General features: G+C 43.1%; 2 protein-coding genes and 1 long non-coding RNA gene across 4 annotated transcripts; 2 read left to right on the top strand and 1 right to left on the bottom strand.

The window, feature by feature from the left end:
- Nucleotides 1-19,491: 19,491 nt before the first annotated feature.
- cep44 (centrosomal protein 44) lies at nucleotides 19,492-28,459 on the bottom strand. 2 transcript variants are annotated; one of them, XM_041868904.2, is made up of 11 exons: nucleotides 28,322-28,459; nucleotides 27,971-28,069; nucleotides 23,894-24,041; nucleotides 21,559-21,705; nucleotides 21,250-21,345; nucleotides 20,945-21,100; nucleotides 20,610-20,825; nucleotides 20,337-20,403; nucleotides 20,052-20,189; nucleotides 19,776-19,813; nucleotides 19,492-19,639 (listed from the first exon to the last, which is right to left on the bottom strand). In XM_041868904.2, exons 2-11 carry the CDS (start codon nucleotides 28,060-28,062, stop codon nucleotides 19,535-19,537), a joined length of 1,203 nt encoding a protein of 400 aa, XP_041724838.1. In that variant the 5' UTR covers nucleotides 28,063-28,069; nucleotides 28,322-28,459; the 3' UTR covers nucleotides 19,492-19,534. The 2 variants fall into 2 exon arrangements, with proteins under 2 accessions (XP_041724838.1, XP_041724839.1); XM_041868905.2 differs by having other exon boundaries at nucleotides 20,071-20,189; nucleotides 28,322-28,454.
- Nucleotides 21,965-23,755, top strand: LOC121555101. The gene is made up of 2 exons (XR_005997840.2): nucleotides 21,965-22,003; nucleotides 22,110-23,755. It is a non-coding gene; the product is annotated as an uncharacterized LOC121555101 (long non-coding RNA).
- Nucleotides 28,460-28,855: 396 nt separating the features above from the next.
- On the top strand, nucleotides 28,856-38,339 carry fbxo8 (F-box protein 8). The gene is made up of 6 exons (XM_041868511.2): nucleotides 28,856-29,148; nucleotides 32,589-33,007; nucleotides 34,036-34,162; nucleotides 34,951-35,069; nucleotides 35,157-35,353; nucleotides 36,712-38,339. The coding sequence occupies exons 2-6, from the start codon at nucleotides 32,598-32,600 to the stop codon at nucleotides 36,897-36,899; spliced, it is 1,041 nt and encodes a 346-aa protein (XP_041724445.1). The 5' UTR covers nucleotides 28,856-29,148; nucleotides 32,589-32,597; the 3' UTR covers nucleotides 36,900-38,339.
- The last annotated feature ends 29,404 nt before the right edge of the window (nucleotides 38,340-67,743 follow it).

Raw genomic sequence — 67,743 nt, 5'->3', positions numbered from 1 at the left:
CTGAAGGTTTGAGTTGCCAAATGTCAGCCTCGAAGATCTGCAAAGAGGAGTGGGACAAAATCCCTCCTGAGATGTGTGCAAACCTGGTGGCCAACTACAAGAAACGTCTGACCTCTGTGATTGCCAACAAGGGTTTTGCCACCAAGTACTAAGTCATGTTTTGCAGAGGGGTCAAATACTTATTTCCCTCATTAAAATTCAAATCAATTTTATAATAACATTTTTGACATGCGTTTTTCTGGATTTTTCTGTTGTTATTCTGTCTCTCACTGTTCAAATAAACCTACCATTAAAATTATAGACTGATCATGTCTTTGTCAGTGGGCAAATGTACAAAATCAGCAGGGGATCAAAAACTTTTTTCCCTCACTGTATGAATATGCATATTATTTTCTTGATATTTATTGCTCAGATTCCTTCCCTTGGGACCAGAAATGGCAAAGTGACGTACTGTACCTCATTACCCAATGATGAAATGGAAATTTTATCAGAAAGCACAATAATATCAACATATCTTTACAATTCAACCAAAATAACTGTAGTTTATTTATGATACAATAGCATACTTTATTATCATAGAATATGTGTACATTATATTTTTGTTGTCTGTCAGACAATAAACTTTGACTTGATTACAAGCTCCTTTCCTCTTTTCATTATTTTGTTACATGACTGTTACATTTCTACATTTTAGTCATTTAGCAGACGCTCTTATCCAGAGCGCTTTACAGTTAGTGAGTGCATACATTTTCATACTGGCCCCCCTTGGGAAACAAACCCACAACCCTGGCGTTGCAAGCGCCATGCTCTACCAACTGAGCTACAGGGGACTAAGACAGTATCTGTAACACAGTAATGCAGGTTTATCAGGCAGAAAGAAGACTCCTGAGGGCTGGGGAGTTGTCAGCACGTTACCTAGCTGAGTATGTTGCCGTTGGGCTAAGTATGTTGCCGTTGGGAGTGTCCGCCTCACCTCCACTACCATGCAGTAAAACAGGCTTTGACGAGAGGAGAAACTGTAGCGGAACTACGTCAGTCATGCATGTAGACAGACAGACAGACAGACAGACAGTTTTTTTCTTTTTCAATCCTTTGCTGTTTTTTGTTGTTCCACGATGTATGCGTGACAGGAATTCACATCTGGATATCCCCCCCCTCCCGCTATCACCTGCAGTCTGTGTTAACTTGTTTACCAAACAGGCTTTCCGAGAGATTCTACGACCAGGAAAAGAGGGGGATGGAGAGCGAGAGCGGCACACATTTGATATGGGTCACAGCAGGTGAAGGATGCCTGATACAAACCTCATCAAATGAGAAGAGCGAGTTAGAGATAAGAGCTATATAAAGATGATATATATATATAATGTATATTATGGTGAATATGTGTATAAACAGTATATTATGGTGGTACCAATCCTTCCACTGTGCTGAGTATACTGACAGTCTCCAAATAGCAGATCTACAGCATAGTGCATAGTAATGGTACTTCAGGGTATGACCAGTGGTTTTAACACAACATTGCAAAATGAAAGGATCTTGAAATTAACTTCCTGAATGACTTGTCTGACAGCAATCATTTCACAATGTGGAAAGACGCATCATGTGAAGAAGTGTGATACATTTGTCACATATAACCCTCAGAACAGCCTCAATTCATCAGGGCATGGAGTCTACAAGATCGGAAGCGTTCCACAGGGATGCTGGCCCATGTTGACTCCAATGCTTCCCACAGTTGTGTCAAGTTGGCTGGATGTCCTTTGGGTGGTGGACCATTCTTGATACACATGGGAAACTGAACGGGGTATGGTAGTAGGTGCCAGGCACTCTAATTTGTGTCAAGAACTGTAACGCTGCTGGGTTATTCACGCTCAACAAAGGCACTTAAATATTTTGTCTTGCCCTTTCACCTTCTGAATGGTACACATACACAATCCATGTCTCAATTGTCTCAAGGCTTAAAACGTATTCTTTAACCTGTCTCCTCTCCTTCATCTACACTGATTGAAGTGGATTTAGATGACATCAATAATGGATCATAGCTTTCACCTGGATTCACCTATGTCATTGAAAGAGCATGTTTTGTATACTCAATATAAATGTTCCTCAAAACATGCAAATCTCAGATCTGACCTGTCAAACCTGGATAGGTGAAATGCTCCGAACTGTGTTTAAACTCCTCCTTATAACCCCCCCAGCTGATGATGCAAATTCAGACATGCATTATAAGGCTGTCCCCTATTCCCAATGGGCCCTGGTCAAAAGTACTGCACTATATAGGGAATATGGTGTGCCATTTGGGACGAAGCCCGTATGATCAAGGAAGGAACATTGACCGCTAACTTTACCTACCCAAGCTCATATGCATAATTCAGACAGGTTTTACCTACTTAGGAAAAATTCTGACACTGTCCCACTGCCACTACAACTTTACCAGAAGGAAGACCTCTCCAACTAACCAGGTTAGAAGTTTAAATTAAGATTGACATTTCCACTGTAGCTCGGCCACCTTCCACCCGCAGATGCGGAAGGCCGCCATAGACGGATAATATGGATTGAGACACAGCCCATGCAAAAAAAAGATATCTCAAGCTTATTAAACTGACAGACTTTGATGGGGATTTTTTTTAATGATGTTACTTAGATTGATGCACCAGTGTCAATAGAATCTAGGGGGTTGTGTCTGTTCTTTATTATAGTCTGTCTTTTACATAGGTTTTACATATGTCGGTACCAGAGGAGGCTGGTGAGGGGAGGACGGCGTATAAAGTACATTTGTAATGTCTGACCGTATGTCCAATAAGCTGTAGCCTCTCGATGTATTGTTACAGTATCACTCCAAGAGGGAACGTCAGACAGACAGAGAAAAGATGAATAACTCCCTAGACGGAAACTCTACTCTACTCTCCAACTTCACCGAACACCTTGGTTATGTCAAGTATCTACTATACACTGCTGCTGACTCAATCAACCTCATCCTGAGTCTCCCCATCAATGTCTACGTCCTGTGGCTGATAGTGAGCGGAGCGGGGGGGACGATAGCCTCAGACTTTTTCTCTCTCAACCTGGCCGTGTCTGATATCCTCACCTGCCTGTCCAGTCTGATGTTTATTCTCCATAATCACATCATTGATTACGTTCAAGAGGATGGTGCTTTAAGGAGCGTTGCGATTTTCTTTAGGGGTTTCATCCTTACTGGTCGTCCCCTGTTCCAGTGCTGTATCTGTGTGGAGCGCTACCTGGCGGTGGTCCACCCAGTAACCTTCCTGAAGTACAAACCCCTGAGGTACCGGGTTGGGTGTTGTGTTGTTGTCTGGATGATAGTGCTTGGATCCTGCTTTGCCTATGTGCTTGGTGAATCAAAATGTACGAATTACTTTACTTTGGGTTTCACCCTGGTTATGTGTTCTGTGATGTTGTTCTGCTGCCTGGCTATTCTCAGGGCCCTGAAACGTCCTGGCCCGGGGGAAGGGGAGGGGGAAGGGATGAAGAACATGAAGCTGACGGCCTTCAGGATCATTTCAATTATCATGGTGTCTATGGGTGTCATGTACCTCCCACTGGTTATTATCTTGATAATGTATGATCTTATAAAACAAGTGGAGTATGCATTTAGTTCGTCCATTTGTTTTTCTATCATAGTGGTCTTTGGGTTTGTGCACCCCCTCCTCTACCTCCACAGAGCTGAGAAGCTGCCCTGTATCAGGGGTCCCTGAGGAGATCTTCCTTAAAGGAGCTACATGTAGCATTTCAACCTATTAGCTCTAAATGGCAATGATACATCTCTAGTATAATAATATGCCATTTAGCAGACGCTTTTATCCAAAGCGACTTACAGTCATGCGTGCATAATTTTTTTGTGTATGGGTGGTCCCGGGGATCGAACCCACTACCTTGGCGTTACAAGCGCCGTGCTCTACCAGCTGAGCTACAGAGGACCACGTAGTAGTAATGGAATAAAATTCCATAAGATAAATATATAATTATTTGAACGTTATTCCAGAAATTCCAGTTGGAAGATTCCCCGAATCAGAAGGAAATGAGCCATAAATCTGGAATCCTCCAACCAAGATTTCTGGAAAACCTACATGTGATACAGACAAATTTAGTGGCCTTGTGGTTAGAGTGTCTGCCCTGAGATTGGAAGATTGGGCGTTTGATCCCCAGCTAAGTCATACCAAAGACCATATAAAAGGGACCAGATGCATCTCTGCTTGGTACTCAGCATTAAAGGTACTATTTACAGAAATCGCTCTGCCATTTCCTAGTTTCTAAAAGTTCGCATAATTTCAGTTTAAGTGACAAAACAAGCACTGTAGAGAATCATTGTATCATCTAAACCGCTGTGAAATATATTTTCCATAACCAAAAGTATTGTATTTTCAGCTGTTTGAAGCTGGTGTACAAAACTGAAAGTAAAACACGCAAAACATAGAAATAACGCACATAGACTTGCTTTCAATGAGAATGAGATCTATAACTCACATTTCTATGTGAATTTGGTCGGGTCGCCCAAAAAGTTGCATATTGCAGGTTTAAGGAGATAGATTGGCAGTAAGGCCCTGCGCAAGAGATAGACTCCTGCTCCTATGAGCCGTTCTGGCTTGCACAAGCCAAGGCTCATGCAAGACTACTTATACAATGTGATACAATACAACACACCCATGCTAAGTATGATAATGTGTCAGCCTAATTATGTCCTAGGTCCTTATTAAATGGAGAGATGGGTGGAATGGTATTGTGATGGAGTGTGTGAGTGTGTGAATGTTCTCTCTGCTGTTGTTGGGCTTCTGGGCCATTTGTAATGATAGGGTTGCTACATTGGCTGGGAGCTGGGTGTGAACTTTATTGTTTAAATCATATCATTAAGTTAACACCACCGGTCATAACCGTATATTAACATCTCCCTCCCAACCCATGTGAATTAGACTGGATGTACTCTCTCCTGCTCAAAACTCACGTTGTGCTCAAATGACGCACATAGCTGTTTACTCAGAATGGGAGGTATGCATGATGTTTTCATCACACTGTTGAATGCAAATTACAGAATGACTAAAGTGCGTGTGACAGTATGGTATTTCCGTGTATCAGGGTGTTGAAGAATGAGTATGACAGTAATTTGTACAAGAAGGTTACATATCCTGATATGGTCGCTGATGTTTCCTTTTGTGATGGTGTGCTATGTCACTCACAGCCACAACCAAGCCTTAAAGGGGCAGTTCAGTTAAAAACATATTTTCCTGTTTTTGTATGATATTTCCACACTATGAGGTAAAAATAATACTCTGGAATTGTGAAAATGATGATAATGCCCCTTTTATGTAAGAGCTGTTTGAAAAAAAAATGCCTGGAATTTCAACCTGTTCAGGTGGGATGGAACTTTTGGCCCACATCATGATTATAATAGACCAATGACTGTTCATCTGGTTAAGGGGGTGGGTTCTAGACCATCCTATCAGCCAATCAGGGCTGTGTATGTAAATATATTTGAATTTGTTTCCCAATGCCCACACGATCAGACTGATTATTTCAGGGGTCAAAGGAGGCTCAGGGAAATAAATGATTCAAAATATATTTTGGAGTTATTTTCATTAAATAAACACACACAGTGATTTATTAGACATACAGTGATTATTAAAAACTAAAATTACAAAGACTGCATGGAGGCTTTAAACAAATGGCATTAAATGTTGGCTCAGAGTCAAAGGTGTCAAAGCTGAATTCCCCAACCTGCTTTGAGAAATGCAACACCTCCAGGTGTTTAAAGAATGCTCCTGCTGAAAGGGTTTGTTCAAATACCATTGCCTCGCTCTGTCCCCAAAAAGTGAAAGGAACTTGATGCATATCTTTAGCCTCGTTTATACCTGGTATAAGCATGTGTCCTTTGTCCTGATCTTATCCACATTCTGATAAAAGACAAATGTGTCTTTCATCTGTCTACTGTGTCCGCATTGTGACCAGATTTCCTGGTTTCTCCCTGTATGCACATTATTTGACAGATATTCTTTCAAAATAATATTTAATGATCTATTTTAATAAACATATCAATGCCATAAGTCAATGGTGCCACCTGTCAATGATTTTAGAGGCCGACATAATGATGATTTCACTGCCAGATCCGTCTACACAATGGGTACCTGACTACCTCTGGAGGTGGTCGGAAGATCTGATCACAATCTTTTAATCGTCTACAACTGTGAGCACAGTCAGAATGTGGACAAGATCAGGACAAAGATTAGAACCAGGTATAAACAGGGTTTTTGAGAAGTATGGCTCAATGATTGATTAGATATTTAGAGAGAGGTTTCTTTCCACAGAGCAGCCATAGATGGGAATAAGGCCCTTTCAACATGCACCCGTGGGAATTGATCTCACAACCCTGTTGTTGGTGGTGGTAGCTCCACACTCTTACCCACTGAGCCACACAGGACCTTTTTTAAGGTTGGCAACACAATTGGACAGGCGAAAGCAAAAGCTCTACCTCATAGTTTACACAGATACACTGATTGGAAAAGACTTGACAGGTGTAAATAAAATGGTGGAAGCCCATCATTAGGCTGGCTTTCACCACAGGGGTATGCTATAAAGCAGCATCAATGAGTTAGCCAGCTAGCTAACTTGCCTAAATCTTCTGAAATATTATTTTAAAGCTTTAAATTGGCATGGTCTAATTGACTCGACAACCAAAAACACATATCCAAGTTCAGCTTTCTTAATGAACCAGAAAATAAATAGTTATTTCTGGTTGTTTATCAAGGTTAGCTGGCTAATTCATTGATCCAGCTTTGTAGTATACCCCTCTGGTCAGTTCTTTCAGATCAGTGAAAGGAATGAGAGGTGAGGAGAGGCCTCACAGTGATACTGGTCGCGTTCCCCTGCTCAGACGTTGAGCGCATCATCCGATGGCCGAGTGCCATGTCATCAACTGCGCAGTCGGGCACCAGATTGCTATAACACATGATGTGGTTAGCTGATACATAAAACACCTATCCAGGCGTTGTACGATCTGCCATGCATCGACAACGCCTGGGCAGAGGAACGTGCCCATTGTAGGAAGTAGGAGACAGAGCCATCTAGTGATCTTCACTAAGCTGTACACCTACACCTGCATGGATCCACAGCGAATACTTTTCATCAAATTAAGAACCAAGCCTCTTTACCTGAGTCAAAGGTGAGTTTTAAGTTCTTGGTTACCCGTAGACTCTTTGTTATTCTTACAGTGATTCCTGTTGACTTGTTATACTCTGGAAATGCTTGTATTAGATCTGGTTCATCTAGACAAATATTGAGCAACAAGATGAATACTGTCTATGAAGACACTTATGGGAAGGGTAAACCCATAGAGATAGATAGAGGACTCATCTTTTTATCTGTGCCATTGTAGCATCTGTGACTGCATGGGCAGCGCCATTGAGGCTACAACCTATAGAAATCCTCACCCAGTTGACTACTTTGACTTTTTTTTAAAGCATGGTGGAAGCCTCCATGCTAAACTGGCCTTTTGGCCACTAGAGGCCTCTATCATTCTCTATAGGTAAACCCCATGAGGATCAGACATCTAGTTTCATCTAAAGGGAATCCTGGTGAAAACCAGTGACACAATGCCTGCCATCTTGTAGGGCAACCCCACAACATTCCAGAGAATACAGTAATCGATACATTTGATAACAGGCAGTAAGAAAGACCAGAAACCTTTCAACCACACTTCAAACATTTAGCCATGGTGTTTCTTTGAATACTGCGTTACGCAACACAATGTCAACATAAACAAAATGTCAACAGATGTTTATGCATAATGTTTATGTCAACTTTAGCATTATGTTAGTCTTGTGTAAGCATTATGATGTTAACTTTACAGTGGTGTCACTGGCAGTTCAACACGTGATTTATAAAAACATTTAGTCTGCACAGTATTTTGAGATCTGATCTTTGAATGGCTGGGCTTTGTAATGCAGTGTGTGGCATGTGTTTTTGCTGTACTATTGTGAAATAGGTGCATCAGCTTGACCTTATGTAAAGTACTGTAACTAGCTTTAATGTGTGGTGCAGTGGAAAGAGGAGACAGATGGGTAGAACACACTAGGAAAAGCAGTGTTGTAAATTACTTTAAAATACTACTTAAGTCGTTTTTTGGGGTATCTGTACTTTACTATTTATATTTGACAACTTTTACATTTACTTCACTACATTCCTAAAGAAAATAATGTACTTTTTACTCCATACATTTTCCCTGACACCCAAAAGTATTCGTTACATTTTGAATGCTTAGCATGACAGGAAGATTGTCCAATTCACGCACTTATTAAGAGAACATCCCTGGTCATCCCTACTGCCTGTGATCTGGCGGACCCACTATACACACATGCTTTGTGTTGGAGTGTGCCCCTGCCCTGGCTAAAATGGTGCCGTCTGGTTTGCTTAATACAAGGAATTTGGAATAATTTATGCTTTTACTTTTGTACTTAAGTATATTTAAAACAAAATAATTTTAGACTTTCACTCAACTAGGATTTTACTGGGTGACTTTCACTTTTACTTGAGTAATTTTCTATGAAGGTATTTTTACTTTTACTCAAGTATGACAATTGGGTACTTTTTCCACCATTGAGGAAAAGCGGTATCCGACTGGGCACAGATGTCAATTCAACGTCTATTCCACATTGGTTCAATGTAATTTAATTTAAATGACGTAGAAACAACGTTGATTCAACCAGTGTGTGCCCAGTGGGATCCCGCTCTTCTGGACACATAGAACTATCACACAACAACCTGGGGACTTTCTCTCCTGTAAGGTTCTCGTGAACTCCTGTGACTCATTGCTTATGTTGTCTGAGGACTAAATGGCACAGTGGAAATAACTTCTAGTCATTTAGCTGAGTCACTGCTGACAAAATTGATTTCCCTTTTCTATTTTTGACAATGATGATTCTCTTCATTTCAACCAACTACTGTTACTGTTAGGTCAAAGCAGCATGTTCTGGCAGCATGTGTTCGAAAATAACATGTATCTGTGATTTACACATAAGTTATCGATATCAGCAGGACCACACCAAACTCATGAAGCAAACTGTTGCTTTGTGCTGTGGAAGATTGGCTGAAATGGGTGGTGGAGGGATGCTGCCTGTGTGAGAAGGTTGGGCTGCAAACACAGACAAGAACTACAAGACTAGAACTGAATCAAGATCACTGACTGGCTGCCATTTAATCTGAATGGCAAACGTCAACAGAACCAGTCAGTCAACAAACTCCCTTCACGGTCTGAATAGAAAGCCCTTTTAACCCAGATAAGATGAGCCAACACAATCTTTTGTAGCCCTTTTAACCCAGTTAACCCAACACAATGTTTTGTCAGTATTCCTATGGAGTGTGTAAAGCAGAAAATTATAAAATTCCTGTTGCATAGTAATTAAGTTGACTCCAAGGATGGTGTGGTATTAGTGCCTCTGCTTTAGAGAACTGAAAAGCAACCAAAAGGTCAAAGGTCATAGAGAAACAGTATGGGTATTTCTGTATGTCTGGAAGTCGAGCCGTCAACTTTCCCAGCATTGTTGCTTTCGCAGAATGATGTGACATCATGCAGCACATGTAGCAACGATGATTGACAGCCAGGGGTAAAATGAGGCACCCAAAAATAACATCCCAATTTAAAAGAACACACATCCATTGAAAATACCCTTAGGCTCTAATGTTTGCCTACCACTTAGAAAAAGAGAGATAGACATTCTCATTCCTTCATGGAAGTTTACTCCATTACCCTGTGTTTATCATTTAAACTTCATTACATGACGCCTTGCTTCAGAAATGTCTAGATGTTTACGGAAACGTGTGTGACCTTGTCCTATCCTCTGCCGTGGTTGGTTGGTTATCGACCACAGGATGTAGTTATTGTTTTGGAGGGGTTCGGAACCGATTTAAGATAAGAGCTACAAGAGGTTAGTTAATACGTTCTTTACAAACTATGGTGGGAACGAAAGAGAGAGTACAACTCCCTGCCAACTCCCAGTGTTGCTCGGGGTTGAGATATCTTCAATGTAAACAGAGGTAGAAGGGCTTCCATTGGTTCAGCATCCTATAAACTCTGCAAACCTTCTGCCCGGCGAGATAGTCTTGTGTTATTTATTCTCTAAACAGCCTTTATCCCAGCATGGGTTCAACCCTGACCCTCAGAGATGGATGGCCTTACAGTGAACAGCCATGTTTTTCAACCATGATGACTGGCCTGTTGCCACAAGGTCCGGCTGGCCTTTGCAGCAGATGCTGTTTCTGATTCACACCGGTCATGATATAACAGATATATTTGATTCGTTTTTCTGGACAAATATGTTTTCACAACTGATTTGTGGTGTCTCCACCCGAGTGTGTGGGGGGCTAATGTCTCTTTCCTCTCTAAAGCCTTCTTTACCCAGGCTCTGATGCAGGTACTGCCGACAGTCAACTGTCATTTGAAGCGTCTGCTCGGGCAGTGACCTCATCAGCACAGTCACAGTGTGAGATAGAGTCCAAGTGTTTATTTTTCAACTCCATGTCCGAGTGACCTCCACAGCTCGCCTAGTGTGCTCACTCACAATGATAAGATGTTATTGTAGGACTTCCCATAGCCCTGTGGAAACTGTTTTGATTGGCAACCCAATGGGCTTTTGGCCCGGGTCCAACGATAACAACTTGGCTTCAATTGGCCAAGGGAGTGAGAAATAAGGGTAAGGGGGGGGGCTGATTGAGTAAATTTGCAATCATGAGATCGAGCGGAGGAAATTCATTTCGGAACAAAACAATGAAGCGAAATAGTGGAGTTAAATCGGAGTGTTAGAAAAACAATCCTCAGGGTGAAGTAGGTAAATTGTCCGCAGGATGACCGGCTTGGAACAGAGACAAATGTTAGGCAAGATAATAACGGAATCTTAATGTGAATCAAATCAACAATGACTGGATGTTCTTATACAAGGGCCCTGAGCGAGATATGGTTCAGCCATGAAGGTTTAGATAGCTGGCTAGACTAACTTACCTAGAAATCGTATAAAATGTCAGCTGACATGCGTGACTTTCAGTGACTGACATAATGAGAAATACTGCTGATGCACTAGCTACCAAATTCTGGAATTGCACGTGGTGTATTCTTCTATGCTGTCTTTCAACAGTAAGTTGAGAACCCCCGACTGAGCCCCCCCAAAAGGTCCCCCTAGCGACCGCGGGGACCTACATGCAGCACATAGTCTGTTCCTAGATAACAAAAACATCAAAGTCTGTTTACTCATGAGCTGAGGAAAGAGCTGACAAAGAATAACTGCCACTTACTATGGACAGTCATGGGGGGAATCCGCCATAAGCTAAGTGCCACATTTGATCGCAGGGGTGTGTCTAAAGGCACTTCACTGCCCGGTTTGGGCCTATACATTTCAGTCTTCACTGCTCAGCTTGGGCCTGTACATTTCAGTCTTCACTGCTCAGCTTGGGCCCGTACATTTCAGTCTTCACTGCTCAGCTTGGGCCCGTACATTTCAAACTTCACTGCTCAGCTTGGGCCCGTACATTTCAGTCTTCACTGCTCAGCTTGGGCCTGTACATTTCAGTCTTCACTGCTCAGCTTGGGCCTGTACATTTCAGTCTTCACTGCTCAGCTTGGGCCTGTACATTTCAGTCATCTATACCCGCAGCAGTCATTACAATGACTGATTTCTCCAATTAGCCTAGCGCGGCTCAAGCAGTGGTGGTGCCTGCCAGGTCTGTCTGCTATGGGGCTAACCAATCAGAAAGGCAAAGAGTTCATGGGCACGCTTGAGGTCCAGCTAATTAGGGGTGAAAATGAACTTGAATGTGGACTGGTGTGAGAGGAGGCAGGAGTGGCGGGGCTCACACAGAGGCATGTAGCACCCTCACACACACACACACACACACACACACACACACACACACACACTGAGGACCCTGAAGGAATGTGCAGAGTGCCAGCTCCCTCTCAGATTATCCCTCCTTCTTCCCTGTCTCTTTCTTTCTCTCGTTCTGTCTGTTTTCTCAGTGCTGCTGTGATTGATGAAGGCTGGAGTGGAGGTGCAGATGAAGGTGGAGGTGGGGAGCGACAGACAGAGCCATGTGTTCCAGCGAAGGATAATCAACGAAAGATAATGACACATTCACTCCGAACTTGGCTCCTCTCTCTCTCTCATCATTATTGCTCACCGTCTTAATATCAGCCTCTGGGGCTCTTAGTCTTGAGACACATTGTAATTACATCATGAATCATAGCGCTGGCTAGCGTATTCATTTTAGAGCAGAGTGAATTGGAACTCTGTTGGTATTTTGCTTTCAGTTAGAAACTGTAGCTCAATTGGTAAAGCATGGTGCTTACAAAGCCAGGATAGTGGGTTTGATTCCCGGGACCACCCATATATAAAATGTATACACGCATGACTGTAAGTTGCTTTGGATAAAAGTGTCTGCTAATGGCATATATACTGAACAAGAATATAAACGCAACATGTAAAGTGTTGGTCCCATGTTTCATGAGCTGAAATCAAAGATCCAAGAAATCTTCCATACATACAAAAAGCTTATTTCTCTCAAAATTGTTTACATCCCTGTTAGTGAGCATTTCTCCTTTGTCAAGATAATCCATCCACCTGACAGGTGTGCCATATCAAGAAGCTGATTAAACAGCATGGTCATTACACAGGTGCACCTTGTGTTGGGGACAATAAAAGGGCACTCTAAAATGTGCAGTTGTGTCACACAACACAATGTCACAGATGTCTCAAGCTTTGAGTGAGCGTGCAATAGGCATGCTGACTACAGGAATGTCCACCAGAGCTGTTGCCAGAGCTGATGACACTGTGGGTTTGCACAACTGAAGAAGCTACGGACAATGAACACATTAGCATTTTATTGATGGCAATTTGAATGCGCAGAGATACTGTGACGAGATCCTGAGGCCCATTGTCGTGCCATTCATCCCCTGCCATCACCTCATGTTTCAGCATGATAATGCACGGCCCCATGTCTCAAGGATCTGTACACAATTCCTGGAAGCTGAAAATGTCCCAGTTCTTCCATGGCCTGCATACTCACTAGACACATCACCCATTTAGCATGTTTGGGATGCTCTGGATCGACGTGTACGACAGCGTGTTCATGCCAATATCCAGCAACTTCGCACAGCCATTGAAGAGGAGTGGGACAACATTCCACAGGCCACAATCAGCAGCCTGATCAACTCTATGCGAAGGAGATGTGTCGCACTGCCTGAGACAAATGGTGGTCACACCAGATACTGACTGGTTTTCTGATCCACGCCCCTACCTTTTTTTTTTTAAGGTACAGTGTCTGTGACCAACAGATGCATATCTGTATACCCAGTCATGTGAAATCCATAGGTTAGGGCCTAATTTATTTATTTCAATTGACTGATTTCCTTATATGAACTGTAACTCTGAAATTGTTGCATGTTGCGTTTATATTTTTGTTTTTACATATTTGTATATATGGAGGGAAGGCATTTGCTATTGAAACAGCTACTTGAGCAGATGGTGTTTGACTTACAGTACAGTAAGCATGTTGTAGCAATACGACAACACAGACATAATATTAGAGCCTTTTATCAGAAATACACTTTGGAGTGACTTTAAACAAATTAAATAACAGATGGCATAGTTAGTTTATTCCTTGCTGGACAGTAGTAGGCCTTTCTGGTGTAAAATACAAATTCCTTTAGGGTTGAAGAAGCATATCGGTTCACAGTCAAGTCCATAAAACAAGAAAACATTCAAATTATGACAGTGAAATGTTTTTAAAAATAATAATCCAACCTAATGCCTTGGAGGATTGACCGTTTTATTGCAATTCACATTGAACTAAACTGATGACTGAGAAGACAATTGCAAAGAAAAAGATTGATGGAATCAATGGGCTTCATTCAACATGCATTAGCCTTGGAGCGCTTCCCTTTATTCAATAATATATCGACATTAGGGAGGGATGGTGTATGTTTCTAGTGAATACACTACCTCCCCCAAATACCCTACAGCTCCGGGTAATTACTTTAAACTGAAACGGAGCGGCTCTCTTCAACTCTACACAATGCAAGAGATGTGTTTGTTCAGGCAGGTGATCAAAACAGTGCTTCATTGTACTCTTTAGTCATGTGTTGTATTCAATTCCTAGAACATTCTTTTTCTTGTGAGAGACATTTCTCTTGATAGGCTACATACAGCAAGACACAACCAGGATCAACACATAATCCCAATAACAGTCAACACACACAGAAACCACAGGATGCACGGTACAGAACATACAGTTAAAACCCTCACACACAGCCAGTAAAAACAAGCAGGGTTTAGGGAACAATCTTGAGGAAACATACCAGTGGAGAAGAAGTGATTAAGGACTTTTCCCCCGGCTTAGCCACATCTGGGTAGGGCAGGTCTCAGTCAGGCAGCAGCAGTTCTGTAGTAAACCAGACTGTGTGTTTCAGTATGGGGAGGGTTGGGGGGGGTCCAGGGTCTCCTGTTGAATTTGGGCGAGGAAAGGAGGGACGAGGGGGTGTTTTTGAGGGAGTTACATGCTGTTTGTTGAGTCTAAAGGAGGAATGTGTGTATCTGCTACTTTTGGTTCTCCCTCTGTAGGTCTATGATCAGCCTCTACTACAGAGACTCTGTGGTCTCACTCTGCCAGCTGGCACCCCCTGCTGAGCGCCCCGCATTACGGCAAGCTGCTCTACACACACACACACACACACACACACACACACACACACACACACACACACACACACACACAAACAAACAGAGGGAAACATGCACACACTCACAAACAACTAGAGAGAGAGACACACACACCACCTCCACTGTCAGGGCTCACCTCTGATCTACCCATGTTTCTGCTGAGCTGCAACACACTTGCTCTTGACTCACACTGAAAGTCAATAACAATGTTCAGGAACAGTGCCTTCGATTTGTCATAGAAGGCTCTGTTCTAAAATACTAATGTGTACATCCTTCCAGACAGGTCCCCACAAGATCTGGCTGTTTCACCTCTCCAACACCTTCAGCCAGCTAGAGGCCTGGGAGCTGGGCTAAACAACAGGTAAACAGGAAGGAGAAAGGTCAGAGAGGTTAGGATGGCTCTGTTCCAACTTGCTCTCTAGAACAAGGGGTCAATGAATGGACCCTCTAGGAATGATCATTCAGATTCAGAGTGGCAATTTGCTCTGAAAACATTCCATCTCACAGAGCACTTTGCAAATATTCAAAGTAGCAGTGAAGCATAAAACAGACGTATTGTTCTCTTATACATAGAATGACCACAAGAGGGAAACAATGAAGCATGAATGAATAATGTGAGCTGGAATATACTGTATAGCTGTCTGTTAGTGACCTCTAGTGGTCAAGTCCATACGTCACACCGTGGTCAGGGAAATAATGCAACAGCAAAAGAACAGTCGGCAATTTCAAAGCATTTTTGTATGGGCTTAATGTGTGAAATATAAAGACGTTGTATGTGAAATCTACAAACATGAAAATCAGAAGGCATTTGAACACATTGAACACATTTGTTTTTTGACTCCGTTAATAAATTCGGTAATGCAACATTTATTGGATGCCAACCGCCGTTAAAACGTTATGGAAGAAGATGCATTGTGGGTTTGCCACATGGAAAAAGCAGCAGGAGCTGCTGAAGACTGTCCAAGCTCCATGGACCTTTGTTTGAAGGAAGGTTTTTGGTTCAGTTTGATTGAGTAAGTTATGCTCTGACAGAGCTAGGCCTTTTGATTTAGAGTTTGATCATGTACTTCTAAGGTTGTCATTAAAAGTCTATATTTTGTCTTTAACCTGCCTCCTGAGTGTTTGTACTGTGATTTCCTATTCATGGTCCTTGTGACTGTGGCCAATCCTGGATTACACCACAGTTTATGTGGTCCATATAGGAATCAAAGCCAAATCCCTGGTGTTGCAAACACCATGCTCCAGCACACTGGGTTGTCCATTTCTTTGGATCCTCAACTCTCCTTGGTCATTGTTTTTTTACTAGGCATTTTTATGATATTAAGTCCAGGATTCAATTCAAGAGCACTTTTTCAGCAAAGACCACATTCACAGTACAATGGTGCATATGTCGGCTCATTTGGAAATAAGCATATCAAGAAGCTGATTAAACAGCATGATCATTACACAGGTGCACCATGTGCTGGGGACAATAAAAGGCCACTCTAAAATGTGCAGTTCTCAAGTTGAGGGAGCATGCAATTGGTATGCTGACTGCAGGAATGTCCACGAGCTGTTGCCAGAGAATTGAATGTTAATTTCTGTACCATAAGCCGCCTCCGTCTGGCGTAGCAGTGCGGTCGTGTTCTTTGTTGTGTGTCCGTGTAAATAGCCTGTTTTTTGTATTTTTCGTACATATTTCCCTATCACACATTTAAAAGTGCTTTCCTCTCAATCTTAAATAAGCATGCCCCATTCAAAAAATTCAGAACTAAGAACAGATATATATATATAATATATATATATATATATATATATATATATATATATATATATATATATATAGGTTCTCCTCAGACTTGACTGCCCTTGACCAGCACAAAAACATCCTGTGGCGTACTGCATTAGCATCGAATAGCCCCCGCGATATGCAACTTTTCAGGGAAGTTAGGAACCAATATACACAAGCAGTTAGGAAAGCGAAGGCTAGCTTTTTCAAACAGAAATGTGCATCCTGTAGCACTAATTCCAAAAAGTTTTGGGACACTGTAAAGTCCATGGAGAATAAGAGCACCTCCTCCCAGCTGCCCACTGCACTGAGGCTAGGAAACACTATCACCACCGATAAATCTACAATAATTGAGAATTTCAACAAGCATTTTGCTACGGCTGGCATGCTTTCCACCTGGCTACCGCTACCCCGGCCACCAGCTCTGCACCCTCCGCTGCAACTTGCCCATGCCCCCCCCCCGCTTCTCCTTCACACAAATTCAGACAGCTGATGTTCTGAAAGAGCTGCAAAATCTGGACCCCTACAAATCATCTGGGCTAGACAATCTGGACCCTTTCTTTCCTAAAATTAGCTGCCAAATTGTCGCAACCTATTACTAGCCTGTTCAACCTCTCTTTCGTAACGTCTGAGATCCCCAGAGGATTGAAAGCTGCACGCAGTCATCCCCTCTTCAAAGGGGTGACACTCCTAGATCCAAACTGTTACAGACTCATATCCATCCTGCCCTGCCTTTTGAAAGTTTTTGAAAGCCAAGTTAACAAACAGATCACCGACCATTTCGAATCCCACGTTACCTTCTCCGCTATGCAATCTGGTTTCCGAGCTGGTCATGAGTGCACCTCAGCCTCGCTCAAGGTCCTAAACGATATTATAACCTCGATCGATAATAGACAGTACTGTGCAGCCGTCTTCATCGACCTGGCCAAGGCTTTCGACTCTGTCAACCACTGCATTCTTGTTGGCAGACTAAATAGCCTTGGTTTCTCAAATGACTGCCTCGCCTGGTTCACCAACTACTTCTCAGATAGAGTTCAATGTGTCAAATCGGAGGGCCTGTTGTCTGGACCTATGGCAGTCTCTATGGGGGTGCCACAGGGTTTAATTATTGGGCCGACTCTTTTCTCCGTGTATATCAATGATGTTGCTCTTGCTGCTGGTGACTCTCGGATCCACCTCTACGCAGACGACACCATTTTGTATACATCTGGCCCTTCATTGGACACTGTGTTAACAAACCTCCAAACAAGCTTCAATGCCATACAATACTCCTTCCGTAGCCTCCAACTGCTCTTAAACACTAGTAAAACTAAATGCATGCTCTTCAATCGAACGCTGCTGGCACCCGCCCGCCCGAATAGAATCACTACTCTCAGCGGGTCTGACCTAGAGTATGTGGACAACTACAAATACCTAGGTGTCTGGTTAGACCGTAAACTCTCCTTCCAGACTCACATGAAGCATCTCCAATCCAAAGTTACATCTAGAATCGGCTTCCTATTTCGCAACAAAGCCTCCTTCACTCATGCTGCCAAACATGCCCTCGTAAAACTGACTATCCTACCGATCCTTGACTTCGGCGATGTCATTTACAAAATAGCCTCCAGCCCAGCAAATTGGATGTAGTCCATCACAGTGCCATCCGTTTTGTCACCAAAGCCCCATATACTACCCACCACTGTGACCTGTACGCTCTTGTTAGCTGGTCCTCACTACATATTCGTCGCCAAACCCACTGGCTCCAGGCCATCTATAAATCACTGCTAGGCAAATCTCCGCCTTATCTTAGCTCATTGGTCACCATAGCAGCACCCACCCGTAGCCTGCGCTCCAGCAGGTATATCTCACTGGTCATTCCCAAAGCCAACACCTCCTTTGGCCGCCATTCCTTCCAGTTCTCTGCTGCCAATGACTGGAACGAACTGCAAAAATCTCTGAAGCTGGAGACTCTTATCTCCCCCACTAACTTTAAGCATCAGTTGTCATAGCACCTTACCGATCACTGCACCTGTACACAGCCCTTCTGAAATTAGCCCACCCAACTACCTCATCCCTATATTGTTATTTATTTTGCTCATTTGCACCCCAGTATCTCTATTTGCACATCATCTCTTGCACATCTATCTCATTCCAATGTTAATACTATTGTAATTATTCTGCACTATGGCCCATTTATTGCCTTACCTTCATAACTTGCTACATTTGCACACACTGTATATATATTTTCTGTGGTATTTTTGACTTTATGTTTTGTTTACCCCATATGTATCTCTGTGTTGTTGTTTTTAATCGCACTGCCTTGCTTTATCTTGGCCAGGTCGCAGTTGTAAATGAGAACTTGTTCTCAACTGGCTTACCTGGTTAAATAAAGGTGAAATAAATAAATAAAATGTAATCTCGGCCGGAATGAGGAAAACTATGAGCAGAATTACAAACTCTCTTAATTATTAATTTATTGTCCTCTATCCTAGCCTTCTTTTCAAAACGCAATGGATCTTCTCATCCATTGCAGTTCATAGAGGGCTTAGGAAAGCTCTACTGTGAGGAGGAAGGATGATTGAATGGGAGCTGGAGTATAGCCAGAGAAGACGTCTCAGAGAGAGAGGTCTGTTAGTGACCTCTACTGGTCAGGACCATAGTTCACAGTGGCCAGGGAAATACAAGCAAGCGGATGTCAGCTAAGGCGCAACTGCAGAGTAGACATCAACACACCCTCAGGCACTATTCAATTTGCATCGCTGAAGCATTACCGATTGCGTGATAGAAATGTAAAGGTCATTTCCGATTGAGCTGTAATGCAGCGTTTACCGTGAATGCAGTCTCCGCTTACGGGGGAACATTGCTTTTAAATTTCACATGTTTTAATGCTGAACTTCCGCGATACGGATTGAATAGAGCCCTCAGTGGACGAATACTCTGACACGACACCCTGATTGAAAGTAAGGTTGCACAAGTTACACAAGACCGGACATTGTACGTAAATTGTTAGTGCAAATAAAACACAGAACATAGATGTGAACATAAATCGATATTTATCCATGATACCTTTATTCATCACTCACATACTAATCCAGAGATCAATTACAACAATACATATTTTTTTAAAGTCTGAATTTACATTGAGGGTTCTATACTTCTTAGAAGGCTGGAAGTGTCTTTCATCCTAAAGCAACATAGGAGAAGAAAGAACAAAACGTAATGAAGTCAATCATAAATGCAGTATCATTTTATATACAATAGATGGTATATTAGCCTTGGTTAACCTCAGAGGGAATACAACATAGATCTACAGTACTTACATGTTGGCTATCCTTTCCAATCTCTCTTTCATATTCTCCTATAGAAAATGGGACAATAATTATTAAAAACTAAGGGCTGGATTCATTCCATATCGTGGAAGACCCGCGTAACAATTCTAAGGTAATTTCCGATTGAGTAGACATATGCAGAGTTTACTATGAATGCAGTCTCCTCGAACATTGCCTTTAAATTTTAAATCGAGCTATAACGCGGATCTTCTGCGATACGGATTTAATCCATCCCAAATAGTTTGCTTCCATTACATATATATTTACTTTTAATATCTGCCATTACCTCTGGGGGTGCTGTTGTCACACAGGGGCTGATGGGATAGCTAGCGGAATGGGTGGAGGACTGAGGACACTCACAGCCAGAGGGGTGTAGGAGGCTCTCTGGAGGACTGTGTCTTGACTCTGTAGGGGTATGTGAGCATCAGTTGAACTCTTATATCACATTGGGAATTTTATCTTTCGATTACTGTATTTCAGTTGTTGTATATAATGGCCTCATCAATATAATACTCTACTAAAATACTTTTATTGTCAAAATTCAGTTCCAACCTGTGACTTCTGTTGCATTATCCGCCATGTGATGACTCCAACCTCCACTGACAAGTGACGACGACTCCTAGAGGAGGGAAAAAACAACCTTGAATGTGCACATTTTTCCATCTTTAACCAGCAAACAGAGATACAGTAGACATTCTGGAATGGACTGACATCATGACATCATTAGTTCAACATCTGCTTCTACTTGTCATTGGATGGAAGTACGGAGAGTTCTTTAGAAGAGTCTCCAGATTGGACAGATCGTGTGGAGAGATCCCTTCCTACCTGGGCTGTGGCTGTGGAGAGGGTCAGTCTGGTTTCCAGCAGTAGCACTCTGCTCTCAAGGTTCTCCCACTGGTGCTTGTCTATAGTGATCCTCCCGGCCGAGGCCTTTTCTAGGAGCTCCAGCCTCTGCTCCAGGGCCGAGAACCTCTCCAGCCTGGTCTGGACCTGCAGCAGCTGGGCCTCCAGCGCTGCCAGCCTCCCCTCCACCACCGGGTCCTGGAGAAGGACACAATCCAGTCAGTGTGTATGTGTGTCACTTTGGTGCTGTGTGTTACAGAGAGAAATAGGCCGTGTGTGTCTGTGCGTATATTGTGGAGAAGTATGCTGGTACTCACTGTCTGAGGGACTGTAGGTGCTTGGTTCTGGAACTCCTCCAGTCCCAGACCATCCTCCTCTTCCTCCTGAGACTCTTCGTCATCAGAGGCTCTACTAGAGGAGACCCAGGAGCCACCACCAATGTGTCTCTCCACTAGTGGCCTGCTTAGGGACAACTGTGGGAAAGAACCATCTCAGCTAGTCATGTTACAGAAGGGCTATGTCCTCATGCATTACAATGGACTAGCTCAGGCCTCTTTGATAAAGTGTATAGAGTTAAACAGATCTGTCGGTCTACACTTTCATGTCCTTGGCAAAGACTTACTGTGATGGCCGAGGGTTTCATTGTGTCACCCTGAAATGGGAGAGCCTCACTTTTGGAGTCTGAACTCGAGGCCGGAAAACGAGGTCTTGGCTTTGGCTGCAACACACACAGATGCAATACATGTACCTTTTCTTTAACCAGGTAGGCTATTGAGAACACATTCTCTATTACAATACAGACATGATCTGACCAAGACGGTGCAATAATTAATTGAACCATGAATACCGTGTCATCTTTATCATGTCAAACCACACATTGATGATGATGATGATACTCTTTGCTCATCAAAGCTGAGGGAGACAGACTGACCTTGTTGCCTTTGCTGAGCTCTTTGTGTTTCTGCAGGGCGAAGGCGATGACATCACAGAGGATGCAGGTCTTTCTTTCTGCAAAGCCAAACTGGAGGAACTGCTGCTTGGTCAGGACGGGTTTGTAGTGGAAGAGATCCCGCAGTACCTAGATGTGGTGAACAATACAGTGTGACACACACACACAAGGCTGAATTCTCCCTGCTGCAACAAATTGTTTCAAATCAAAATACACCATGTTGTTTTTTCATTCACGCAGTAAAAAAAATGCAAAGATCAAAACAATATTCATTGAATTGTCATTCAATTTGATGCTCCCCGACTATCTAGCTTTAATTTCAGTGTTTATTAGCGAGCTGGACACAGTCAAGATACTGTATAAATGTAGGTCCATTATAATTTCTGCACAGTTTCAATTTGGTTTTAATCATTTTAAAGTATATTGAGTTCGTTCCGCCCATACAAAACCACCCACGGGCCATATGTTTGACACCCCTGATCTAGTACATCCCTGGCCTGGATACACTTAATTCAAGGGAAAGGGAAGAATAGGTTCTGGAACACGTAGGACAAATCCAAACATTCTATTGATAATTGTAAAACTAACTATAGTTAACATGAGTTCAGGGAAAGATGGCAGTAGGTATGACAGGAGAGCTAAATGAGCGCTTCCTGTTACACCGACTATAATGCCGAGCAAATGGCTTGTCTCCTCCCTGCACTGTCTTCCGTATGACATGCTGCTGGTATGTCGGCCCAATCTGTCTCCCATATTTATGTGTGTGCCAGCCAGGCGAAGCAGTGACTGGGCGCCAGCCAAAAGGACTCCTCCCCTCCATCGCACAGGGTCTCTCTCTTCCTTCTCCTCCTCTGTCTCCCTCTCCTCTCGCTCTCCAAAATGAACCGATGCTGTGAGAGGCAGATAGCTCGCCTGCCGCCTCAGGGCTAAGAGCACAGAATAGAGGGGAGACGGGAGTTCCTGTGTTCACCGCAGGAATCAGGATTTCATGTGAGCCTTTATAAAACAGAATTGCTCAAGGACGCTGTGCTGCCGACCACCGGTTGCCAGTTGGAAGGAAACACCACCAGAGAGTGGAGCATGTGTGTGTGTGTGTGTGTGTTTGCTAAAATACAGATGCTGCAGATCAGGGACCGCTCAGTGAAAACCCTTCTGGTTCTGATAGCAGGGTTAACAGAGGCTAAAGTACAGCCTTAACAAAAAGACTGAAAAACCCCTGATCCAGTTAAACAAGTCATTCCTTCCAAGTCCTTGGTTGCTTGTGATGAGGAAGGAGCTTTAATCTTAGATCTTGCAATGAAGGAAATGGCTTTGCCTTGACCTGTCTAAGCACAATGACAAAAATTAATTTAGACAGGAGGCCTATACTATGGCCCATGGATAAGAATGAATGGAATTCCTCAACTACAGTAAGACTCCATTCATGTAATTTGAACACCACAGGAATGAAAAGGAATCCCACATGTAGCCTACCCTTTCCTTCTACAGGGGAAATCCTGCACTGTTTCAAAATGACTTTATTGGTAGTGAGTGATGCAATACCAATGTCTTCCATCTGTGTGTGTGTATATATATTAGGGGAAAATCATGCGGTTCAGCTCAAGCTTGAAGGGGTTAAACCACAGCAGAGCGTCGGGGTAGACGGCCGTTGGCCTCAGGAGACCCCAAGGAATAAACTGAAGTCACTGTGTGCGAGTGTGAAGTCACTGTGTGCGAGTGTGTGTCTGTTGCCTGTGAGGAAACAACTGGGAACAGTTTGCCATTTTGAACCATTACGATGATAACGGCTATGTATGAGAGAGGGGATCTAGAGGGGAGTCCCTGCTATTGGGAGAAACTGCTTAGTGTTAGGGAGACGACACTGCATGGGGCCACATGGGGAGAGCGGTGGTGGGGAGCCTGCTGGAAAAGCAGGGCCCAGGAAATCCCACCACGCAGTGAATGAACAGAGCATTAATCATAGGGAGTGCATGAAGGAACGAGGCTGGCAGATATACAGTCAACTGGGGAGTGATGCCATTGTGTTTCTCAATGGGTAGGTCTAGGACTGGATGTGGGATTGCTGCAGGGGGGGGATACATTCAAAAACGTGATTTTATCATGAAAGACATTAGTCATTAAAACAGAGTGTTGTGCTAGTATTAAGCTCTGCACCTTCTTCCTACCATACTAAAAGGGAGACCTATGGCGTAAAAACCCTTGACTGTGCATGATGATACTTAAATACTAAGGCTACGTCACGGAAACATTTTAATCTACAGTATTACCCTTAATAGAGTAAAAAAAAAGAATACAATAGAATCAATGTGGGATTTACCTTGTAGATGCATTCGATAAAACGTAGGTCGTTCTTCCCAGTGAGTTCCACTCCGAAGCCCACCAGGTGTTCAGCAAGGTGTGGTGAATAGGAGACGAATGCATAACTTACTATGGGGAGAACGGCAGAAGGATCTCCTTTGGCCAAGCTGTAGAGATAAAGCATATATTGTGTTTTACAATGTGTACTACTGTTTTCATATGTATTGGTATCATTTAGGCCTAAAAATCTATGGACAACAATACTGTTTTTTCAACAATTGGTATTTTGACCAATCAGATCAGCTCTGAAAAAGATCTGATGTGAAAATATCTGAAATTTTGTCACACGACACAATGCCAAAGATGTCTCAAGTTGAGGGGGCGTGCAATTGGCATACTGACTGCAGGAATGCCCACCAGAACTGTTTCCTAGAGAATTGAATGTTCATTTCTCTACCATAAGCTGCCTCCAACGTCATTTTTGAGAATGAAAATGTAGGCTAGAATGACTATTATCAACAGTCTGTATGATGTTCTTGCGTGCTATATGCAAACATGCTCTGTAGTGTAGGATAAAGTCACGAGACTGGATGTGTCCCATATGGGATCCTATTCCCCATATAGTGCACTACTTTTGACCACGGACCCATAGGGCTCTGTTAAAAAAAATAGTACACTATATAGGGTGCTATTTGCGACAAAGCTTAAATTCTTTGGCTGGAAGACAGACTAAACATCTTTAGTCATATAAACATCCAGATTGGGGCTGTAGCCACGGTGACAGTTCACAGTCTGGGTTTGTTTTGAAGTCCCCGGCAGGCGGCAGAGGGGATTGTACGGAGCCCTGCCCGACTATAACTGGGTTTGTAAACATGCTTTACATTAACCAGCCGTGGGTCCCCCTCTCTGACGAGGACCCCAGTCTGCACATCTGATGAGCAGGGAAGCAGGGATTCCTTTTTGAAGTGAAGAGCATCAAACACAATATGTTTGTGGAGAATTTAAAAAAAGGATTTGGCTCAAATACAATTTTCTGTGGATGACAGACAATTTAAAATCAGGAGACAAAGGTTGGCCACTTTTTTCAATTGTAGCTTTTGTCTAGTTTTTAATCAAACTCGTTTGGGTTCCATTGATGTCAAAATGTGTGTTGGGCTTCGTTTAGACAGGCAGCCCAATTCTTATATTTTTTCCACTAATTGGTATTTTGACCAATCACATCTTAGAGTGACCTTTTATTGTCCCCAGCATAAGGTGCACCTGTGTAATGATCATGCTGTTTAATCAGCTTCTTGACATGCCACACCTGTCAGGTGGATGGATTATCTTGGCAAAGGAGAAATACTCACTAACAGGGATGTTAACAAATGTGTGCACTACATTTGAGAGAAATAAGCTTTTTGTGTGTATGGAACATTTCTGGGATCTTTTATTTCAGCTCATGAAACATGGGACCAACACTTTACATGTTGCTTTATATTTTTGTTCAGTGTAGATAGCTACAGTAGTTGCCGTGGTAACCAAACGTGTGTAACCACGCCAGCCCAGGACCTCCACATCCGGCTTCTTTACCTCCGGGATCGTCTGAGAACAGCTGATGAAACTGTGGCGTATTTCTGTCTGTAATAAAGCCCTTTTGTGGGGAAAAAACTAATTCTGATTGGCTGGGCCTGGCTCCCCAGTGGGTGGGCCTATGCCCTCCCAGGCCCACCCATGGCTGCGCCCCTGCCCAGTCATGTGAAATTCATTTATTAGGGCCTAATTTATTTATTTCAATTGACTGATATATATATACACACATACATACACACAGGCCAGTTTATTAGGTACACCACCCCGTTCACAAAATAAGATCTCTCCTACAGACAGTGAGTCACGTGGCCATGGCTTGCTTTATAAAACACGCAGACAGGCATTGAGGCATTCGGTTACTGTTCGATTGAACATTAGAATGGGCAAAACAAGTGACCTAAGCGACTTTGAGCGTGGTATGATCGTCGGTGCCAGGCGCGCCGGATCCAGTATCTCAGAAAAGGCTGTCCTCCTGGGCTTTTCACACATGACAGTCTCTAGGGTTTCCCCGAGAATGGCGCGACAAACAAATCATCCAGTCAGCGGTAGTCCTTTGGGCTAAAACAGCTTGTTGACGAGAGAGGTGGAAGGAGAATGGCATGAATGGTGCAAGCTAACAGGTGGGCCACTAACAGCGCAGTATAACAGTGGTGTGCAAAACTGCATCTCAGAACGCACAACTCCTCAGTCCTTGTCACGGAAGGGCTATTGCAGCAGATGATCACACCAGGTTCCACTCCTATCAGCTAAAAACATGAAGAAGCGGCTCCAGTGGGCACGCGATCGCCAACACTGGACAATTGAGGAGTGGAAAACATTGCCTGGTCCGACGAATCCTGGTTGCTGTTGCATCATGCTGATGGCAGAGTCCATGGACTACCTGGTGTCAACAGTACAGGCTGGTTGCAGTGGTGTACCGCCGTCCAATTTGCAGCAACTGCATAACGCCATCGCGTCAGCATGGACCAACATACTGTGGAACGTTTCCGACTTGTAGAATCCATGCCCCGAAGAATTCAGGCTGTTCTGGAGGCAAAGGGGGTCTGACCCAGTACTAGACGGGTGTAGCTAATAAACTGTGAGGGGTTTGGTAGTAGGTGCCAGGTGCACCGGTTTTTGTCAAGGGATGCAACGCTCCTGGGTTTTTCACACTCAACAGTTTCCTGTGTGTATCCAGAATGGTCCACCACCCAAAGGACATCCAGCCAACTTGAAAAAACTGTGGGAAGCATTGGAGTCAACATGGGCCAGCATCCCTGTGGAACGCTTTCGACACCTTGTAGAGACAAATTTAGGCTGTTCTGAGGGCAAAAGGGGGGGACGAAACTCATTATTAGGAAGGTGTTCTTAATGTTTGGTATACTCCATGTATATTGTATACAGTGAGCTCCAAAAGTATTGGGACAGTGACACATTTGTTGTTTTGGTTCTGTACTCCAGCACTTAGGAGTTGACTATGAAGTTAAAGAGCAGACTGTCAGCTTTAATTTGAGGGTATTTTCATCTTTTTTTGTACATAGACCCCCCATTTTAGGGGACCAAAAGTATTGAGACAAATTAACTTATGTTTATTAAAGTAGTCAAAAGTTTAGTATTTGGTCCCATACTCCTAGCATGCAATGATTACGTCAAGCTTGTGACTCTACAAACTTGTTGGATGCATTTGCTGTTTGTTTTGGTTGTGTTTGAGATTATTTTGTGCCCAATACAAATGAATGGTAAATAATGCATTGTGTCATTTTGGAGTCACTTTTATTGTAAGTAAGAATATAATGTTTCTAAACACTTCTACATTCATGTGGATGCTACCATGATTACAGATAGTCCTGAATGAATCGTGAATAATGATGAGTGATAAAGTTACAGACTCACAAATATCATACCCCCAAGACATGCTAACCTCTCACTATTACAATAACAGGGGAGATTAGCATTTTTGGGGAGGTATGATATTTGTGCATCTAACTTTCTCACTCATCATTATTCACGATTCATTCAGGACTATCTAATCATGGTAGCAAAAATGGGGGGACTATGTACAAAAAGTGCTGTAATATCTAAACGGTTCATACCCTCAAATTAAAGCTGACAGTCTGCACTTTAACCTCATAATAATAGTATCATTTCAAATCCAAAGTGACGACCCACTGTTCGCCCATCTTGGAATACATGATGGTCAAATCAGGTGCTGGAGTACAGAGCCAAAACAACACAAAAATGGTCACTGACGCAATATGTTTGGAGCTCACTATATATCAGAATGGATGAATATATGGGGGATTTCTTTCTCCAATGTAAGCAAGTAAAAATGACACAAATGTTCATACATCTCCTGCACTGCAACTAAGAGACTGAATAGTGGCGCCATTATGTGGCCATCAACTGAACAACCACAACACAGGTGCCGACAGATTGTAGCAAGCTGGCTCCTTCCCTCAAACAGTTTGGGAACGTGACACAATTGTTCAGTTGGCAGTGGCACCAGCGCTACTTTTATCCATGACCTACTAGCTAGCTAACATACCCATTATAGTCGACCTCTCTTGGGTACTTCAATGCCCGTAGTTGAGCATCCAGTTTCCGAAGACATCCTTTCAAATCACCGGCTGACATCATTGTGGACCTTGAGAACATGCAAACGACAGACAGGTAACGTTACAACAACAATTCTTCCATGAATTATTTTTCAACGAATGGATAAAAACACCAACTAACTAGCTAGCATAAACATTATAGCTAGGTACATTTCGGCTAGCTACCAAACACAGCTTGCCAGAAAGTTACTGGCTATGTTATAGTCTAACGTAGATTTTGTTGAGGTGACACGTTGTTGCAGCTACTGAAACATGCCATAACAAAAAATGTAATAAATTACCTTATATTTGAGTACAAGTGCTGGCAAAGTTAGCTAGCTGGACATGTCTTCAGTTTGTTTTGCCCGAGTAAATAACATAATTGCCGCGATTGGTTGCCATGATAACTGAATCAGAAAAACTAGAAGGAAGATTCATAAGAGCACATTCATAGCTAGATGGCGCTAAAAGTTTGTAGACTGCTGGTTTTAATGTCGATGGTAAACTGACGACGATTTATGAAACAAGCTGAACTAGCTAAATACATGTAAAACTTCGTCTTTACTGTCTGTTGTTGGAAGGACAATTTTATTATTTTTTAAAGGTCTAGCTACCTTTTAATTTATTAGAAGAAACAAGGCAATGCACTGCAGTTTCTTTGTAAAAGTCCAATGGATTTCATTAAATTCGTTAGACTACTCTGTGTAGGCCGACAATTTTACTATATATTTTTTATTTTCTAACCAAAAAATATAAATATTGTATATTACATTATCATAGGTAAGTACCATTCACAATCGTTAAATGGATTTACTCAGTTACGGCACGTCATTTCCACCAATAACAAGCGAAACGTCAAACGGGACAACAGTGCGTGTGAAACGAGGAGGGTGAAAGGAGGAGTTGAAGAAGCACTATGTTGAGTGATAGGGGCAGATTAGGCCTGTTGTCACTTTGTGAGCAGTTTTTCTCTACAACAGCGACGAGAGTGGGTCTTTTTGGCCAGCATTTAACGGAGATGAGAGCCTCTGGTTACCGGTAGAAGACCCAAAACTATTCCCACCGAAGTTGTTTACGATCTGGACTGTGTATACGTCGCGGCGGCGGTAAAATCTTGCATACAGTTCAGGTAGGTGGCGCTGGTTACAATTGACAAGAGCCTCCCCCAATGGCTGGTTGGCTTTTATAATTATATTGACGAATGCGAGGGCTTTAGGTCAATCTAGCTTGATAGTGAAATTATTCTCGATCAGCTGCTGAACATAACTTCAATTTTGATGTTGTTTACAGCAAGACACTAAACGTGTTTCCAGCCCACTGCTGTCTGACTTCGTGTGACAGTTTATCCAATTACTGAATTAGGCAAACGTCATTAACTCTAGCGCTTGACAGAGTATGGTCCCTCTTTGTTTACCAAGATACAGTTCTTATTAAATGACTACAGGTATGTATGAATGACCTTGTCCCTAGCATATCGTTTGCATTAGTTTGTTAAAGATGGTACATTCAGTAGGCAGCTGATCGAAATTATTTCTCAGACTCTGTATGCTGCTTCACTTTATTGACTGTACACAGACCCTTGGGTACAACATTCTCTGTACACACATGTAGGCTATCACCTGTTTTTCCATCACAAACAAGTCAAAAACCACTGTAGATAGTTGCTCCTTTTAAACTCAAATGATATGGCTACAACCACCAGATTCAGTTCCAACACCCCCATACCCAACTCATTTGAATGCCCCCACCCCATGAGCCATGGGGGGGGGGGGGGGTAATCCTTATGCCTGTCCTGTGCATTCGCAATACATTAGTTCAGCCAATGTGATCACACCATGCACTGCTCCTTTCTCTCCTTTTAAATGAGTGCAAGTTTGCTTTTTCTACTGAATTATTTGTTCAGAAAATGCTTAAAATAATTGACTAACAAGCTAGGCCATCATAAGTATGAAAGCAAGACATCAATCCACATTTTAACAAATACACCCTTAGATCAGTAGGCCTAATCCAAACAGTTTAGGCTATGTATCTAGACCTAGTCTAGGCCTACATGTCTAGAAACATCTATGACCTACAGTAACCCTCTCACCATATAACCAGTAGACTCATCTATAACAACTTTAAAGATGCAATATGCAGAAATAGCTCTGCCATTTCCTAGTTGCTAAAATTCTAATAGTTTGACTAATTTCAGTTTATGTGACAAAAGTCAGTCAGTGTAGAGAATCATTGTACCAGCTAAACTGCTGTGAAATATGTTTTCCATAACCAAAAATCTTGTATTTTCAGCTGTTTGAAGCTGGTGTACAAAAGTAAAAGATGCAAAAACTCAACTTAACGAGAAGCATAGAAATAGCTTACATAGAACATAACTACCGCTTTTTAGACTTGCTTTCAATGAGAATGACATATCTAAAACACATATTTCTGTAAATGTGGTCAGGTCGCCCAAAAAGTTACATATTGTAGCTTTAAGACACATTCCACAGCGTGTTTTCTGAGCAACCTACAGTCTTTATGCTCCAGCAGCAAGCAGGGAATGCTGAATAACAAGTGTAATGGCATTGCAGCAATGTAGAGGCAAGCAGCCTAGGAGCATGCTCACATCACATGGGAAACAGAGAATTGAGAACGTGAGGAATTCCGAGGAGTGGGTAGGCTAAATAGGCTGGAATTGAGATTAATCTGTAGTGACAGAGACAGAAGATTCTAGCCTGGTCCCAGATGTGTTTGTGCCGTCTTTTCAATCACCACGGGAGTTGGCAAGACGGCACAAACAGATCTGGGACCAGGCTATGATTCAGCTCTGAACCATTCTAAATGTAAACTGTCTGACACTTTATTTGTCATGTGCCGAATACAACAGGTGTAGACTTTACAGTGAAATGCTTACTTACAAGCTCTTTCCCAACGATGCAAGTTAAAAAAGTGGGAAAAAAAGTGGGGGGGGGCGTGAAATTAACACAAGAATTAGGAATGAAGCTACAAACCCACTCACTAAGACAGACTGACAGGGGAGTCGGAGAGAGTTGAATGCGTGTCACCTAGCGGGTTAACTGAGGCTACTTCTGGTTTAAAAAAGAATACCACGTCAATCTGTGAGGGTTTTTTTCATGGAGGAACAACAGGGCCATAGCTGGCATGATGGAGGGTAAATGATAGCAGGCTAAATGGTTTAGGCCTTGCCTCAGTTGCACTCCTCAGCATCTCCTGTCTGATGGGGTAACGGTTTAGATGGCTATAAATGGAAGGGGTAAGATACAGTCATTCAAGGCCAAAGGATTATAATGGTAAAGATCGAGATGGCAGGCTTGATGCATATTAGTAACTATACTGAACAAAAACATAAACGCAACATGTAAATAGTTGGTCCCATGTTTCATGAGCTGAAATAAAATATCCCAGAAATTTACATTTACATTTACGTCATTTAGCAGACGCTCTTATCCAGATGTTCCATACGCACAAAAAGCTTATTTTGAGGGAGAGTGCAATTGGCGTGCTGACTGCAGGAATGTCCATGAGCTGTTGCCAGATAATTCAATATAAATTTCTCTACCATAAGCTGACTCCAACGTCGTTTTAGAGAATTTGGCAGTACGTCCATCCGGCCTCACAACCGCAGACCACGTTTAACAACGCCAGCCCAGGACCTCCACATCTGGCTTCTTCACCTGCGGGATCGTCTGAGACCAGCCACCCGGACAGCTTATGAAACTGAGGAGTATTTCTGCCTGTAATAAAGCCCTTTTGTGGGGAAAAACTCATTCTGATTGGCTGGGCCTGGCTCCCCAGTGGATGGGCCTGGCTCCCCAGTGGATGGGCCTGGCTCCCCAGTGGATGAGCCTGGTGCCCAAGTGGGTGGGCCTATGCCCTCCCAAGCCCACCCATTGCTGTGCCCCTGCCCAATTGTGAAATCCATAGATTAGGGCCTAATGAATTCATTTAAATTGACTGATTTCCTTATGAACTGCAACTCAGTAAAATCTTTGAAATTGTTCCATGTTGCGTTTCTTTTTGTTCAGTATATTTCGAAATGGCTTGTTGTGCAAAGTCACATTAGAATCTGCCTCGAAACCTTACAGAGACTGTTCCAGAGTGCACTTTCAGGAACCAATTGCTTTGATTTGATTAGGCTAATGTGTGTGAGATGACACATGAAAGCACAATCATTGAAATGTTTCTGTGGACAAACAGCTAGGGTCTGAATCCAGATTAAATTGACCCGTCACGGATGTTTCTCTATTTTGTGACAACTGCTGAGCCCTTCAGTGACTCAGCATAGCAGGGTAACTCCAAGATAGATAGGCCTACCATCAGCTGTTGCCATGCCAGTGACTAAAGTAACCAGGAAGTAGTCCAGTTGCCCAAACATTTAAACAAGGTAGCACGATGGCCTCCGTTTTTTTATATTGGGTTGTTCAAATAGGACTTTGGATGGCCAGGAAATTCCCTATTAAAGTCTAGTAACTAGACCACTGAGCTACTTCTGTTTGATATTCCTCCTGAGAGAACCTATTCCCTATGTGACGCATGCAGACTGTGCTGCCTGTGTTGTCTGTACTCCAGATTCTGCAGATGGGTCAGGGGCTGTGGAGGGTGGCCAGGAACCAGCAGCTGCAGCAGGAGTACGGAGAGCAGTGGGACGCTGGACCTGGCCTTGACGGAGATCCCCAGGATTTGGGGATGGAGATGGGGGCTAACCCAGGCCAGGCTCCCCCATCCCCCTCCCCCGGGATGGGCGACCTGGGTGGAGGTCCCCTGCCACCTCACCCCCACCCGCGGCGCCACCCCCAGCACTGCCAAGGGGCCGACATCTACCAGCTGCTGCGTGCCCGCCGGGGGAAGGCGCAGCAGGGCTTCATAGACCTGGAGATGCTGCCTCCAGAGCTCAGCATCACCATCCTGTCCTACCTGAACGCTACAGACCTCTGTCTGGCCTCCTGCGTCTGGCAGGACCTGGGCCACGACGAGTACCTCTGGCAGGGGTGAGTAGTAGACTGACAGGGTCTGTGGAAGGGAGGCAGGGGTGAGTAGTAGACTGACAGGGTCTGTGGAAGGGAGGCAGGGGTGAGTAGTAGACTGGCAGGGTCTGTGGAAGGGAGGCAGGGGTGAGTAGTAGACTGACAGGGTCTGTGGAAGGGAGGCAGGGGTGAGTAGCAGACTGACAGGGTCTGTGGAAGGGAGGCAGGGGTGAGTAGTAGACTGACAGGGTCTGTGGAAGGGAGGCAGGGGTGAGTAGTAGACTGACAGGGTCTGTGGAAGGGAGGCAGGGGTGAGTAGTAGACTGACAGGGTCTGTGGAAGGGAGGCAGGGGTGAGTAGTAGACTGACAGGGTCTGTGGAAGGGAGGCAGGGGTGAGTAGCAGACTGACAGGGTCTGTGGAAGGGAGGCAGGGGTGAGTAGTAGACTGACAGGGTCTGTGGAAGGGAGGCAGGGGTGAGTAGCAGACTGACAGGGTCTGTGGAAGGGAGGCAGGGGTGAGTAGTAGACTGACAGGGTCTGTGGAAGGGAGGCAGGGGTGAGTAGTAGACTGACAGGGTCTGTGGAAGGGAGGCAGGGGTGAGTAGTAGACTGACAGGGTCTGTGGAAGGGAGGCAGGGGTGAGTACAGTTAATAGAGGGCTGCCCAATTCTGATTCAATTTTTTTCTCACTAATTGGTATTTTGACCAATAAGATCAGCTTTAAAAAAGATCTGATGTGAAAAGATCTGATGTGATTGGTCAAAAGACCAATTATTGGACAATAGATTAGAATTGGGCCCCCTGTGTAAACGCAGCCAATGAGAAGTGTGCTGCAGGATAGGATCTGACCTGATATACCATTAGAGTCATCTATATTTTTAATTGTCCACAAATCATTGAAATGGTGCTTGCCACAAGTAGGTATAACATTTGCCATGTTCTATGTGACAATGTGCTTTTTTAATGGTTCAAAGAGTTGATCGGGTGATCATGTTTCTAATTGCAGTCTTCCCTTTCTCTCTCGCTCTCTCTCTGTCTGTCTGTGCCCTAGTTTGTGTAAATCCACTTGGGGTCACTGTTCCATCTATAACAGAAGGCTTCCCTATGGCTTCTCATATAGAAGCCTCTACATGATGCTAGATGAAGGCAGCCTGACGTTCAACGCTAACCATCAGGAGGTAAAGCATCTCTGTTTCCTCTTCATCCTCATGCCTCTGTCTCCTTTTTAAAGCACCACTTCCCCACTGAAACACTCCGGTTTCCCGGACATAGATAAAGCCGGCTTAGTCTGTTTTCCGGGAAACTGTTCCCTTATATATAAGATATAGCTAGATATATACGGGCCAATTAGCTGTTTTCACTATATGTTATTGATTCTGTCTAGATCAGCCTTCCTCACTATATGAAATCCACAAGAAATAGTGATTTAGAAATAGTAAGTACACATCGAACCCCCCACACGTCAGCCCACCTTGAAGACAAAGTATTTTAAATGACTACCAGCTAAATGACTTGTTTACCACTGATGCATACATTCTGAAAGACATCACAGCCTTGGAGGTCACTGCAGGTCAAAGCCTGGTTCCATAGAATCTGTGGAACATTCTAATGGGGTTATTTGGTCCGTCTGTATCGCTACGTGGATTAGGCTCGCTTTGGCCAGCCACTTAAAGGACATGTGATAGCCCCACTGTGGGATAGACTGACATGGTGCTGTCTGTGTCTGGGCCTCCATCTCTCTCTCTCTCTATCCCTCTCTCTCTATCCCTCTTTCACCCTCTGCCTCCCCCCTCCTCCTCTTTTTACCTCACTATCCCCCCCCCCCCCTCTTTCCCACTCTCCCTCTCCTTCTCTCCCTCCCTCTCTCTTCCACTAATCCCGCCCTCCTCCTCTCTCTCTACTCTCCCCCACTAACCCCCCTCTCTCTGTGTGTGTTTCATGTTGATCCACACTCTCTCTCCAATAGGGTATCAGTTACTTCATGTCCAAAGGCATACTGGTGGACCACCCCAAGGAGCTGGCCAAGTTCATCTTCTGCACGCGGACGCTCAACTGGAAGATGCTGAGGGTGTACCTAGATGAGAGGTGGCTTTTCTTCATTGAATTCTCACTGGGTTTCTTGAATTGTCACTGGGTTTTCTTGAATTCTCATTGGATTGTCTCTAATTGCAGGAGAGATGTGTTGGACGAGCTGGTCACGCTGCACAACTTCAGTAACCAGTTCCTGCCCAACGCACTGAGGGACTTCTTCAGACACATCCACGCCCCAGAGGAGAGGGGCGAATACCTGGAGACGCTCATCACCAAGTTCTCCCACCGCTTCTGCGCCTGCAACCCCGTCCTGGTCCGGGAGGTGTGCCTCAGCCCAGGTCAGTGCACTGCAGGGAATTGTAGTTCTAATCTGCAGGGTGTTGAGGGAAGTCCGATGAGTGGAGGGGATTGTAACCACCTGCCAGTTTCTGCCACAGTTGAACGACTCCTAACTCGGGGTCCACGCTCAACAAATCCCACAGGCTTTAGGTCTTCTCGGATGTTGATCGGTTTCAAGCCCCTCAACTAGCCTGTCCTGGCCTAACCGCAATCTCCCCACAATGCCTCTGTAATTTACTAAGGGCTCTGGTGTTGCACTTGACCCAAGTTGTGTCCTGTCCTTGTTGCATGAATCAAATGTGTGAGAAATCTTTGTACCAACGCTGTCATTGGTCCCTAAAGCCACAATAATCCCACGGGCTTAGGGTTAGGAGAGTGAGGGCAGCGCTCCAGCCAATCACAGGCTGGCGTTGTAATAACATCTGGCGTGGTTCTCGGCCGTTCCTGCGTCGTCCTGGAGGAGAAGTGGGCTGATTTATGATCTACTTACTGGCGATAGAATTGGCAGAGCGGTAAAGGAGGAGAGGAGATGTACACTCTTACTCTCTCGCTCTCTCCCGCTCGAGAGAGACCCCCTGTTCAACCCCTCTTAGTCCACCCAGGACCAGGGCTGATCCTCGCACTGTAAGGTCTGAGACTACGAGTCGACACGTCTCTTTCCTTCCCTGTTTATGTGTCCTGTCTTCAAGGACTATTATTCACACTTCAGAATGGGAATGTTTTTGTAAACGCGTCATTATGAAACCCTCTCTTTTCCTTTATCGACCCTTCTCTTGCTCCGATGCTCTTTTCTGGTCATCCCTTCCCTTCACTCTGTCTCCCTGTCGTTTATTCTTCAACTCCCACCCACCCTCTTAGCCAAGCCACACAATGAACAGAGAAAGTATTGCTGGACTGAGAAAGGCGTCAACCAAAACGTCGGGGCTGGCTAATATATTGAATTGAATAAATGTATGTTACTAAGCAAGATAAAACATGTGTTTTGTTGGCGTGTGTGCCCTATCTCCACAAGTGATCTTCAGTCTAAAATACCACCATCACATTTTTTATTTTTGTATAGATTTTTAGTCATTTAGCAGACGCTATTATCCAGAGCGACTTACAGGCGCAATTAGGGCTAGGTGCCTTGCTCAAGGGCACATCGGCAGAGTTTTCACCTTGTCGGCTCAGGATTCGAACCAGCTACCTTTCAGTTATTGGCCCAACGCTCTTAACCGCTAGGCTACCTGCCGCCCCACGGCTCATATACAACTTTATCTTCATTGTATGCGTGGTGCAGGGACTTGTTTGACCACTCTCCCAGTTCTCTCGCTCTCTTACATTCTGTCCATCCCTCCTCTCCTCCTCTCCTCCCCAGATGCAGTGTATGTGCTGTGCTACTCGCTCATCCTCCTGTCTATAGACCTGACCAGCCCGCACGTCAAGAACAAGATGTCCAAACGCGAGTTCATCCGCAACACGCGCCGCGCCGCCCAGAACATCAGCGAGGACTTTGTCGGCCATCTTTACGACAACATTTATCTCATCGGCCACGTGGCGGCCTAACCAGGAAGTGACGAGGAGTGGAAGTTGGTGAATACACGAACCAGTGATTGCACTGTTGCAGTATACTACTTTGGACAAAAGTTGTTGCTGTTCATTCTAAATCTAGGGTTCTGTACTGCTAGCAATGGTGCTTGCTTCCATACTGGGTGTGAGGCGATCTGCTCTCTGGCTGTAGAGCCAATGGAGAGCAGGGAGTGTATAGATTGGGCCCGCCCAACTGAAGTGACATCATAAGGGGCGAGGCCTCAGACAGACTAGACATATATCCCGCACACAAGTAGCATACAACAATATAACCAACTACTTCCAGGTTAACCACGCAGAAGTGTAGCTACAGTATGCTAACAAAGTCAAGAAGAAGTCACAACATACGCTATGAACTCACCTAGGACTGAATATTATTACAGCAACCATTATCAGTTGTGGTTCACATTATACTTAGTTTTTTTGTTCTGTGAATTACTTTAACTATGAGTTTTGAGTTTAATATTCTGGTTTTCTTTTTTAAATGAATGTTGTTTTTGTTGGAATGTGTTTTTTTACGATTTGAAGAACTTAAAAGAACGACTAGAGGGCTGGTAGAAACTCTACAGCGTTTTTGTCTTTAACTTTGTGAGCTGGATTAAATTGGATGGAATTCAAATGAATTCCCAAAAGGCACAACGATAATTAATCCAACCACATTTACTACATTAAATCCTTTTCCTTTTAGTAGAGAACGTCAAACGATTAGTTGTGTCCATTCCAAAGTATTTTATGAGTTGTAAAGTAATCGCCATGGGTCACACTGTAAATTGATGTGTATGTGGATGACTCTAATGTCCATGGGAATCTCAGAGCGTCCAATTTTGAGTTTGTAATGTGAACTCTCATCTTCATGCATCTCAGCTGGGTCGAATTCATTAGTGCGCGAAATTGAAAATGTTTTTTTGCCTACGGGAGACGAAAATAAATGTTTCTTATTGGACAAGTCCAATTAGTTTCTCCATGTTGCAATCCATTTTCTTCTATTTGGCGCCTAATGAACACGACACTGATAATACAGCTCTTGATTGTTGATGGATAAATAAGATTGTCAGAGTTAAGGACAATTGTTCAGTGTGAGTTTTTACCTTTGCCAAAGCTGGGATAGGTGATGTTGGTAAATGAAGGTGTGTGTTAGTGTATCTACGTTACTTTATCCTTTTGTGTTGACAAGCGTTCTACCCCTTCGAAATGGGCTGCATCCCAAATGGCATCCTATTCACTATGTGTTGCACTACATTTAAACAGGACCCATAGGGCTCTGGTCATAAGTAGTGCACTATATAGGGAATAGGGTGCTATTTGGGACACATTCCGGCACTGACTCTAGCACCGATGCCTGCGTTTACACAGGCAGCCCAATTCTGACATTTTTTCCACTCGTTGGTCTTTTGACCAATCACATCAGATCTTTTCACATCAGATCTGATTGGTCAAAAGACCAATTAGTGAGAAGAAAAAAAGATCAGAATTGGGCTGCCTGTGTAAACAGCCTAAGTGACACCACAGATATGAATGTTAATCTTTCCCACCATCCTTTGCGGACTACATTTATCTTGTGATTGTTTTATGTGTGTGACTCTGTTGGACTGATACCTCTATCACGCTTAAATCTTCCTGTCAATCTCTAGTGTATTCTATGACTGCAACCTCTCGCTTTCTCTCCCTCACTTTCTCTCCCTCTCCCCACCTGTCCCCAGCAAATCTATAAGGGCTTGATTCTATTTGCTACAAATGTCCAGAAATATGTCATCTAGCTCAGACATACCTCTCTGACATGTAGAATAAGGAATCATGTCTTCTCTATTCATGACATTTCTATCTGCAGTGTTCAGTAGGTTGCACATAACCCAGGACTACAAGAGACTGTTTCTTTTAATGATTACTAACTAGTGAGCACTTTAACCAGGGGTTGCTTTTCTCTCCACACTGTGGTCTTCTGAAGCCACTATATATATCACACTGTTTAGTTCTCCTATATCTAAAGGACTGCTAGTTTTCTATCCGTTGTCTTTAGCCATGCTGTCTTTATTATTAGTTATAGTGCCAATAGACGAAATGTTGAAACTGACAACCAAACTGACGTGTGAACATGAGCAGAATAACTACTGTGGTAAATGTTTGCATACAATTTGATTAAAACCCTGATTTTATTTTATTTGCACATGTATAGATTTATTCAAAAAATATATTTTATTTTGAAGTATTTTAACAAAGGTTTTTTTCCCTCGTAAGTAGACCTTTTTGCACTGACATTTGTATGAGCACTGGACTGCATGCAGAGAACGGAGTCTTTGCTCAGTTAATGTTCTCCACTACCATGATCAATTTAAGTGATTGAGATTATTATTGTAATATTTATGAAATGTTAATAATTAAATTTAGTTTAACAGCAGCAAATGACAGTACAGAGTTTTATTTTGTTTTCTTCAATTCCATGTACATTTTAGTTTCTGGTGTGGATTTATGGATTGAGATTTTTATAGAGAATTTCATTTCAACAGCCTAACAACCAAACCATTTACATCTGAGATAGGTTGCTGAATGACATCACTGGAAATAAAACAAGTCTAGATTGTATACAAATAAAACTCTGGGAACACTCCCCTTGTCTTGAGCCGTGACTTTCTACAGTGATCGTAATGTTTTTAAATTCCAAAGTTTTGATATTCAAGATCGTGACCATTACTGATTCACCCTTTGACTTTTTACACTATATTTACGAATTAAGTCACTTATATACACCTCTCAAACCCTGCTCTGAAAACTACCAAACCCCATTTCAAAGCCTTGAAAGCATCGCCCCTGGTCCATAGTATATGTTAACCATATAGTTCCTCTGAGCATGTCAGCGTATAGATAGATGGGAGTAAATCTACTCCAGACACAACATGACCCTTGACCTCTAGCAGTGTGTGTTTTATGTGCTGTAAATGAAAAGAGAGGGCATCACAGGGGCCGTCAGCAGAGAGATACCGAGCCTTTAGAGCTGCATGGGAGAGGGGTCTATCTGAGAAAAAGGTTAGAGAGCGATGATGCAATGTGTACCCTGACCCTTTTGAGCTCTCCATAGTGCAGGGAGACACAAGGGACCATGTCAATGAAGGTCAAGGATGGAGAATATATAACTCAACTTTATCCCTCTTCCTCAAAGACTCATTGCAGGGCCTACAAAAAAACCTAGCAATGCCAAATATTAGGCTATACTGGATGGAGAACTGAAATGGATCATGATTGAGTGGTTGGTCACCTACTTTATATGATAGGATCCATTGGCTTGATGATGCATTTACTACCAGCTTTTTCAGTCAAACACATGTTCGTACTAATTAAGGTAATGATTAATAGCCTACGTATCATTGTTGCAACATCCATGGGGTTACTCTACATTGAGGGCCTATATCTACAACTGTGCCAAAAGGAGCTTCGAGTGCCTTTCATTACTATTATTATATAAAATCAATACTATTTCAGTAATCGTCGTGTTTGAATGCATAAATAGCTTTCTGATAAGGGAGATTCTTAATTTGAGAAAGGAGATTACGCACGAGTGGACCCTGTAAATCAGTCGATGAAGATTTGCGCCAAACAATCGATTTATGCGCATAGGGAGGAAGGATTAGAGTTAGTTCACCATACTGACCATAAAATTGTACATGCAACATTAATCTAGTTACATGTTTGGTGACTTTAATATTATTCTTTATGCACTTTGGAGAGACGAAATAGTCATTTGCAACATTAAATGGAAATGGTCATTGTTTATTATTCTGCACTATTTTCTAAATTTTCTCCACATTATAACTTATTAGCCTATCTGATACCTGTTCATTGAATGGGCCGTACCGATAATTTAATTTAGTCTAGGTGTATCATTAATTTAATTTAGTCTAGGTGTACCCTTAATTTAATTTAGTGTAGGTGTATCTGAAACTGAAATGTATCATCAAATTAGATTTTTTTTTCTACCTTCCAATTAATAGGCTATAGTTGTGTCTGCTCTGTTCCCATAAACTAATCAGGGATTCCGACAGTTGATGCTGTTTATACAGGGAACATTTCTTTCGGCGTGGCTGACACCGAGGTTACCTTTAATTTGGCATGATTGATGAAGCCCTTAAGGTTCTCCATATTCTGCAGTTTGTCAACACAACTACCTGCTGAGGGAGCGCGACGCCACGCTGACGCCGCTGAGCCGCGCGGTCTCTGGATGAAAGCAGGGGAAATCTGGGTAGTCTTTGAACCCATAGCCTAGCCTATATTATAAAACTATACGCTGTACTTTTACTAATAATAACAACAATAATAACTGTATTATAACATTTAACAACAATCATTTTGTATATTATTGGGGAACAGAAGGCCTATGCTAAAATTAACCCTCAAAATAGGCCTAATACAAAATACAGTTTGAGAGTCCAGATACTCTACCTAAGTTTACGAATTTTGTAGCAAACGTATAAAATCTTTCAGTGATAATGCCCGAGAAGCCGGTGTTTGGAGGATATATTGGCACGGGTCTTGTTAAGCCCGAGACTAAGACGAGTGCCGGCAAACCGTGCCAATATATCCTCCAAACACCGGCTTCGAGGGCATTATCACTTTTATACAAAGGGTTACCAACATATTCAAATACTGATTAACATACTTTCATTAAAAACGTTATTTTGATGAATTTATTCATACTATTGCATCCTTCCACAAGGCCTATACTGCACAGGTATAATAAAAGTCATACAAATATCATTGTCATTATTATAGGCTAATAGCTTTAAAAAAAATTGAGAACAAGAAGAAGATGTATAAGTACATTTCGATTCTTTCGGTTCTGGAAATAGGCCTATCTACTATTTCGTTTAGTTGACGCAAGCATGATAGGCCTACTTGCACTGGTCTCGTACACTGTGGCGAACTGACCATCAAGCTCTAAACGTTATCATGGTGGACTAATTATGTTAATCCGAAACACAGCAACCGGAATTATTGCAATACTATCCATGACATCACAGTTTGAAAAGAGGCAAGAAGGGGGAAATGGCACCGCATGCATCTCCTTTCATTATTTTGGTATGGAACCACCAATAATGTTTTCTGCCCAAGGTTTTAAATGTGCTTTGGCATCTTTATTGGTGTTACTCTCACGCAAGGCTTCCTCGGGTCCAAATGTCAAGCAGATGCCTAAAATGGGGATGTTCTAAAAAATCTGAAACCGCACCTCCCAACCTCCCAATTCAAAGCCAAAACCCAACCGGTTCTTCAAAGGTAATTGGAAATTCGGTTGGTTCCATAGCCTTTATTCGTTTTTTTGGTGTAATATTACAATTTATGGTTTAGGATTATTGCGTTTTTAATGACTATCTGCTCTTTTATAAGTCCTAAAATAGATCTCAATCAATGTGACACTGAAATGTTGTCGATGTCAGCAGACAGCAGTTATAGAAAGGCAGGAGCTTTGAGTGTTGTTTTGTTTACCGATTTGATCCATGAGTATAGGCCTATATTGTCTGCAGTTTGTTTCCAAAAGCTGAATCTGATTGCAAACGTGCACTGATTACGTTTCGGGAAGTTTTGGCTGGATCCATTAGGCCCCATAACACCTCTGCGCACATGGGGATTGGTCAATAAGGTCTTAAAAGCGTATTTGTAAAACTGAAAATGATGGTGAACATAATTTGAAGAAAACACGTTACCTAGGGATAGTCCTTTGAAAGAAATGAATTACCCATCGGCAGTCCCGCAATGATAGTGCCTGTAGCTGCCCTCTGTCTCCGGGTCTTCTTTTTTTTCCTAACGAAAAAGCATCGACTTGCGATTATTTTTGAGAGTTACATGGCCTATTAATAATATAATGATTTGCAATAGCATCGTTATAAGATGTATCTAATAACTAAGACATGGAGGTATGACAATTCAGCAGCTTCTGAATACGTATACAAGGTATATTGGTTGTATGGAACAAAGCAATTTAGATTATATATTTTAACGAGATGTCCTTGTGGTCATTCTTTCAACATTATTTTCTATGATGAAAATATTTCAGAAATGCATTATTCTATTATACTTATGAAATACAACAGTTCACAGAAATTAAAAGCAGAAAATTATCACAAACAATATATCTCCTAACACTTATCAAGTCGCCTTATCAGCCATATCATAAATAATCATGATACAATATTATGCTGATATGATTACCTGATATAACTGCGTGTTAGTCCGCTGAAATGTCACATTTGATTTGATCAAGAAACTGTACAAGAGATAACGGACTTTCGTTTTTTCAGAGGTTTAAAAGAACTGTAATCTCCAGATGGCCCTCCCATTGAAAATGACCTGCCTTATTTTGTACTTAAGGTAACAAATGAACGAGGCAAGAGGACTTGATTTTTATGGCCGTTATGTCATGCATGGGGAAGTCCTTTCAAGGAAGATGGAGGAGTGTTGTAGTTTACTGAATGTTTATTTATATCAACGAATGTATGCTACTTTAGCTATAGGGTTACATGGATACATATTGTTGTTGGGTGGGGAAGATTAAAACTATAGCCTACCCTTTTTCTGACCTGACAAAGCAGCAGCAAGTTGGGGGGTAATTGATAATGATGTCACAGTCCATCCTAAAAACAAAATGTTAGCAAAAATCTGAAATCTTCTAATGATAATGTAAATGTATGTTTTCATAATGAATTACAATATGTCCAGGTATAGCCTCCATACAGTATACTGGCTATGAAGCCAAGCCAGTGAAGCAACTAATTGTATAATATAAGTATATACCATAAGTATATACACCTAAACATAGCCCCATCTGGAAACATGGTCATTTTCTCCATATCCCCATAATGAGGTCATTCTTATAAAGACTAGCTTCCCAAAGCATTATCACACACACACACACACACACACACACACACACACACACACACACACACACACACACACACACACACACACACACACACACACACACAATCTTGTACAGCTAACCTTGTGGGGACACACAATTCAGTCCCATTCAAAATCATATTTTCCCTAACCCATACCCTAACCTTAACCCTTACCCTAACCTTAACCCAAAAACCTAACCTTAACCCTAAACCTAACCCTAGCTCCTAACCCTAACTCTATAACTAACCCTAACCCTTAATGTAATTCTAACCCTAAACCCCCTAGAAATAGCATTTGACCTTGTGGGGACTAACAAAATGTCCCCAGTTGGTCAAATGTTTTGTTTGTTTACTATTCTTGTGGGGACTTCTGATCCCCACAAGAATAGCTAAACATGTCCACACACACACACACACTCTGCCTCCTGTCCTGCAGCCTAAAGTGCCCCTTATTTTCTGGAGTGGACAGAGTGAGTCTTCTGGACATCCAACAGCTCTGGCCAGCTGTTGTCCAGCTGTTGGGAGCGGTCAGTGACCAAGTCTCTATACCCATCACAGACATCCCATCACCGACACGGCCCATAGGCTGATTCTCTATACCTGTCCTGTCATGGCTGTGCTCTGATGAAAGGAAGTTAGGGAACAGTTGTCTTCTGTTTCATGCAGGGAAGAAGGAAGGAGACTTCATATCCTATTGGAAAGGGGACTTTTCAAAACCTCGGTCTGGCACTCAACGGTACGGTATACTATTTCCTATTTGATTTATTTTGAATTCAGATTGGGCAGGCATATGGCTGGGAATATGACATGGCAATCATTTTCAGCACCAGGACAGTACTGTCATAGTCATGTACATAACCTGGTTGACTGTTGCAGTCTGGTTGACTGTTGCAGTCCGTTCTCTCTCCCTTTGGTTCTCGTTCCTGAGTCGAATTCTCAAAGGTGAGTTCCTGATTCTAAGGCGAGTTCTGAATAAGCCGTTCGGTGATGTAAGTGGTGGGGATATGTTTTATGGGATGTTTTCTCATGAGACCATATCTCTCTGACAACTTACATTACTGCCTCCCCTCCCCCGAACCACATAAAGATATGCAAGGGAGTGCCGCCCCGCCTAGACGTGACAGTCTGGGGTGTCTGACACTTGTCGGATTACAAGGAGGGGAGATCAGTGATCACTCTATAGGCTGTTGGGCTGTTGGATGGAACTACTGCTTTAATCTATCTGCTTATACATCACCATCATATCACATCGCTGCGCTGCTACTGTTAATAGATTGGCCCTGAGAGATGGGTAATAGAATAGAATGGGATGGAATGGGATGGAATGGAATAGAATGGGATGGAATGGAATAGAATGGAATGGAATGGAATGGAATGGGATGGAATGGAATAGAATGGGATGGAATGGGATAGAAAATAAAACAATTCACCAAGATATTCACCTATTTGTCAAACATAGCCTACACATTATAACACACTGGAGTACATTTCCATCATTTGGAAATGAACTCTGCTGTAAGTTTGGCAAGAAGCTTTTATGGAAGGAGGCAGTTCCTTTCCGGATGGCGAGGGTCAACTTGTTCAAATGCTCTCTTCTGACATACTGCTGTACACCACCGGGCCATTCAGCAGCACTATAACAGTGTTATTAGATCCTAAGTACATCTCAGGAAGTGTGGCCCAGGCTTTACTGGCTATGCTATTGAATGTTAAAAGCCCACAAGGCGTAGGAGCGTAATCTATATAATAACCCATAAAGGTTTCATTTACAGAAAGTCTGCTCGTTTCTCACCTCAGTGTCTACATCCTAAAAGGCATCCTATCCCCTACATGACGCACTACTTTTGACCAGGCCCCATAGTGCTCTGGTCAGAAGTAGCACACTATGTAGGGAATAGGGTGACATTTGGGACGCAAACCAGTGAATTCCATAAGAGTTACATTGTATCAAGCGTCAAATCTAAACAGGATCTGTTGGGCTGGTTTCCAGCTAGGAGTTCCTAAAGGATCCGTCAGGAAATTTGATGGAAACCACTGAAACCCAATCTTCAGTTAAAGCTGTTTTCTGGCCCTGCGAGGGGCTAGTTTCTGTACTAAATGAAGAGCCAATAGGTGGGGGGAAAAGGGGGGATATGACTTTCAGTGAATCGCCCACAGTTTGCAATACAAAGACAGAGTTCCCTGACATTCCAAGGATGGGAAAGCTACCGTAAGGCGTGTACATTAAATACACAGATTGGGCTGGCACAGACAAACACAGACCAACAGAGTGGTCAACCACATGTTGTGAGAGTTGTTATGAATGGGGTTAGTTACAATAGGGTGGGTGGGTGGGTGCCAATGTCCCCACTCTCCACAAGAGCTCATCATATCAACTCCAAAGCACCAGGAGGGAGACCCAGAGACCCAATGAGACCCCAGTTGGGAGCAGCCCTCTGTGGGGATGGAGGGCACCAGAGCCAGGGTACAGGGCCTTCCTGGGGCCTCGGAGGTCCAGCCCTCAGCCAGTTCCTGTGGCCCTCTTGCTAAAATAATATCCAGTGGCTCCAGTCACTGAGCCTGGTTAATGCATCTGTCCAAGGCCTGCAATTACCTGGTCATAACATTACCCCAGCCGGGCTTCTATAGGCTTCTAAACAGCGCACATTTCGCCAATGTCAAGCTGTTTGATCTCTGAGGGTAGTATTGCTGAGAGAAATATATCAGGAGAGAGGTGAGAGGCCGAAGAGATGTATTTTTGTCTTCTACCTAGCTCCTATTGTTTGGAGGTATCCACCTTCATCACACACTGGAACATGCGGGGCATACTACAAACGCATCGGTGCACGCTTACACACACACACACACACACACACACACACACACACACAGATAAGCATGCATGCAGCATTGCGCATGCAATATGTTTATACACTTTTAGTAAGATGGGCATGTGTTAAAAATGTGTTGCTTGTAAATCAATCTGACAATTTGTTTTTAATATGTCAAATAATTAATCAGCTCGAGTTTTTAGATGTAAGCTATCCGTTATTTACCTGGGGTTTTAAAATCATGAAAATGATCTAATTTCTGTAGGCCTATAGCTGCACTGTGTTGTACCTGCATGCTGCCTCTTTATTTTATAGCTTAATGAAGCATGGACGTTTTGCTTGTTTGATAGTCCAGCGTCGTCTACGTGCCATGTTTTGCTGCTGTGCCTATGAACACTGGTGGTATATAGTGCCTCCGTGTCTGGCTACTGAAATACATAAAAAGGCGCGTGATTAATCGTGCCATTACCAGGGTAATTTTCCCTCTTATCGGCGCGGGACTGCAGAGTGATTTGCTTTTCATATAATTGACTGGCCAGTCCTTGTTTTCACACATTACTACATTGTAAAAAGTCAAGGTGCGATAATAAAAGGCAGAAGTGAGCGCTGTGTAATTATAAAACACACACATTTGTAATCCCGAGCCATCAAAGCAGTGAGGCATAATTATAATTAGTATGACAACCGATTGTGTTTGTTTTCCAGACTGATTTTTAACGGGTTTTGATTTGTAATCGATTCGTTTAATCATAATTATCTTAATCAGAGGTAAATAATCAAATTGAGGGGATGAATTAGTGCTTTAAGAAAGCCTAGAGGAACATTTTACCGGCTGGTTTATCATTATGTCCATTACATAGAAATGAAAATATCCTTGATTTTGACCCACTTAACATGCAAGAAAAATAAAGCAAACACTACTTAAGTAGGCCTAGCCTAGGTAAATTAATGTTTGCTTGGAAATGCAATGCAATAAGGCTATATTGATATTGTTGATTACATTGTAACTAAATCTAGGCCTGAAAAAAATTAAAACAAGGTGACATTTATCCAGTTATTCCTACATTTTTTATTATTTTTATTATGAAAAAATCCCTCGTAATAATTTATACAATATTAATATAGCCTTATTGCGTTGCATTTCAAAGCAAACATATTAATTTACCTGGGCTAAGCCTACTTAAGCAGATGTTGCTATATTTTTCTTGCATGTTGAGTGGGTCAAAAAAGGATGTTCTATATTTGGGTCGACTGTTAGAAAAAAAGATCATGGGTGATGGGTGATCTGTATTTTCGTTTAAAAAAAAGTGGGTAACAAACGTTGGAATGAAGACATTAACGTTTTTTTTTTTAGATACAGCCTATTTGAGATAGCCAATGAATCTCTATGAATTAATGTATCAGTTTCCGTGTGTGTGTGTGTGTGTGTGTGTGTGTGTGTGTGTGTGTGTGTGTGTGTAATGTATATGCTGTACTTTTCCTATATTAGAAAATCTATAGGCCTATAGAAGATTGTGGTTCCCCTTCGCAATCATCGGCGCAATGCAGACTCTTCCCCCCGTTGTTGCAAGAGGAGTAATCGGCTATATAGGCGAGTCGAGCATCCTCTTTACACAGCCAGACAAAGTTAATAATCGGATTCAAAGTGACCATGAGGCCTATGGATTACATCGCGATGAAACCAACGAATAAACTATTAAAATGAATATTAAACGAGTCATAATAATTGGATAGTGGATAGGTCCATTAAAGAATTGAAAGTGTAAAAATCACGCGTTCAAAATAACCACGTTGAAGAATCAATTCAGATAGTCAACAATTAGATTAACGTTTTTTCCAGTTGCATTCAGGGTTAGTGAGCGAATTTTATGGAGTTTAAGCTATTTCTATTCCCTTATTTAACTGGCCAATACAGCATATAGGCAGGCACTACATAAGCTTAGAATACATCATATGCAATAACATTCCTATAACTATATGAATTGCTTCGACTTGTGACCTTATAAGATGATGTATGCAACCAACATCGCTGTTTAAATTATGTTATAGGCCTAAGCATGAATCATGTTATAATTTTTTATAAATGAACGGCACATTTTTCACTAGGGTAAAATAAAAACGAACGGTAGGCTATGATTCATTTAGAAAATAATGGATTGTAGTATGTTGTGTACTCTATATATCTCATATTTGCATGCGAAGGGAAATCCTACAAGGCATTTTGACACAAAACAGGCAGGAACGATAACATAATTAATTCCTGATCACATTTGGTATTGCATAAAAGGCCTTTCTTCAATGAGAGCATGGATTTCTCTCCAAGAGTTTTTGTGTTTCGTTTTCAGATGTTTTCATTATACAGTTGCCTGACATATGAATTCAATTAATGAACGGCAAATCTTCACACAATATTTATGCCCTATGTTCTATCCTTCGATGCGTCAGGGACACATTGCAAGACCTGGTCACAACGATTTAGACCAAATAATAAGTAAAAAAAGAAATCCATTCAAGTAAAATTAGCCTACACTCTTAGAAAAAAAGGTTCTGGATAGAACCAAAAAGAGTTATATTGCTTGCTTCATATCTGACACCCCTTAAGGGTTCTATATGGTGCCATGTATGAAGCAAGCAATAGAACCCTTTTTGGTTCTATCCGGAACCTTTTTTTCTAAGAGTGTATATGCTTCGTTTATGCGAAAAAGATACAATCACTACTAGGACTTTTTTCTTCTGAAGTCGACAATCTTCTCATCGAATGTGGAAAAACGAACATTGCTACCCGTTAAGGTAGACCACACTCTCTCTCTCTGCACCAAGAAGGCATAGTCCAGTATCACTAGGTGGCGATAGAAACCCCCACTAAAACACACCATGGTTTCAGAGAAACCTGCCAACCTTTCGCCTCAGTTGAAACAACCAAAACCAAAACATGTTTCAGAGAAACCTGCCAGCAGCATTCAGGAAGAACACAACCTCCCTAATGAACAACATCAATGACTGTTTTCCTCTAGAACATGAGTTCCTGCTCTCAGTGGCGGCTCCTGAAAAAATTCTCAGGAGGGGCAATTTTTCTGATGATTTAGGTGACCTACACACGTGCACGAGTCCGTGCACGCGATTCCAGATATCTTTACCTCTGAATAAACTGCCTTTATTATACCATATCCACCCTGTCCAAAGTCTCTACTTGGTCTCAGTTCTCCAGTAAACTTGTGATTATCAACAGTACACAACGGTAACAAACAATTGGGGGAACTCACGGGGCAGATAGTAACCACTTAAAAGGAAGCGATTCCCAAACCTTCCATAACAAAGCCATCACCTACAGAGAGATGAACTTGGAGAAGAGTCCCCTAAGTAAGCTTGTCCTGGGCCTCTGTTCACAAACACAAACAGACCCCACACAGCCCCAGGACAACAACAACAACAACAACAACAACAACACAATTAGACCCAACCAAATCATGAGAAAACAAAAAGAGAATTACTTGACACATTGGAAAGAACAAACAAAAAAACAGAGCAAACTAGAATGCTATTTGGCCCTAAACAGAGAGTACACAGTGGCAGAATACCTGACCACTGTGACTGACCCAAACTTAAGGAAAGCTTTGACTATGTACAGACTCAGTGACCATAGCCTTGCTATTGAGAAAGGCCGCCGTAGGCAGACCTGGCTCTCAAGAGAAGACAGGCTATGTGCACACTGCCCACAAAATGAGGTGGAAACTGAGCTGCACTTCTTAACCTCCTGCCAAATGTATGACCATATTAGAGACACATATTTCCCTCAGATTACAGCGATCCACAAAGAATTCGAAAACAAACCCAATTTTGATAAACTCCCTTATCTACTGGGTGAAAAACCACAGTGTGCCATCACAGCTGCAAGATTTGTGACCTGTTGCCACAAGAAAAGGGCAACCAGTGAAGAACAAACACCATTGTAAATACAACCCATATTTATGTTTATTTATTTTCCCATTTGTACTTTAACTATTTGCACATTGTAACAACACTGTATATATACATAATATGACATTTGAAATGTCTTTATTCTTTTGAAACTTCTGAGTGTAATGTTTACTGTTAATATTTATTGTTTATTTCACTTTTGTTTACTATCTACTTCCCTTGCTTTGGCAATGTTAACACACGTTTCCCATGCCAATAAAGCCCTTAAATTGAATTGAATTGATAGTAAGGTCGCAATGACACAGAAAGCAGTTCAATGTCGGGGTACAGAGTCGCTCTCTTACCAGGATCGCGGTCCGCTCTGACCAGGGTGAAGGTGGCCGGCTCCACTTCTCTGTCCGGGACTCATCCAGCCAAGTCTCCCAGCTGTATTGGGATTCAGCTGCCAGCAGCGTTTTCATTATTTAGTCCGTTCGTAGCGGGTATGTACACGATCAACAAGATCAGTCCAAAACCAACCACTGGAAATCCATGGTTGGCAGAATGTTTGTAAACTAAGTCTACAAATTAAAAACATAAAATAACGCCGCACTGCAGGTCGCAACAGAGACGCTGATAGCCGCCATTGTCTTAGTTACGTTCAACGTTACGTCACGTATGACGAAAGCGCGTAAGTGCAAGCCCACAGACACCCATAGAGAATGTATTGAAAGCTTTGAAATGTGAAAAAAATAGATTTTACATGACAGGCTATGAGAGACTTCTGGGCGATTTTCAACTTGACTGAAATCGCCCCAAAAACGGGCGGGGCCATTTGAAGCACGACTTTAGCCTGATTTGACATTTAGTGGCTGGCAGATCAGACGTGAACACTGATAACTGCTGTTGCCGTGATATAATTGATTAGAAAAAAAATCCCTTCCTTTTCCCGTTTGGCAGTGCGTCGCCCATATCGCCCTATTGAACAAGCCGTCCCTGCCTGCTCTGTAGTTAACTTGCTTACCATTCAGGCCCATTCCAGCTGCTCCTCCAATCAGATCCCAATGGGCACACACTGGTTGAAACAACGTTGTTTCCATGTCATTTCAATGAAATCACGTTGAACCAACGTGGAATAGATGTTGAATAGATGTCTGTGCCCAGTGAGATATCAACCATCCATCAATCCCATCAACACCTGGGGCGAGTGACTAGGAAGGATTCAGTTTATGTCAAAGTTTACTTTTCGTAGCAGGTTAGAAGAAGTTAAGCAGCAGGTTAGGATAATTTATGTAGCAGGTTAGGATAATTAGGTTAGGGTTAGCTAAAATAAAAAATACATCTACTTTTGACATCAATTTGACATAAACTGTATCCCTTCTAGACATGGCCACGTCTAGCTGGACAGTGAGGGAGAGAGTTCTAATCCCCACTGTTGTGCTCTTGAGTCTCTCTCTCTCTCTCTCTATGCCTCCCTTGGTTGCTCTACCAGTCACTCATCTGTCTCTCACTCTCCCCATCTCTCTACACCTCTTTTCTCTAGAATGGTGATTGCAGCCAGCCTCCCCATGGGGCCCGAGGTGACCCAGGGTGCCCCTCTCACCCGCTCTGACCGCCTGCGTGGCCCTGTGGGCGGCCGCGGGTCGTAAGAGGCTGGCCTGGACCGCCACAGGAATGCCCCCGGCTCCAGGCCTTACTCACAGCTGTTGGCATACACTCAGCCCTCTGGCTCAGACCGTCCAGACACACTGTGCACTTCCCCCACATTCCTCCACACGTTGTTCCTCCTCAACCCCAAACTGACTGACATCTAGTCAAACCCAAAGCCAGCCTGGACAACCTAGTCCGTGCCAGACAGAGACTGGTGGATATTTGTGGCCTGACTGACTGACAAGGGAGATGCACTCCGCACACAGCATGGAAAACACTGTCTATTGAATACTACAGATGGTGTAGTCAAAGTAACATTAGATACACAAAACAATGGGGGGGGAAAGAATGTTATAAAACCATTAACTTTGATGCCACTGATAATTATGGTGGAATCATATCATTAGGAATTAGAATATAATTTAATGGGATCTCGAGGGGTGGAATATACTGTATTGCATAAACATTTATTAAATTATGAGCCAACGGAAGAGTAGTACAACATGACGCACATTTTGATTACACTCCATGAAGTCATCTGTTAGCTAGATATTTTCCTCATTAAAGATCTCTATTTTTTATCATTAAATTATATTGATACAGTCAGCTAGAGAACTAGAACCCCCCATTCTAATCAAGCTCTGTATAAAATCAATCATCCTCCGGTTTCAGTGGCCACAGTTTTACGGCTGCTGCAGACGTGCGGGGCTGGAGAAGCTAAAAGTGGAGGGCCTGTACCTGGATTATGTAGCCGTTTGAAGTTTCTCCCTCTCAGATGGGCCCTTCAGTGAAAAGACACAATCAAACTGGGCCCCCTTCCCAGTTTAAAGGGACAAGAGTAGGACCACCAACAGCCAGGGAGAGCCAGGGCTGGGGCCTGCTTTTATGGCCTCGGTTGGGGCTGAGGGGGTTGAGGGGCCAAGGCAGGCCAGTAGCTAGCTGGGAATCCATTTCAGCACTGGAAGTGAAGAGTTAGATAATGGCCTTCTTCCCACAGGGGTGGCTCGATGCGTTGTAAATCCTAGGAGTCCCGACTCCCATACTCCTTTTTTACTAGGTGCTTACCTTGCCTACTGATGTGAATGGATGGGTGAGTATCCAGTTTCAATTTAAATTAGAAAGAATAGAAATGAGACTGAAAAAGGGAACTTGTTTAGGGCACTTAAAAGGCAGAAGTCTCTTGTTTTTCTTTCTTTCGCTGTAAAGACAAAGGCTTCAAAGCGACATAGAAGGGGATATCTTAATCCACGTTTCCTTTGTTCATTTGTTTTTTTCGGAGACAATCGGCTTGGGTTGAGCTATCTGTACCAGAGAGAGAGAAAGAAAGAGCTAGAGAGAGATGTTGAAAGAGAGAGAGAGAGAGAGAGAGAGAGAGAGGGAGAGAGAGAGAGAGTGAGAGAGAGAGAGAGAGAGAGAAATAGAGAGATGTTGAAGTAAAACAGAGAGCCTAAAGAACCCTCTATCTCCACCCATCCTGATCAGTTAGTCTCTCCAAAATGGCCGCCCATGTACCACTACCACACACTCCTTCCTCCTTCGAGCTGGCTACCACAGAAACAGGTCGTTACCATAGATACAGGGGTCAGACCCGGTATGACCTCAGAGCAACAGGATGCCAGCGGCCAATCACGGCCTCCCTCACGTCCCTCTGGGTTAGCGGTGGCATAGCGTGAGATGTAACAGATGCTTGCCCTCCTTCACCAGTCAGCCACAGCGAGGGAGAGGCTAGCATTTCATCATCCTTCTTCACAGCTCCAATGGCAAAATGCAATAGAAGCATAAGCCACAACACTCTTGAGTGTAGGGGAGTCTTGTATTTAAAAACAAACAAATGTTGGCCACAAAACATGTATTGTTTGACCATATGGACCACACATATACTAATATTTGCGGAATTGAATCAACTAAGGAAAATTGAATTGACAACAAATCAACCCAGATTGCGTTTCCTATTACACAACATGATGAAACTACACCTCCCATGATCCTCTGTAAGGGCTTCATCATAAACCTTGGTGGTCAGAGTAGCCTAACAACATTGTTGAAAGCTGTGGAGGAGCGGCCAATACTAAACAGAGCCGGTCCCATGGTGTTAGCACCTGGGTGGGCAGGCAACTTTCCCATGTCACAGCGGCCCTCGCCATTCCTGTCACACCGATTACACGCCCTGTAAAATACTTGAAATAGTGTCGCATTAGTGAGAATATGTGAATAAGATTGACCGCTCTGCGATAGCCGGGGTTTGCGTTCATGTCAGTGTGTCGTGGCGTGACGCCTACGTGACAGGGACAAGTAGGTGGTGCCACTTCATAACAACAACACTACTTTACCCAACGGCCTGCGGAAAGGACGTTTTCCCAGGCGTTTAAACATTATCTTGGTGCCCTGTTTGGACGATTTGAAATCATGAAAATCAGTCACACACATCAGTATTCAACCCTCTAACCCACTTGCTAAACCCTTTCGAATGAACCTGAAGTACACTAAATGACCAAAAGTATGTGGACACCTGCTCGTCGAACTTAGGCATTATAATGGAGTTGGTCCCCCCTTTGCTGCTATAACAGCCTCCACTCTTCTGGGAAGGCTTTCCACTAGATGTTGGAACATTGCTGCGGGGACTTGCTTCCATTCAGCCACAAGAGCATTGGTGTGGTCGGGCACTGATGTTGGCCGATTAGGCCTGGCTCACACTCGGCGTTCTAATTCATCCAAGGGTGTTCGATGGGTTGAGGTCAGGGCTTTGTGCAGGCCAGTCAAGTTCTTCCACAGCGATCTCGATAAACCATTTCTGTATGGACCTTGTTTTGTGCACGGGGGCATTGTCATGTTGAAACAGGAAAGGGCCTTCCCCAAACTGTTACCACAAAGTTGGAAGCACAGAATAATCTAGAATGTCATTGGTTGCTGTAGCGTTAAGATTTCCCTTCACTGGAACTAAGGGGCCTAGCCCGAACCATGAAAAACAGCCCCAGACCATTATTCCTCCTCCACCAAACTTTATGGTTGGCACTATGCATTCGGGCAGGTATTGTTCTCCTTGCATCTGCTAAACCCAGATTCTTCCGTCGGACTGCCAGATGGTGAAGCGTGATTCATCACTATAGAGAATGTGTTTCCACTGCTCCAGAGTCCAATGGCGGTGAGCTTTACACCACTCCAGTCGACGCTTGGCATTGCACATGGTGATCTATGTGTGGCTGCTCGGCCATGGAAACCCATTTCATGTAGCTCCCGACTAACAGTTATTGTGCTAACGTTGCTTCCAGAGGCAGTTTGGAACTCGGTAGTGAGTGTTGCAACCGAGGACAAACGATTTCTACGTGTTACGCGCTTCAGCACTCATTCTGTGAGCTTGTGTGGCCTACCAATTCGCGGCTGAGCCGTTGTTGCTCCTAGATGTTTCCACTTCGCAATAACAGCACTTACAGTTGACCGGGGCAGCTCTAGCAGGGCAGACATTTGAGGAGCTGACTTGTTGGAAAGGTGGCAACCTATGATGGTGTCCACATACTTTTGTATATATAGTGTATATACTTGTTTTGAGAATCAAAGGAAATGCAGATACCTAGTCAGTTGTACAACTGAATGCATTCAACTGAAATGTGTCTTCTGCATTTAACCCAACCCCTCTGAATCAGAGAGGTGTGGGGGGCTGCCTTAATCGACATCTGCGGCGCCCGAGGAACAGTGGGTTAACTGCCTTGCTCAGGGGCAGAACAACATATTTTTAACTTGTCATTTCAGGGATTCAATCCAGCATCCTTTCGGTTACTGGCCCAACACTCCTACCCACCAGGCTACCAATCAGTGTCATTACTGAAGACAGACAGAGACACCCATTCATAAGGTGTTGTGTTGTGATTTGTGAGCAATGCTGGGGTAGACTTTATGGTGTAAACCCCCTGTGGTAATGACTTACAACTAATGACCACAGAACACCACACACTGCTACAGGGGCCCCATGTCTGAGACACAAGTCAGAACAACAAATCACCTATTGCTGAAAGTAGGGACAGTGGCAGTGCCTCTTAGACTAGAGGATAGCACCTGCTAATTGTTGTGAGGCATAAGGGTCTCTTACTGTTGAGGCACAGGGACTGTTGTGGCTGGCTATTCCAAAATGGCTGCTCACTGTTGTGGCTGGTTATTCCAAAATGGCTGCTCACTGTTGTGGCTGGCTATTCCAAAATGGCTGCTTAACCAAAGGAGGAACATCACCTAAAGTAACCTCAGAGCAAAGGAAGAAAAAAATACAAAACATTAAAATGAAAAAAAATCTCTGTTGAGTGAAGAAAAGCATAAGCATTGCTTTATGTTCTGGTTACATAAAGACTATTAGTCAATTTGAAAATGACTAATTATGATGAGGGTAGGACGAACGGGTAGGTCCAAAACAACAAAAATGAAGACGGAGAAATTCAAAATAAGGTTAAAACTAGTCCTGTAGTAGCCTGGTAGAGGTAGTTGTTATTGCAGAGACCAGCTAAAGTCCTGTGCTTTACCTGCGACAGAGAGAACATGTCGTTTCTCACCTCAAGTTCAAGGGCCAACATCACACACACAGCACAGCACAGCACAGCACACAGCACAACACACACACACACACACACACACACACACACACACACACACACACACACACACACACACACACACACACACACACACACACACACACACACACACACACACACACACACACACACACACACACACACACACACACACACACACACACATGCTCATAGTTCACACTTCATTCATTAGCTTAACTAAAATCCATCCAATGGTTTGACTGTTTGTGGCCTGTGTATCTTTAAGGCACCTTGTTTTGGGGGTCCGAGGCCAAGAAGAAACACTGTTTTCCTTTTTCTCTTAATTTGGTCTCCAGGCAGCCCTGCCATTATGGCTCTTCATTTAAATTAATCTCCCTCACGCATCAGAAATCATCCAGAGGTTTATATGTCTGTAAACCTATGTTTATATTGTTTCTATATATACAGTATATATTGTTTCTATATATATAGAGAGGGCCTTGTGTTTTGGTGGTACAGTATCCCTTCATTGAAACATGAATTAAGATGAGGTTAACTGATACTACTGTATGTTATATAGGAGTTGGTATACGATGCAATTCAGACTTTACTGTGGTTCTTTGTTGAGTAGCTATGTGACAGAGCTGTCTTATAAAGAGAACTTCATGACATATTGAGTGTACTTTGCGGGTTAACCTACCTTGTTAGTCGAAAGACAACTTTTACAGGCCTATTAAAATGGCAAAATATACGTTTTTTTGGTTGTTTTTTACCTCACCTCTGCATGCGTGTAAACTAAGAGTTTGTAATTTCCTGTGAACGTCTCTGCCTCCAATCCTCCTGTGTTTAATTTTTACTATCTTTTTTAACCATTTAAAGTATAATATTCTTTCACTCTTCAGCATGTCTCCCTGCTGTAGGGCTGATTCCAACTTCTCCAATGTGTGTGTCTGAGGTCTGGTGCCTCTAGTACTACATTTATATCAGCAGGCTATAGATATTTTCTACCATGAAACCTATTTTTATGTCGCGAGCAACACATTTTTTACAATTGTTTATAGAGAAATAACGAAATTTCATGTTCTGAGTCCATGTCAATGGTTAAATCACATCAGAATATTTTCTTTTAGGTCTGCAAGAAAACGAACACATTTATTTTTGTGTGTAATTCCCAATTAATTGCGCATCTGGACCTTTAATTGCGCATCTAGCGAGTGAGGAACGTGCCATCTAGCGATGGTTCTGTACTGCTGCTGCTCATTTCTTGGCAAAGTTAGCAAATAACAAATAATAGATACAAATTATGTACTTAATCATGATATACTTCTGCCAGGTAAGCCTACTTTGCAGTTAACATTTAATTGAGAAGTATTTCTGTCAACCCACAAGATGGCTATCACATCAACTGGCTACACATGGAATGATAGACAAATGCCTGCACCACACAGACAGACAGGGACAATACTGCTGGAAATTAATTGGCAGATATTGTGTTAGGTTTGGCTTTTTAAGCCAATGGTGGCTAGCAAGGGGTGGGATAATGTCAATGTTGGGTTCATTAGATAGTAGCTGGGAGCTTGCTGTGTCTGATATACTTGTGAGATTTGTTTATGACAGTTTGTGATGGAACACGTGAAAAATTGCACATACCTTAGGAATTGTTTGGTAGCTAGCGATCGACCTGTTGGAGACCCCTGATATAGACAGGCAGACAGGCATGCAGACAGGCAGGCAGGCAGACAAGCAGACAGACAAGCAGACAGGCAGACAGACAGGCAGACAGACCGACAGACAGGCAGACTAGGCAGGCAGGCAGGCAGAGGGGTTGAAGCTGAGCACAGTATAGAAATATAACTACTAGAACAGGAGAGAAGGCCCTCATCACAGGAATATTGACTCGAATGGGAATATCCGTTCTAGTAATTGTATTTGTATGTAGAACAGCATCTCTACCGAAGGAGAGGAAGCAGCCATGTCTGTCTGACAGGCTTTTAATTCGACCTAGAACAGAGCAACTTCCAGGGAAAGCCAGGAAACAGACATCTAACCTGAGATTATTTCCCCCATTGCTCCCATATTATCATAACATTGATATTTAAAGGGATCTACGATGGAATTCGATGTCGCCCTGTCTATTATAATGTCAAAGGTCAGTGTGTGTGTGTGTGTGCGTGTGCGAGTGCATGCACAAGACCAGGAGAGTGTGCGCATGTGTACCAGGTGAATGCGCGTGTGTGTGTGTGTGTGTGTGTGTGTGTGTGTGTGTGTGTGTGTGTGTGTGTGTGTGTGTGTGTGTGTGTGTGTGTGTGTGTGTGTGTGTGTGTGTGTGTGTGTGTGTGTGTGTGTGTGTGTGTGTGTGTGTGTGTGTGTGATGCTATAATCTGCAGTGGCGGTTTTCCCCACGGAGATATGGAAGGGAAGGCCTTTTACCTTCTCTGACCCTCCTTCTCTGACCCTGTCTCTCTCAGAGTGAGGTGAGTTAAGAGTTTTTATAATGAATGTATTTATTATACTCTCAAGGGTTTATAATATGGCTGCGTTGACATGTGTAAGGTATACACAGAGCCATTATGTTGATTGTGTTATAATCTTTTGTGATGGAACAATTCCTTAATAACTCAATACATTTACTGTCAGTGGTTTATACATACAGGATGTGAAGCCTACAATAGTTTGTTGTGTCCTATATAACATTTTGAAAAGTTCAGCATAAGTTGCTGTATTATTCGGGCGTTAGTATTATTATACATGTGTAAATATAATAAATATGTATCATATTTTCTACCCTTGTACGACCATCCTGAAATCTCCTGAGGTTACATTCTGTTTCGCTATATGCACATCGGTCACCGGGATGGTTATACAAGGCTACATATTTACAGGATTAGCCTACAAAGGCTAGATTATTTACTGGTGTTTTAGAACACAATAAAAACTTTATCTCAAGATATACTAGGGGTTTTGCTTTCACTCAGTCATTTTACAGCATTAGTGAAGTGTCCAATCGTTTCACCATTATGCACAGGGGAGATTTCTAGATAATATCAAGATAGCAGAAAACTAAGAGCCACCACTTGTGGCTGATTGATTGAACCCAGGCCCTATTTAGTGACCGTTGGGCCGGCTGGGTCCTGTGAGGTTGTGGCTCGTTGAGCCTGCTGCTATCTGAAGCTCTGCTTCCTTATCTGATCACTGTGATCACACCAGCCGTTCGGTCGGTCATCCCTGAGTCGACTGTACGTGGACCAGGCCGACCATGCGTGGACCGCAGTCCCAGTCACCCCTTTGGCCTTTGGTCATCAGAGAGAAAGGAGGATGGAGGGGCGTCTGGTCGTTGAGGGGGGCTAACATGATTAGGAGCATGAATGGCCACTGCAGCAGCCTTGATGTCACAAACAGCCTTAAATCAGCTGCTTTAGTGGACTAGTCCGGGTAGGGGCCGGTGGCTGTATAGACCAGCTGCTAGACGCCTGACCAGCCTGATGGGGGGACATTAACAAGACTGTCAGGATGACCTGGCCCCCAGGGGGTCACAGCTGGACCACCGACTGGCCGACACTTGTTCCTGTTCCTGATAGAGAGGGCTGAAAGGACTGTTTCCTAACAGGACGATGTCATTTCATAATTGGATTCATGTAATGAACATACTGTAAATGTTGCTGTAAATGCATGAAGAACATGCATAAAGAGCTTTTTCAAACGTAACTTTAAAAGAGTTAGACTCTGATTTTACTATGCACAAGATAATCAGTTAGATAATATTCTGTTAAATGCATATGAAAATATCACACTTTTTATTGTATTTGCATTACTTAAGAGTAATTAATTTCTACTGCATGCCATTTTTTTTTGGAAAGGTTATGGAAATGTAACACATTTCTGCTAAATCATCTGCATATATCCAAAGGAGAGAATGAAAAATATGTATATATTATGTCGCAAATAATATAGTTGCCACAGTGATATTAAATTCGGAATATTCCCATGTACTGTAAATGAAACCACAACGTAATTGACCATCAGCTGTTTTAAAGAGCTCATGTAAAACGGTTACGGTAAAGTGAGCTTTGCCAGAACACTGCCAGAGGAATCTTACTGGATATCCAGGTCATGGACAGTTTGGTGGACTCACTCCAACGAGTGCACACTCCCACAAAAACAACACACACACACTCCATCGAATAACAGATTCCCACTGAAACACACTGATAACTACAATCTCGTTTTTCCATCACGTTATCCTTGTGTCCCCTTTCTAGGTTTCATTTGACTGGTGAACCATTACAGTGTGTATGTGTGTGTGTGCGTGTGTGTGTTTGATAATGTGTCTACGGTAGAGAAATTGAAAAGACACCATGTATGGCCTTACTTATTTCTGAATCCCCTTTGTGTCTGGCTATATGGGTCGCACACCAGTCATTAGCCATAAGAGGAAGCATCTCTCTGCAACCCAGAGGTTACCCGTGTGCCAGCTTTCATGTCGGCGGCCACGGCAACCCTCTGTGACTGCGGGTGGCACCGCCACCGCTCAAAGGCACCCATTATGCTGCCCCTTCTCCCGCCTGCTCGGTTATAAATGATTTTCTTGTCCGCCCAGAGCGTACGGTGTCATATACCCTCATCATCTTCTAATACAAATCATCCCCTTTCCTTTTCCCTGCAAAGAGTTCCAAAGCCTTAGTCCTCTTCAATGAGCCATTGAGGATTTCCCTAATTGCCCTGAAGGAAGCGTTTCTCATGTTTAAATAAATACAGTTAGTAATGACCCGCCGGTTAGCGGCCTAGAGGCTCTGGGACTCTGACTGATAAGGAGGGTTAGGACTGTTTTGGTCAGTCGGACTCTGAAACCTCTTTACACAGTATCAGAGAGGGCAGCGGGCAGGGCAGAGAGAGAGGGGGGGCACAGAGAGACAGGGCACAGAGAGAGAGAGAGAGAGAGACAGAGAGAGACAGAGAGAGACAGAGAGAGAGAGAGTGAGAGAAAAAGAGTGAGAGAGAGAGAAAGACAGAAAGAGATGGCAGAGAGAGCGAGAGAGAGAGAGAGAGAGAGAGAGAGAGACAGAGAGAGACAGAGAGAGACAGAGAGAGACAGAGAGAGAGAGAGAGAGAAGGGGGAAACAGGAAACTATAAATCAGAAAAGAGCCAACGACTGATTGCTGTGTACTGCTAATTGAATCAGAGTGCTGCTCGGTGCAGTCGGCTCTCAAACCCCATTTCCATTTCCACCCAGGCCAAAAACACACAAACACACAGGCCCTCATTTGACCATTGTCCGTATGTCCTTCTGTCGTCTTTGTCCAGCAGGGTTGGGGTCAGTTCCTTTTTCATTCAAATTGAAATTCCACATTTTTCTAATAGAGACTCATTGAGGAAAATTGAAATTAGAATCGGAATTTCAGTATACTCCCTGAATTGATTTGGAACTGACCTCAACCAGCCAATGGCGGGGGAACACAGGAACGGGATAGGATATGCTCAGCCATCAGTGAAGGTGGACTATCACCATCACCATCGGCAACACTAGAGGGGAGCCAAATCACTGTGTAGTGAAATCAGCACTGCCGGACCAGACGGCCCCCTGGCCCTCTGACACTCACCAGATACCTTGCTGTCCCTGCTTTAATTCACTTAACCCTGTCCCCTATGTGGTTCTGGGACCTGACTAGCCCCTGGGCAAGGGTTTGGGTTTATTACCAAAGGGTTAACTGGATTTGGGCGATGTGTAATTGATGCTTAATGCACGTGTGTGTGTGTGTGTGTGTATGTGTGTGTGTGTGTGTGTGTGTGTGTGTGTGTGTGTGCATGGTTGTTCTTGGAAGTAGGCATGAAGATGATGAGCAGGGGTTTGATAACGTGGTTATATCCAGATTATAACGTCGGGTATATTGTTGATTTATATTCTAACATGAAACAGATCCGCTGTCGTAGTTAACGCTGTGATTTATTTAGCTGACGTTAGACGACGTGAATTTGACTGGGGATGAGTCACTGGTACATGATAAATATATTCGATCACCCGGTATATTGCATGTCTTTTTTACAGAACCATTACTCAAAATAAAAACAGTTGTATCAAGGCATTGCACTGTCAAAATATTTGGCGCACACTCTCACACATTTGGCCTGTCATATCTTACTTTCATATCGGCTGTCAAACGATGTTGATTAGCTAATATATTACCAAGAAAATATATTTCTGGCATGTATTATTTTACTGATAGAAAGAGAAGCCTCCATGAGAGTCGGTGGGGTGGGGTATCCGAGTGTAGGCCTCTGCTCTGTTTAGGCAAGGGAACAGAAAGGGCATTGGTCATTTTGTGGTTTTGAGGTGATGATTGCCTTAGCAACAGAGTCACCACCGGCAACAGCCACCAACAGACTTCTCTGCAATTAGTTATAATAGCTTCAAAATCATTGTGCATGTAGCCCATTAAGCAACTAAAGGGTTAAAGGATATGGTTTATACTGATGAGCTCTATGACACTATAACGTAACCACTATTATTTCATTGATTTAATAAATAGCTCTATTGCAGTCAATCTTTTAAATGACTTTTAATAAAGGCAAACAGGCCGTTAATCAGAAGGAGAGTTAACCGTGGTAGATGAGAGTCTCCCATTCATATGGCTGTATATGGGTTTTACTTAATCTGTTCTGTACAGCACAGTGATTCTGCTCTGATAGTTAATTCATCTAATTCTCTGTGTTTAAAAAAAAATATATATTATTTTCTTCCTCTCGTCTTTTTATGATGGAGTTGTTTGATGAGCTTTCTCCCCGAGTGTCAGAGAGCTCCGTATTATTAATAGTGGCTGCATAGGGCTGGCCTGGACTGTGTACAGCCCTGTCACACACACACGGACACACACACATGCAAGCAAGAACGCGCACATGCGCACACACACACAAAACAGGAAATGCACAGGGCCAGGGCACATGTCTTCGGTTTAAATTATTCAGTCACTCCTGCACACTGTGGAAAGATTAATATTGTTACTGTAAAAAAAAATATTCACAGAATGTCGATAAATCATGCCGATATTTAATGGATAATGGAATGGTGCAACACTGTATTACACATCACAGTGCTTTCCATTCACAATTTGCACCTGTCCCGATAATAAATGTTTTGAATACAATATAAATATGGAAAGCTCTGAAAGATCAACAGGCTGTGTAACCAGGGGAAATATTTACACATGGACCAGGCTAATATGGAGAGAGGCATTGTGCCAATCTAGTGTGCCAAGGTCAAATGGCGCTCATCTGTGTGTATTTGTGTGTGTGTGTGTGTATGTGTGTGTGTCTCTCATCTCTGCCAGGTGCCCTTGCCCCCTGCCCATTTTCCCTGCATTAGCCATGGGGAGCGATAAAAATGTGTCACTAGCTAATCATGATAGATAGTTCCTACCACTGTAATGACAAGTGCTCGGTTGTTGTATTCAAGACTACAGCTGGGGGTAAGCAAGCTCCATATTTGAAATTAGCCCGCCCAACTACCTCATCCCTATATTGTTATTTATTTTGCTCATTTGTACCCCAGTATCTCTATTTGCACATCATCTCTTGCACATCATTCCAGTGTTAATACTAAATTGTAATTATTTTGCACTATAGCCTATTTTATTGCCTTACCTCCATAACTTGCTAAATTTGCACACTGTATATTATATGTATTTCTGTTGTATTTTTGACTTTGTTTTGTTTTACCCCATATGTAACTCTGTGTTGTTGTTTTTATCGCACTGCTTTGCTTTATCATGGCCAGGTCGCAGTTGTAAATGAGAACTTGTTCTCAACTGGTTTACCTGGTTAAATAAAGGTGAAATAAATAAAAAAAATAAAAAATTTGAACTTTTAGCTCAAAGCTATACAATCAATTCATATTTTTCCTCAGATATTACTGATCTGTTTCTGTATCTCTATATCAAAAAGCAGACACTATAATGTCAGATGACACAAAATGTGAAGAAAAACGATTCCTAATCAGCATCATAAGCGTCTCTGCTCTCATGCGTGACATCAATGGAAAGGCTTGTGTCCCATCGTTTTTGTTTGTTTGTCTTGTTTCCTCACAGTACTGATAAAGGCTTCCTGTCTTCTCAGAGATAGATAGGCAATCACGCTGGAGCAGACCACGGCCTCCACACTCAACTCACTAGTCACCACAAACACACTGGGAACCATAGACATATCATCACTAGAACAGTTGAAAAACTCAGACCACTGTGATTCTATTTCAATCCTGAGAATAACTTAATTCCATCCAAACCCATTCATATTCATGGCAGATTACTTTCATCTCTCCTCCTTCCTAGTCAGTAAGTCCCTTGCTCACACAGAAGTCAGCCAGCCAGGCTGCCAGACTCCCCTCTTACCCCGGCAGTTAGAGAGGCTCTAGTCTGCACTCTGCCTTAGAGGGTTCAAAAGGTGGAGGAGAGGAGAGGCGATTGAGTTGTCAGAGACAGCCAGACTCTCTGGTCATCTCCATCTCTTTCCCCCTGGCTTTGATTTCCACTCTGGGGCCCTGGGAGAAGGAAGACCCTGAGAGGCAGAGGGGGCGCAGAGCGATTGGACGTGTCACGGCGCCCGGCACAACCCGTGATTTATCCTTGCCGGTCGGGACCCACGTGAACACGAAACATAGCACCTCATTTGATTATGATGATGCAGAATGTCGGAATTCTTCGATCCGTGTTCAGTTACGGTAATGGTTGGAATCCGTATGTGGACTGAGAAAAGGGACTAAGAAAAGGGAAGTAACAATTTGGTTCCCATTTTTTTTCTCGCATATTTTTTTTTTTAGAAGGGTGTGGGTTGGCGAGGAAGGGTGGATGAAATGGGGTTTGGGGGTGGTGGGTGAGGGAGGATTACGCATGCCAAAAGTTCAGGTGTGCCAGCTTTGAACGCATAAAACAAAACGAGAGAGAGAGAGAACAAACAACTGAGAGAGAGAGAGGGGAGATTTTGTTGGATGAAAGCCTGGCACACCCTGTATCCCCAGATATTTTTACGGCCGCCTTTCAAGATTACTGTTCAGAAATACCGTCTGGGAGGGGGGTGGAGGAGTGGAGGGAGGGGAGGGGGGTACAATTGTGAAATCAATTAGCCGGCGGCGCGGGGTGATGAGGTGTAGTAGGCCTCTCCCTCTCTGGTTGACACCCGCTGTCCCCTGGATTATTGGCTGTGTCCCAAATGGTACCCTAATCCCTATATAATACACTAGGGCCCATAGGGCTCTGATCTAAAGTAGTGCACTATATAGGGAATAGGGACGCAGACATTGTCAGCTAGCGCTAGACCGCCTCACGCCCACCTCCGCTACACTGGGCATCTGGACTACACATGTTAGGCTCTCCTACACCCCACCCCCCCACTCCTACCCCTCTTCCCCCCCCTCACCAAACTACCGCCCCCCTGTGTTCCCCACTACCTTTACACCCTACACCCCTTCCCCCTTCCACCCTCTCTCCCCATATTGCAGTAAGGCCCTTGAACCCAGAGTAGGGTGGAGGAATATTCCTGGGATTGTGGCAGGAATGAAAAGCAAGGTCTTTTCAGCTTTGACTTCATTACCTTTGGTATTTACAAAATAAGGTACAGAAAATGTAGATGAATTTATTTAAACAGAGATACATTCATATGCCATAAGTAGCCAATGCACAAATAAAGTCTATCAAAATCTATTTTAAATACAATAAAGGAAATTCAACTTAATAATTACATCAGAATGTAGAATGTTTTCTTTAACAAGTTGCTTTTGCGATAAGATACCCCAAAAAAGAATGAGGTCAAACACTGTCCTCATCATGAAACACACTACAGCCATGAATCATAGGGTTACAGCAGAGATACAAGAGTCAAGTCAACTAGCTAGGAACAGTGACCGATGTTGTTCTTCCACCAAAGAGCCACGCTAAGGATCTCACAAGATAAGCAATAAATAATCTCCCTCTCCCAGCAGCCAGACACTTTCCATCCTTGGTGAGGTCACCAGAACCGTGGGTCCTCCAGCCCCCCTCCACCACCCCCTGCTACCCCAGCCACAGTGGCCCACTGCTGGGCTGGTGGAATAAGTTAACCCCCTCTTGCCCCTGGAGTTCTGGAGCTCCCAGTCCCAGCTCCCAACTCCCAACCCACTGGTAGTGGTAGGAGATTAGAGGGCCAGCTAGGTGCCAGTGTTATCTGTGTTAGTGCAGAAAAGGTTACACTACACTAACAAGAATGTCGCTGGCCATGCTTGACAAACTCCAGCTGCCTATGCCTGCTCCTGGTGCTGCCCGCTTTCCAGGGCGGTGTGTGAGTGTGTGTGTGCGTGTGTGTGCACGCTTTCCAGGGCTATGTAAGCTCTGAGGGCTGACTGAAGGGCAGAAGGTTCTACTTAAAAGCAGGGGAGGGGGCTGTTGAGGCGTCTCTGGAGATTAAGCACTCTAAATAGCCGTTTCCACCTCTCTGAGGGAGAAAATGGACCGACCGGACTCATCGCGACGCCATTGGTTGGTCTACATGTCTGTTGCCATACCCTGGTCCCTAGTCGCCCAGCAGATGAAATCATTTACCTTTGTAACCTCTTGAACCTTCATGGTAGTTTTTGCTTTAGTTGTCATAGCCCCAAAAGTTAAACGTTTTTGTAGAGGCTGAATTTATTCATTTTATTATGAAAATAAAAAACATTTATCGCTTGAAAATATCTAAACAATTTTCCTACAGCTTTCGATAATACAACATTAACAAAACATTTAACATTCATGTAGTATGTAGTATATATTTATTCCTAAGAATGAATATTTTGTTTCGCTATGTATTTTATCAAGGTATCATACTTCAGAAACCTCATGATAAAATCAATGGATATCAAATTTGAACCCATACTACATATATTGGTATCTCCATGGTAACGTATTTAAGGAATGTAAGATTATTTTTCAAATGCAGAAACAGAAGTTTAAGAGGTGGCGCCAGGGCGGCGGACACACCACGCACCCCAAACCTCCTACCTCCCTCAATGATAACCGTCGGTCTTTTGTCACCGTGGCG

This window comes from Coregonus clupeaformis, chromosome 40, assembly GCF_020615455.1.
Source record: "Coregonus clupeaformis isolate EN_2021a chromosome 40, ASM2061545v1, whole genome shotgun sequence".
NCBI lineage: Eukaryota > Metazoa > Chordata > Actinopteri > Salmoniformes > Salmonidae > Coregonus > Coregonus clupeaformis.
Note: the sequence above shows the minus strand (reverse complement) of the source record. Positions and strands in the feature narration are given on the sequence as shown.

Bases quoted from the DNA above. Each gene is read 5' to 3' on its own strand.
- fbxo8 (XM_041868511.2), top strand. From the start codon at position 32,598: ATGGGTCAGGGGCTGTGGAGGGTGGCCAGGAACCAGCAGCTGCAGCAG. The intron at 35,070-35,156 runs GTGGCTTTTCTT...CTCTAATTGCAG, and splicing joins AGGGTGTACCTAGATGAGAG to GAGAGATGTGTTGGACGAGC. The intron at 35,354-36,711 runs GTCAGTGCACTG...TCTCCTCCCCAG, and splicing joins GGAGGTGTGCCTCAGCCCAG to ATGCAGTGTATGTGCTGTGC.
- cep44 (XM_041868904.2), bottom strand. From the start codon at position 28,062: ATGATGTCAGCCGGTGATTTGAAAGGATGTCTTCGGAAACTGGATGCT. The intron at 20,404-20,609 runs GTAGGAAGGGAT...TCCCTCCTCTAG, and splicing joins TCTCCACAGCCACAGCCCAG to GAGTCGTCGTCACTTGTCAG. The intron at 20,190-20,336 runs GTTGGAACTGAA...ATACCCCTACAG, and splicing joins TAATGCAACAGAAGTCACAG to AGTCAAGACACAGTCCTCCA.